Source organism: Rhopalosiphum padi, chromosome 3 (genome assembly GCF_020882245.1).
Source record: "Rhopalosiphum padi isolate XX-2018 chromosome 3, ASM2088224v1, whole genome shotgun sequence".
Lineage (NCBI taxonomy): Eukaryota > Metazoa > Arthropoda > Insecta > Hemiptera > Aphididae > Rhopalosiphum > Rhopalosiphum padi.
Window position 1 is genome coordinate 75203633 of NC_083599.1, and position 72089 is coordinate 75275721.

General features: G+C 27.6%; 7 protein-coding genes, 1 non-coding gene and 2 pseudogenes across 12 annotated transcripts; 6 read left to right on the forward strand and 4 right to left on the reverse strand.

Moving 5' to 3' along the window:
* Positions 1 to 5419: 5419 nt before the first annotated feature.
* LOC132925694 (uncharacterized) lies at positions 5420 to 7291 on the forward strand. Its single transcript, XM_060990065.1, has 2 exons — positions 5420 to 6367; positions 6977 to 7291. The coding sequence occupies exons 1-2, from the start codon at positions 5420 to 5422 to the stop codon at positions 7289 to 7291; spliced, it is 1263 nt and encodes a 420-aa protein (XP_060846048.1).
* A 1352-nt stretch (positions 7292 to 8643) lies between these two features.
* Positions 8644 to 9611, reverse strand: LOC132925695 (SCAN domain-containing protein 3-like). Its single transcript, XM_060990066.1, has 2 exons — positions 9008 to 9611; positions 8644 to 8930 (listed from the first exon to the last, which is right to left on the reverse strand). The coding sequence occupies exons 1-2, from the start codon at positions 9609 to 9611 to the stop codon at positions 8644 to 8646; spliced, it is 891 nt and encodes a 296-aa protein (XP_060846049.1).
* A 7269-nt stretch (positions 9612 to 16880) lies between these two features.
* On the forward strand, positions 16881 to 19168 carry LOC132925696 (uncharacterized; annotated as a pseudogene).
* A 3276-nt stretch (positions 19169 to 22444) lies between these two features.
* On the forward strand, positions 22445 to 22516 carry Trnad-guc (transfer RNA aspartic acid (anticodon GUC)). The gene has a single exon. It is a non-coding gene; the product is annotated as a tRNA-Asp (tRNA).
* A 2232-nt stretch (positions 22517 to 24748) lies between these two features.
* LOC132925697 (zinc finger MYM-type protein 1-like) lies at positions 24749 to 26596 on the reverse strand. The gene has a single exon (XM_060990067.1). It carries the CDS (start codon positions 26594 to 26596, stop codon positions 24749 to 24751), a length of 1848 nt encoding a protein of 615 aa, XP_060846050.1.
* A 2791-nt stretch (positions 26597 to 29387) lies between these two features.
* Positions 29388 to 32449, forward strand: LOC132927646 (52 kDa repressor of the inhibitor of the protein kinase-like). The gene is made up of 3 exons (XM_060992225.1): positions 29388 to 31894; positions 31964 to 32108; positions 32298 to 32449. The coding sequence occupies exons 1-3, from the start codon at positions 29671 to 29673 to the stop codon at positions 32446 to 32448; spliced, it is 2520 nt and encodes an 839-aa protein (XP_060848208.1). The 5' UTR covers positions 29388 to 29670; the 3' UTR covers position 32449.
* A 3906-nt stretch (positions 32450 to 36355) lies between these two features.
* Positions 36356 to 41604, forward strand: LOC132927754 (uncharacterized). 2 transcript variants are annotated; one of them, XM_060992343.1, is made up of 5 exons: positions 36356 to 36662; positions 37356 to 37522; positions 37589 to 37803; positions 37900 to 38070; positions 38830 to 41604. In XM_060992343.1, exons 1-5 carry the CDS (start codon positions 36493 to 36495, stop codon positions 40642 to 40644), a joined length of 2538 nt encoding a protein of 845 aa, XP_060848326.1. In that variant the 5' UTR covers positions 36356 to 36492; the 3' UTR covers positions 40645 to 41604. The 2 variants fall into 2 exon arrangements, with proteins under 2 accessions (XP_060848326.1, XP_060848325.1); XM_060992342.1 differs by having other exon boundaries at positions 37356 to 37803.
* Positions 41605 to 42434: 830 nt separating this feature from the next.
* On the forward strand, positions 42435 to 45255 carry LOC132927743 (uncharacterized). The gene is made up of 3 exons (XM_060992331.1): positions 42435 to 42762; positions 42875 to 43074; positions 43318 to 45255. The coding sequence occupies exons 2-3, from the start codon at positions 42876 to 42878 to the stop codon at positions 44985 to 44987; spliced, it is 1869 nt and encodes a 622-aa protein (XP_060848314.1). The 5' UTR covers positions 42435 to 42762; position 42875; the 3' UTR covers positions 44988 to 45255.
* A 5842-nt stretch (positions 45256 to 51097) lies between these two features.
* On the reverse strand, positions 51098 to 53768 carry LOC132927726 (KRAB-A domain-containing protein 2-like). Of its 4 annotated transcripts, XM_060992314.1 has the most exons (4): positions 53202 to 53768; positions 52950 to 52986; positions 51613 to 52876; positions 51098 to 51546 (listed from the first exon to the last, which is right to left on the reverse strand). In XM_060992314.1, the coding sequence occupies exons 3-4, from the start codon at positions 52726 to 52728 to the stop codon at positions 51253 to 51255; spliced, it is 1410 nt and encodes a 469-aa protein (XP_060848297.1). In that variant the 5' UTR covers positions 52729 to 52876; positions 52950 to 52986; positions 53202 to 53768; the 3' UTR covers positions 51098 to 51252. The 4 variants fall into 4 exon arrangements, with proteins under 4 accessions (XP_060848297.1, XP_060848295.1, XP_060848294.1 ...); XM_060992312.1 differs by having other exon boundaries at positions 51613 to 52986; XM_060992311.1 differs by having other exon boundaries at positions 52950 to 53768.
* Positions 53769 to 61138: 7370 nt separating this feature from the next.
* LOC132925699 (uncharacterized) lies at positions 61139 to 64463 on the reverse strand (annotated as a pseudogene).
* Positions 64464 to 72089: the final 7626 nt, after the last annotated feature.

Genomic DNA, 72089 nt, shown 5'->3' on the forward strand with positions numbered 1-72089 from the left:
ATAATGTTAAAGGTAAACAAACAAAGGTTAATATATTATACAAAATACAATATACACAATACATTAGTAAAGTTATAATTACAAAAAAAGTTTACAAATATTTACATAACTATATATATTAGAATCTTCTGGAACGGGACAACAGATAAAGAAATAATATTTATGTGTATTTTCTGTCATGTCAAATAATTTTAAATTAAAATAACTATCATTGTTATCACTATAGGACGTGATATTTAATATTTTCTTCATATTTAATTTTAACCGATTTATTATTTCTTTATCCGTTGTGCCGTTCCATAATACAATAATAGGTTCTCTATTATCAGATTGCAAATAATTATTTATAAATGTAGGTGATAAATTAGACCCCTTCTTAATTTCTAAACTTAATTGAAGTTGCTCCAATATTGGATTTAAAACATTTGTTTTATTTTTAAAAATTTTTTTTAAATGTGTTTTTAGTGGAGCAACTTCATGATTTTTTAATATTTCAATTTTATTCTTTGTTAAAACTAGTGGTCTTCCTGCTAATTTTATTGGAATACAATTCTCTTCGTTGTCTGCCATAGACCCCGATACTAGAAGTAGATCTATTCGATGTATCATTGTAAATTCAAAATCCACAATGATAAATTTAATCTTGTCACTGTAACATAAAATCATTGTGTTATTATTAAGTTTTATAATATTTATAATAATTTTCTATAATATAAAATAAATTCTAATTTACAATGGACTAATAATAGTCGAAAGAAAACAAATATAATTTATGCTCACAATATTGATTTGTTATTTATCCATTTTTTTGATTCTAAAAGATCTTCTGTGGGTATATCTAGACAAATAAAAAAAACGTATTAATCAATAATATGACCACAAATGTCTATAAATTAAAATATAATCTTTATTGATAAATTATTTAAATCAATGATTCATTATTAATATAATATGCATTGATATGCATTAAATCTTAAAATATGTAACATTATATATTGATAGAATTAAAACTTATAATTTAATAACTAAAAAAAATCTTCAACTGTTCAAGATTTTCCTTAAATTTATCAAAAAAAAAAAAAAATCAATGTATAAATATATTATTTTATATAATACATTATTTTTAAAATAAAATGAAATTAATGAATTATAATTATTTTTATATTTAAAAAGAAAAAGATGACAAGTCATTGAGGGATTTAATACACATAGTTAAGATAGCTGAAACAAAATAAAGTGTAGAAAAACTATATATATTTTAAATTAATCAATGCATAAAATATATTTTAAATTATATCATATATTATTTCATTCTGTTTTTTTCTTTAGTTTGAATTATTAATATTATTTTATAATATGCATTTCTTAATTTTATTTTTTATAAATTTAACAGTTGGGTATATGCATTATAAAATATTATATTATGATACCTATGAAGAACATAACTACTTAATATTTTCGATTTTATTAATTAAATCAAATTATATAACTTGTTGTGTGCAAAATTATCTAGTGATAATACAGACTAAAATAGGTATGTAAAAAGATGATCGCGTCTACGATAGATATGTATATTATAATAATAAAATACAAACACTGTAATGCTGTTTCATACCATTATTCCTACATATATATATATATATATATAAATATGTAACATATGTTAATATAGTGAAATATTACCTTTCCATCATAATCATTACCTGTTATTTATTATTATTATTATTTCAGTTTTGAAAATAGTGTAAAATGGTATACTGTATGATCTCATCTAAAAGAATTGTAAGAATTTTATGGAGTGTTAACAAGAAAATTGTACGACTTAACATTGCTAAAATTTGTGACATACATGACAATTTGAGTAAAGAAATTTTAGAGGCATGAAATAATGAATAAATAGCAAAAGCATTGAAAATGGTCATTTGAATATGTAAGTATTCATTGGTTTTAGTTATTATTTAATGTTTTTAATTTGTTTGTACATTGGTAATTTAGAAGCAAATCATAATTTGACATGACCTAAAAAATATGAAATTGACTACACAAGTATGTGTAATAAACAAATGCAAACAGATCACAAAAAAATTATTTTTTTAAATTTATTATGTATGTAAATAAAACAATACACGGAAATTAATCAATTAAAATGAACACAAACAGAAAATCAAAGTAATTATTTGGAAGTGAATTTGGTCCGCTTTATTTTTTTTTAATGTTTCATACGTGTTATATTGCAAATTTTATCCTACAACCCATATGTATCACAGTGTATGTGAGGTTTTAAATTTATGACTATTCAAATTTTGATAAACTCAACATTTTGTACAGTAATACTTACTGAAATTTACTTGCTAAATCCAGTGGCATGGGTAACAAACTGATCAGATAATAATTAAATGTTTGATATTTGTTGTGATATAGATTTTCTCCAGAGACCCGTATGTATACAGTATAATATGTGATTTTTTAGATTTATAATAACTTAAATTTTAAGAAAATCGACACTGTGTACAGTTAAGCTTACTGAAAGTTACTCACTGATGTTAATAGAATAGGTTTCAATCTGATCAGATAAAAAGTAAAAGTTTTAAAATTATTATAGTACTCATTTTGTCCACCTGCTCATTAGTATAAAAGAATATGTGAGGTTTTAATTTATAAAATTATCAAATTTTTAACAAAATATCATATAATCTATACATAATGCATATTAATAATGTTAAAGGTAAACAAACAAAGGTTAATATATTATACAAAATACAATATACACAATACATTAGTAAAGTTATAATTACAAAAAAAGTTTACAAATATTTACATAACTATATATATTAGAATCTTCTGGAACGGGACAACAGATAAAGAAATAATATTTATGTGTATTTTCTGTCATGTCAAATAATTTTAAATTAAAATAACTATCATTGTTATCACTATAGGACGTGATATTTAATATTTTCTTCATATTTAATTTTAACCGATTTATTATTTCTTTATCCGTTGTGCCGTTCCATAATACAATAATAGGTTCTCTATTATCAGATTGCAAATAATTATTTATAAATGTAGGTGATAAATTAGACCCCTTCTTAATTTCTAAACTTAATTGAAGTTGCTCCAATATTGGATTTAAAACATTTGTTTTATTTTTAAAAATTTTTTTTAAATGTGTTTTTAGTGGAGCAACTTCATGATTTTTTAATATTTCAATTTTATTCTTTGTTAAAACTAGTGGTCTTCCTGCTAATTTTATTGGAATACAATTCTCTTCGTTGTCTGCCATAGACCCCGATACTAGAAGTAGATCTATTCGATGTATCATTGTAAATTCAAAATCCACAATGATAAATTTAATCTTGTCACTGTAACATAAAATCATTGTGTTATTATTAAGTTTTATAATATTTATAATAATTTTCTATAATATAAAATAAATTCTAATTTACAATGGACTAATAATAGTCGAAAGAAAACAAATATAATTTATGCTCACAATATTGATTTGTTATTTATCCATTTTTTTGATTCTAAAAGATCTTCTGTGGGTATATCTAGACAAATAAAAAAAACGTATTAATCAATAATATGACCACAAATGTCTATAAATTAAAATATAATCTTTATTGATAAATTATTTAAATCAATGATTCATTATTAATATAATATGCATTGATATGCATTAAATCTTAAAATATGTAACATTATATATTGATAGAATTAAAACTTATAATTTAATAACTAAAAAAAATCTTCAACTGTTCAAGATTTTCCTTAAATTTATCAAAAAAAAAAAAAAATCAATGTATAAATATATTATTTTATATAATACATTATTTTTAAAATAAAATGAAATTAATGAATTATAATTATTTTTATATTTAAAAAGAAAAAGATGACAAGTCATTGAGGGATTTAATACACATCATTTTTATCAAATAAAGTCAGAATTAGTAGTTAAAGATGAATAGCATATATTGAAAATATACCAAGAGCTTTGAGAGATGAAATATTAAAGAGAATTCATGAAAGTCATCGTGTAAATATAGTGGACAAAAACACAAACGATCTTATTAGTAATTCTGATTTAATCTCAAACAAACTCGGTGAATATTTTTACAAGAACAGCAGCAACAACAATTTCAACACACAATTCAAATTATTCAAACAAAAAAATGAAAAGGCAATTATTGTTAACTCCGTCAATGAGAATCTAAACGATCAAATTCTTTTAAACAATCCAATAACTTCACAAGAAATCGTTTATTTCATAACAAAATGCAAAAGTAATAGTCCTGGACCTGACCAAATTCCCTATGCATTTATTCACAACTTTGGAAGAAAAACATTTGATCTACTGGCAATTCTTTACAACAAAATTTTATCAGAAGGAAGATGGCCATCAACCTGGAAGAGTGGAATAGTAATTCCTATCCTTAAACCAGATAAAGACAAATTCAGCATTGAAGGATACAGGCCCATCACGTTACTCAACACAATGTGCAAGCTGCTTGAAAAAATTATAAACCACAGACTTAACTGGCTTTTAGAAAAACAGTCCTTCTTCTCCCCACATCAGAACGGTTTTAGAAAAAACCGAAGCACTATAGACAATCTGATCGAAATCAAAGAAGACATCACTCAAACATTCAACAATCAACAAATTATGGGCATGGTAAATCTTGATATCGCTAAAGCTTATGACTCTACATGGAGACATAACATTCTAGTAAAACTCAATAAAATAGTAAGCAAAGGTAATTTTCTGAACTTAATTATCAATTTTCTAGAAAACCGTACATTCAGGGTTAGAGCAAATAATTGCCTTTCCGATGAGTTTATTCAAGAAAATGGTGTTCCTCAAGGCTCTGCTCTTTCAGTTTCTCTCTTCCTGATTGCTATCAATGACATTACAGAAAACTGTACGCATCCTGTTAAATGCAACTTATACGCCGATGATTTCAACTTCTGGTGCAGAAGTAAATCCAAAAACACAGTTCAAAGTCTGCTTTAAACTACCGCAAATAATTTAGAAAATTGGTCAAAACAATCTGGGTTCCAATTCTCTCCAGAAAAATCTAGCTGTACTATTTTCACAAAAAAAAAGATTGTTGATGCTCTAAAAATAACAATTGACAAAGTTGAAGTTCCACATCAAAACTCTGTAAAAATACTTGGTGTTATCTTTGACAGACGGTTATCGTGGTCCCCATACATCAAACTCTTAAAAGCCTCCTCCGGACATTCTGTCAAAATTATAAAAATTCTCTCTCACACCTCTTGGGGTGGGGAAACAAACTCTCTAATTAAAATTCATAAAGTTTTAATCCAATCAAAACTTAACTATGGCTCATCCCTTTACAGAACAGCCTCCAAATCCCACCTAAACTGGCTAGATAGTGTTAATAACTGCGGTTTGAGAATGGCTTTAGGAGTTTTTCGCAGTTGTCCTGTATACAGTATTTATAATCTTGCCGGTGAACCTATTCCCGATATAAAAAGGCTGGAATTACATCTCAAATATTTAGCAAGATCTTCAAAATCAAATAACACCATTCATGAAAAAAACAACCCCCTCTGCATAAAAGAGATGAAAGACACTAACCTTGATATAACGCAAATTATAACCAAAGAAAAAATTTCTCAACCCCCTTGGGCCAGCTCATATCTAATTAATACTGAACTCAGCTGTCTTTTCAAACACCAAACCTCGCCAAATATTTTCAAAAGTTTCTTTAAAAGCATTATAAGTAACTACAAAGACTTCCAGGAAGTATACACTGACGGTTCAAAAACTCACGAAGGTGTAGGATTCTCGATTATATTCCCAAATAAAAAAATTATACACAAACTACCTTCGGATTGCTCCATATTCACAGCCGAAGCTATAGCCATCCTTATGGCTATTGAGGCTATATTACAAGAAGCTCATTCGAAATTCATCATTCTCAGCGATTCATTGAGCACTATAAGAAGTCTGCAGAATTTTTTCAATCCCGGTGATATTGCATCTAAAATTCTGAACAACCTCAATCTAGCTTCCGGTCTGGGTATAAATATCGTTATCATGTGGATACCCGGACACTCGGGTATAATAGGCAATGAAATAGCCGATGAACATGCCTCAATTGCCATCAATAACAAAGATACCGTCTTAATTAATAAAATGTCATTCGACGACGCGAAAAAACTCATAAATGAACGTACAAAATATAAATGGCAAAAAATCTGGAACATACAAAACACAAAATTAAATGAAATAAAAAGAGACATACAACGTTGGATCAATCCTAACCTCAACCGTAAAGAAGATACGGTTCTCAATAGACTCCGTTCTGGACACACCAGAATTACTCACGGCTTCCTGATGGCAAGAGAGGAACCCCCCATCTGTCAAACCTGCGGAACCTTGTTAACAGTCAAACACCTAATAGCCGACTGTTTAATGTTCAACCAAGAACGGGCCGAGCACAAGATATCCTACAACCTAGACGCTGCACTTGGACTCAACCAAAAAAAAAATCTTGACCTAATTAAGTTTCTGAAACAAACTAAACTTTTCAATCTTATATAAAAAAAATTACTATTATTAGCACTTATTTAGTATTATAAGCTTATTTGTAACTAATGGCCATTGTTGTCGATGTTATTCTTTGCGATCAATAAAAAAAAAAAAAAAAAATTTTTAATTGATTCTTCTAACCATTTTATAACTGTTTCATTATTTTTTACCCGCTCGGTTAATTGAAATCTAATTTTCTTTTTATTTAAATAGTTTTCATAGTTGTTTTCAAAAATATTTAAAACTTTATTTATGATATTATTGAAATTATTTGATGGTGCCTTAAGTCCACTTTCATTATAAATAGAAGTATAATTTTTATTAAGTAAAAGTAATTGTTTTTTATCGTTTAAGTTTTTATCTGTGAATAATTCAAGTTGACAATGGTTACAATTAAATTTTTTCATACATTTATAGCCCAAATATCCTGCAAAATATGTAACAGAGCAGTCTTCTAAAGTAACATCAGTATTTTTATCAATATTAACTGAGTCCTCATCAGATGATGAAAAACAGAGAGATAAATTAGAATTAGATTCTTTATTTGAATCTGAAGATAATGTTGAAATGTTAAAATTTATTTTATTTAGTGGTCTAACTGGATCAATTATAACTGGATTATCATCTTATTGGGTTACCTCACAATTTGTCCCTTTAGATGTACATAAAGAAAAAATACAATTACTTCTTATTGAAGTTCTAATCGTTCTCGCTGTTGGGTTTTTGTTATAACCACCATTTTGTCGAAAAATACTAAAAAGATTTTCTAACTTATCCTGATTTAAACGATTAGTGATTAAAAATACAATATTATTAGATTTCTCTGCTTCAAAAAATTGCAATATACCATTAATGGTCTGCGTAAAACCTTTAAAACAGGGAGGTTGTGTTAATTTTCCTTTTTTTAATTTTTCCAAATTTATGAAATATTGTGAAGCTCCCGTTAAAAAAGTTTTTACAGTACCTACATCAGTTAATGCACAGAGATATGGATTATTGCTATATAAAGACTCAAATCTTTTTTGTATATGACTGAAAAATAATTTACTAAAACCTGGTAAGAATTTTGATTGACCAATCCAACGACGAATAGTTGATGGTCCGGGTAAATTGACTTTTTGTGTACGTAAAAATTTATATGCTGTTGGCGATTATAATATAAATTTAAAGCCAAATTTTCTTCATTTAATGTCCACGGACGACGCCTATCTTTTAATTGCATTGTTACGATTGCCTTTTAATTAATTGATGGAAAGTTATGCATATTTATTGAGTTCTTAACATTATTATGGGTGTTAAAAGTATTAACTCTTTTTTTTTAATTTTGAAATGTGAGATATTTTATTATGAATTAATTTGTTTTTTTAGTTTTCATTTTTGTCTTAGGTTTATTTTTCTAGGTGTATCTATTTCAATCAAATCAGATTTCCTTTTTAAATTTGGACTAGGCATGTCTATTATATTTGTTATTTTTATTTTTTGAGGAGTAGAAAACATTGAAGGGGGGCTTGGAAAAACTAACTCTACCATGTCTGATTTTGAGCGTATATATGTTTTAGTTGGGGTTGACTTTAAAATATTATACTCCTGTGTTCAGATTTGTCATTTTGGTCAAAGCCTAATTATTGAAGTATTATATAATTGGCTGTCCGATTTATTTTGTACAATAGTGACTTATAGTGTCACTTGTGAAAATGATAATACAGACTACAATAGGTATGTCAAAAGAAGATCGCGTCTACGATAGATATGTATATTATAATAATAAAATACAAACACTGTAATGCTGTTTCATACCATTATTCCTACATATATATATGTTACGGTCCAAGTGGATAAATGGTCATTGTAAACACTGACCGGACAAAGTTTACAATGTCCGAATTATTCAAGCCATGTAGATAATTATTCACATAAACCAGACAATGTATACAATGACCAGAACTGCAGGTGCCAAGTGAATAAAATACATATTTTAATAATTAATGACTTATATAATTTTATTTAATATTTTTTTAAGAGATTTGATTAGCAAATAAAATTGAGAATATTTTATTTATATTAATTTTTATTGAATATTGAAATTATTTATTTTTACAAGTATTACCACTATGGCATTTAGAGTTGCATAAAATTCCAGCAGCTTTACATTTGCATCTCCTTGTTTCGCATTTTTGAACACAAGTGCAGCGGTCATAGCCTTGGCCTCCTAGATTTGAAAATAGCCTAGCTGCTTCTCTTAGAGACAACTGAATATCGGGGACTTCATCAACACTCACAAACTTCTCCTTGCAAATAGTAAATTGATTTCTACTATAATAATGTTGCAGTTTACCTTTGGTTGTGCCCAATTTATAATTTCCGTCTTCCACTATAAAAAAAAAATTGTAATTATAAATAAACATATTAAACAACAAATAATAATTAAAATGTTATTGTTTATAATACTTGATATAATTACTGCCAAAATTGATCGTAAGTCGCTTCGAGCTCTATCTACGTCTGGTATTTTTATTTTTACTGAATCTCCAATGTTTCCTTCACAAAATCTTCTTTCAGAAAGAGATTTCATTTTATTTGCTTGCTTTTCTAAATTCTGCACAGATTCATTTCTTTTTATCTGAATAGAAAGTTTTCTAGAGCTTAAAGCATCCTCAGAATTGTAATTTTCTTCATTTTCTTCTACAATCACTTCATTGCCTTCCTTGTTTTTTTCTTTACTTTCTTTCTCTTCAATAGTGTTTAAGGCTTTTTCTAAATCTTCTTCTGTTTTTAATTTTTCTACTACATGCATTGGGAGTACACAATTATTTAATCCAATTTTAGCCCTAGAGCCAAACATAGCTTCGTACGGTGAAGATTTAATGCCATGATGAAAAGATCGATTTTTCATGAATTGTACGAATTTTATGCCTTCGCTCCATTTTTTGGTCTTATTGTCTTCCAACCACGTTCCCAACATATTCTCTATGTCTTGGTTGGCACGTTCTACTGAACCTTGACTTTGAGAATGGCGAGGCTTACCATGTACTATTTTTAAATCTTTCCACATACTACATAATTCTTCTACTATCTTGTTTGAAAATTCTCTACCATTATCGCTTTGCAATATAGTTGGAGCACCAAAAGTTGTAAATATATCCAGTAAAACATAAGCAACTTCCTCAGCACGTTTATTAGATAAAGGACGCAAGTTTACAAATTTAGTTAAATGGTCTTGATAGACTAAAATAAACTTATAATTACCATCAGGCTGGGCCTGCATATCAATTAAATCTATTTGACACCTTGAATTCATTTCTTTTGATATAATAGGTTTGACTACTAAGCCTTTTTTAATTGTACTTCCTTTTTTTTGGCATGATTCGCATAAGTTCAAGTATAACATAATTGCCTCCCTTGTTATATTTTTATATTTAATATTTAACTCGTGTTCCATTCTACTACGCCCTCCGTGCCCGATTGATAAATGAGTTTCATGGAGGATATTAAAAAGTTCTTCGTTATGCACGTAATATTTAATTTGGTTACCTTCATTTATTGGTACAACAAGTTTTTCCACATTACACACTCGCATTGTATCATACTTCTTAATCAATTTATAATCATTTGGAATTTTGGTTTTTTTCAATTTTAATTCTTTTAAATGTACTATAAGTTCATCATATTTAAGTTTACTTAAATATGTACTGTTAGGTTTTTTAAGATCTAAAATATTATTTAAACGATTATTAAATGTATTTTCCATTTTAAAAACAACACGCACAAATACTACACAATTATAACACAGCACTAAACGGCACAGGTAAACAGCAGTACGCGTACTGTCGTCTATGATAGATATGGCTTTATGCCTACATAGAGTTCCATGATAATAATAATAAATTGCGATATAAATTGTTGTTATTGATGGACAACGAATATCCAAGCGGCGTATGTTGAAAGTGCCCACCGATTCCTAATTATCTACTAATGACACTACCGATAAAAGTTATCGTAACCCGTAAGACGTAGTGCCTGAAAGAAATAACAAAAATATTAAACTCTAAAATAACTCTAATATTCACATTGACCACACCAGTTTTAGCATTGTATACAATGACTGGACATTGTATTACAATGACTTAGTCTATACAGGAATTAAATATGTATTATTTACTTTGCCCAAATGTCTTAGACATTGTATACAATGTCCGGACATTGTATTACAATGACTGATTTATCCACCTGGACCGTAACATATATATATATAAATATGTAACATATGTTAATATAGTGAAATATTACCTTTCCATCATAATCATTACCTGTTATTTATTATTATTATTATTTCAGTTTTGAAAATAGTGTAAAGTGGTATACTGTATGATCTCATCTAAAAGAATTGTAAGAATTTTATGGAGTGTTAACAAGAAAATTGTACGACTTAACATTGCTAAAATTTGTGACATACATGACAATTTGAGTAAAGAAATTTTAGAGGCATGAAATAATGAATAAATAGCAAAAGCATTGAAAATGGTCATTTGAATATGTAAGTATTCATTGGTTTTAGTTAGTATTTAATGCTTTTAATTTGTTTGTACATTGGTAATTTAGAAGCAAATCATAATTTGACATGACCTAAAAAATATGAAATTGACTATTGAAAATTTATTATGTATGTAAATAAAACAATACACGGAAATTAATCAATTAAAATGAACACAAACAGAAAATCAAAGTAATTATTTGGAAGTGAATTTGGTCCGCTTTATTTTTTTTTTAATGTTTCATACGTGTTATATTGCAAATTTTATCCTACAACCCATATGTATCACAGTATATGTGAGGTTTTAAATTTATGACTATTCAAATTTTGATAAACTCAATATTTTGTACAGTAATACTTACTGAAATTTACTTGCTAAATCCAGTGGCATGGGTAACAAACTGATCAGATAATAATTAAATGTTTGATATTTGTTGTGATATAGATTTTCTCCAGAGACCCGTATGTATACAGTATAATATGTGATTTTTTAGATTTATAATAACTTAAATTTTAAGAAAATCGACACTGTGTACAGTTAAGCTTACTGAAAGTTACTCACTGATGTTAATAGAATAGGTTTCAATCTGATCAGATAAAAAGTAAAAGTTTTAAAATTATTATAGTACTCATTTTGTCCACCTGCTCATTAGTATAAAAGAATATGTGAGGTTTTAATTTATAAAATTATCAAATTTTTAACAAAATATCATATAATCTATACATAATGCATATTAATAATGTTAAAGGTAAACAAACAAAGGTTAATATATTATACAAAATACAATATACACAATACATTAGTAAAGTTATAATTACAAAAAAAGTTTACAAATATTTACATAACTATATATATTAGAATCTTCTGGAACGGGACAACAGATAAAGAAATAATATGTAACATGATTCACTTTTTTTATATACTTAATGTTGAGCATCACATCTTATAGTGATAACAACGACAGTAAATTCAATTTAAAAGTTTATGATGTGATAGAAAAAACAAACAAATTGTTATACTTTGCAGGAACATATTGTTACCATGAAACAAATGAGATGACGCTGAACCTTAATGAAACGCACAATTTAATATGCATAACAGACCATAAAATAATACACAGCCAATACATGATCCGGTAGCAGTCTAATTATATCAATAAATATATATATATATTCAATCATATTATTGGTAAAAATGAGACATATATAAGTTTATAAGACATGCAAAACAATTTTAAAATATTTAGTTTTTATTATAAACTTGTTTGGCACGCTTTGATTAACTGTATAAGGCCCATTTTTTTAATAATATTATTAAAAATACATTTTGTAATTATAACATCTGCTACCGGGTCATGACTATGTGTTATTTTGTGTTTTATATTACATATTGCGTCATGAGTTTCCATCAAATTTAACATTCGCCCATTTTTTTCATGGTACCCAATGCTCGACGAATATAATAATTTATGTGTATTTTCTGTCATGTCAAATAATTTTAAATTAAAATAACTATCATTGTTATCACTATAGGACGTGATATTTAATATTTTCTTCATATTTAATTTTAACCGATTTATTATTTCTTTATCCGTTGTGCCGTTCCATAATACAATAATAGGTTCTCTATTATCAGATTGCAAATAATTATTTATAAATGTAGGTGATAAATTAGACCCCTTCTTAATTTCTAAACTTAATTGAAGTTGCTCCAATATTGGATTTAAAACATTTGTTTTATTTTTAAAAATTTTTTTTAAATGTGTTTTTAGTGGAGCAACTTCATGATTTTTTAATATTTCAATTTTATTCTTTGTTAAAACTAATGGTCTTCCTGCTAATTTTATTGGAATACAATTCTCATCGTTGTCTGCCATAGACCCCGATACTAGAAGTAAATCTATTCGATGTATCATTGTGAATTCAAAATCCACAATGATAAATTTAATCTTGTCACTGTAACATAAAATCATTGTGTTATTATTAAGTTTTATAATATTTATAATAATTTTCTATAATATAAAATAAATTCTAATTTACAATGGACTAATAATAGTCGAAAGAAAACAAATTTAATTTATGCTTACAATATTGATTTGTTATTTATCCATTTTTTTGATTCTAAAAGATCTTCTGTGGGTGTATCTAGACAAATAAAAAAAACGTATTAAAATAATATGACCACAAATGTCTATAAATTAAAATACAATCTTTATTGTTAAATTATTTAAATCAATGATTCATTATTAATATAATATGCATTGATATGCATTAAATCTTAAAATATGTAACATTATATATTGATAGAATTAAAACTTATAATTTAATAACTAAAAAAAATCTTCAACTGTTCAAGATTTTCATTAAATTTATCAAAAAAAAAAAAAAAATCAATGTATAAATATATTATTTTATATAATACATTATTTTTAAAATAAAATGAAATTAATGAATTATAATTATTTTTATATTTAAAAAGAAAAAGATGACAAGTCATTGAGGGATTTAATACACATAGTTAAGATAGCTGAAACAAAATAAAGTGTAGAAAAACTGAGTGAATGAAAGACAGAATTCAGAAACTAATAAAGATTTAATATTGAAATGGCCGAACAAAATAAAGGAAGAAAATTAAATAAAAATCATTTTTATCAAATAAAGTCAGAATTAGTAGTTAAAGATGAATAGTATATATTGAAAATATACCAAGAGCTTTGAGAGATGAAATATTAAAGAGAATTCATGAAAGTCATCGTGTGGAAAAAACAAAACAATTGTCTAAACATAAAAAAAATATATTATGACAATAAAGGGACTACCTATAAAAGAAATAGTATTTGAGGAAAAAGAAATGGTATGGTTATAGGATAAAAAAAAAACATCGAGAGAGGCGACATTATTGAATAAATTGAAACGGTTAAGATATTATTTAGTAAAGGATTAGAAAGGAAGAGAGTTGAGAAGAAATATAATATTTATTAGGAAAATGAAAACGGTAAGTTTAGTTTGATGAGGAAGAAGTAAAGAGTAAAGAAGGGAGGACCAGGAAAAAACCTGAGAGGTTAATGTATAATGAATATGATATGTATTTTATTTTAAATTAGTTATTAGTTAAGTTATAAAAATTGTATTTCATTTTTATTGCCATTTGTTTAAAAAAAAAAGTGTTTATAACTTAATATTATGATTAGCAAAGGGGAATGATAATGATAATGTTATGATAATATATATATATATATATATATTATTATTATTACGTTTATGTGACATTTGTAGGTTATTTTCAAACTAATATTAAAAACTAATGTGCTTTTGGTGCTTATTATGAGATCGACTCATGCTCCATATTATGCGTGTATTATTTAAACATTAATAAATGTTTTCTTTATAAATTATACTTAGTATATTTAATATAATAATAATACCTAAGTATAACCTGGCACAGTCACAAGGATGAACTAGATTGATCAGATATTCAACGATCAAAACGATGGAATTGGAATTTAATAGATTCAATTTTTTTTTTTCAAATAAAATGTCACTTACTCATAATAAATATTTTTATATATTTTTAAAACCGACACTTATGTGGTACTAGGCCATACATAAATTAATAATCCTTAGCCATACTCAAATCTAATAAATTATTAATCTTTAACAAAAAAATAAAAGTATAATTATTATATAAAATCAAATGATATGCACGAATTATTTATATTTTTATACATATATTTTAAAACAAAATTTATGTAGTACCAAGCTTTAAATTATAAACACTTAGTTTTTCAACAAGAATAACCTAATAAATTTTTAACTATAAAATTTCTTTCTAAATATTTGAAATTATTTTTTTGAAATATTTATTTAAAAAATGTAAAGTATAAATGTTTTTTTTTAAATAAAAATGATCGTCACTACGAATAATAATTACATTTTTTAACTATGAAAGAAGGAGAATATTATTTTAAAAAAACTTTAAATATATTGTATTTTTTACTCACCAGTAGTCTTGGCTATGTCATGCGAAACTACGTCCATCTTTGTATGAATATAATGTTATATTGAATATCGACAAGTGTTGGTGAACCTTGTTCGTGTTGTTCGTAAGGGATGTCTAAATTGACTGATATAGAGATGCGCGTTTTGTCAGTTGCTCTAGTGCCGTTCCGACGATCGTCTTCGTCTATTGGTCAACACCAAAACAAAACACTGGCAACGTCGCACATAATTTCGTTCGCCTTAGAATAGTTAAAATCATGCTCTTTGTTATTCTGACACTGGCAGCACTGCTTGCTATCTTGCCGGTGTACCGTAAGCTCGTCCAATCAGAAAATTAAATTTTTTATCAAGCCTTGCCTTGATGGGCAACATCGATCGGTGTTCCGTACCGCACTGCCACGTTTTCGTTATCGGGATTGATATGAACATATTATTACTATTAAGGACTGGTGTGATTCGCTTATTGTCGCCAGTTCATTAATATCCCGCTAGGAGCGCTACGCATACGTTTGTTAGAGTGCCTTGATAGAGAGAGTGTAGCCACGGTTTAAGATATATTGGTTAGCTATCGGCGGCCCATCACCCGAACAGATTGTGTACGGTTCGGTAGTTCATATTTTCACCACAATCGTTCAGCGCTAGTAGTAATAAGGGCCATATTTTACTATTGGTATATCCCACGATTAAAGATAATACTGGTTACACATCGAAATTGTAAAACGCGACTCGAAATGCGCGATTGTAAATGTACTGACTAGTAGCACTATCTAGTGGTCTTCTCAACTTATTTTAACCGCGTAAATTTATCAACTATAAAAACTTAGTATCTACTAAGTACTATAATTAGTAATTAGTATCTACTATTTACTATTAATATTAAAACAGTATTACTCATTAACTTTAAGACACTTTAAGTCAATAAACAACACAATGAATTGTTATATAAAAAGGCCCCACGAAGTTTCCAAAATAACATTTGGCATACCTAAAGATGAATAAGAAAAATAATGGGATGTAGCTTTAGGTGTAGTGTTTAAAAATCAAATCGGGTTTGTTCAAATCACTTTTATAAAGAAGACATAAATAGTGCATGGACGTCAGGTTCCACAAACCCTTTAACAGTACCTAAGCTATTATGTCTAATTTAAATATTTTCTTTTGTTTATAGGTACCCACCTAATAAAATATCAATAAAGATTATGTTTATTCTATAATACAATCAAAATTTATTTTAATAATAAAACAATAAAAAATTGATATGGTTAATATTAGTTTCTTATTTTTAGGTTTGCTTGATGAGATGGCAACTAAAAAAAGGAGCATTACCATTTATATATCCTATAAAAAAAATAGAAAGTGATAATATAGAGGTTTGTTAATTTGTAATGTAATAATTAATAGTAGTACCTATGTAATATTATTTAATTGAATATGTTTGGTGTATTGTTTATATAACAGGATGATCCAATTGATCCATATTTTAGTGATTTACCAATACAATTGTCAAAGAGACAAAAAGTATGTAAATTTCAAGCATATAGTAAAAACAATATAATATAAGCCAAATTGCAATATAATAAGATAGGTACCTATTTTAATAATAAAATGTATCAAATTTTTCTTTAGATTGAACTCATTGATTATCACAAATCATTATTCCAACAATGTTTTTATATTTATATATGTATGTTCATGGTGTAAGCGTTTGACATTTTCTATTCAAAGAAAGTGTACAAAAATTAAAAAAGAAGAAAACACCAGAGTTTATTTTTCACCAAATAAAAAAAAATTGTACAAACACTTCAAAAGGCCAAAGCAATCATAAAAAAAAGACATTTTCAGGCTATTAGAAAAATCATTCAACTAGAAAATCAATTAAATAAAGTAAAAAATGAAATGAGTGCATTTGGAGAATGGAGACAAAGAGTTAAATGCAATTTTTGAGAGGTTAAATATATCAAATGAACAATCTGAATTAATTAAAGAAATAGTTGCTGTTGCTAAAGTTAAAAACCCTAAAAATCGACATTATATTAAAAACTGGATGATGCTGTGTTTGCTATTTCAAATAAGATATCAGGAGAAATAAAGTTTTTTAAATAGGTATTTATTTTTAATTTGTAAATTTCTTTCGTAGATCTCCTTGCGGCTATACATTTTTGTTAGAACAAAAGATTTTGCCATTACTTTGTGTAAATACACTGAGAAATCACTTATTGGCTATTAAAGTTGGTTCTTTGGATTGCTCAAGAAAAAATTTTCCAATAAAACTGATCATCAAAAAAAGGTAATGTGTTCGACGAGATATTTTTTTGGGAGAGCATTAGTGTCAACACTAGAACACTAACATATCTCGGACTACAAGATTTTGGTGAAGGCTTTGAGTCTAGAGAATATAAGAAGGCTAACCATGAGTTAGTACTAATGATTCAAAGTTTAGCAGATAATGTCCATATGTCAATAGCAGTGTTTGCTTCAAATGGTTCAATAAAAGGTTTATATTTAAGAAAAACAGGTAAGATATTATATATATTTTTTTTAAATTTATTTGGTTTTTTTTTTTTTTGTAGGTGTAGATTTGGCTAAAATAGTTTTAAAATCAATTTTATTACTTGAGAATGCTGGAATTCAAGTGATGGAGCAACTACAAATAGGAATATGTGGAGCTGGTTGGGCATAAGTGCAAAAAGCCACAACTTTAAAAATAGTTTTGAAAATCCTTTCGATAACCAACGCAGTGTCTATGTATTTTCAGATGCCCCTCATTTGATGAAGACCATCAGAAATAGGTTGTATACAAAAAAAGCATTAAAGGTACCTTTAAACCTATTATAATAATACTTAATTAATAAAATTAGTTAAATACACTTTTTATTTGTTTGTTTTAGATTCACCCAACAAAGTCATTTATAAAATGGAAAGTTTATGAAGATCTTTATATACATGATTCCAAAAATATAACTAGAGTATGTCCAAGATTGACTAAGAATCATTTTGAACTTAACAACTTCTCAAAAATGAAAGTTAAATTTGCCGTACAAGTAATTTGTTACCATTTTTTTTAAAAAATATTTCTTCAGTAAATTTTTAATACTGATAGTCAATTAATTAAATGTTATTTATTTTAACATTTAACAATTTAAGTGTACCAATTATATATAATTTAATTTAACATTTACATTTAGGATTAAGTAAATAAATAATATACTATCAAAGGTCACATAGATAAATGTTTTGTAAGATGTAATGATATATACAATATATTAATTTTCATATACTAATATTAAATTAGAACATTATACCTTATTTTTAATTCATTAGAATAAACTAGCTGACCCGGCAAACGTTGTTTTGTCAAAAAGAAAATACTCTTAAAAAAAAACTGCAAAAAAGTTTTGATACCTTGGGCGGGTTCACCACTCTTTAAATGACACCTTAACCCATTCGCCCTACTGTTGGAATTATGGGAGCTACGAAAGCATGTTTTTACGGTCGAATTTTGCTACCAGAAAGGCCTTTTAAAGGATTACCTACTAAGGACCAGTATTACATTTCCGGTTACCTGACCGTCCATTTAAGCCTTGATTATCGATGGCATATATTATTGGCTAGAGCTGTAAATTCTTTATAATTTATAATTTCATATTCATTAAGTGCCTTTGACATATTATTATAATATTATTAGGTACCTACATGTGTCTATGGTGTGTTGTTTTTTTGTAATGTTACACTCGTATGTGGCTTTAATCGATGGTGAGATAAAACAAGAAAATAATACTTTAAAAATGTGTCTAAACTACAATTGAAAGTTACACTGTAACAGTGTTTTATTATGTACTGGAAAAATATCATAATTTTTAAGTACTTATAAATATATTATTTATAAAATCTCATAATTTTATAAAATGTTACCCTATTTTTTACGGATAAAACCCGTCAATTAAAAAAAAATAATAATAATTATAAAGATTTGTTTGATTATATTATATTTGTCTATACATCTGTACTTATGTTAATTGTATTACAACATAATTTTTCTAATTAAATTACAGGGGCAAGTTGTAAAATTGAAAATTTAATCCAAAAATAAACGCTATGGCTTTTAAAACAACAGTGATTCTTGCACTAATTATTTTTTAAATAAACCGTCTCCACCATCTAACCTAGTCCCTACTTCCTTCAATGCAACAAGATACTGTTATTCATTCTACTACTACCATACAGTTGAAAAGAAGTTTTAAACAGATGTAATATGGCACATAAAAAAATTGGGAATACCCGGTACCTAAATATTTATTATTATGAGATTAGCTGTAGCCTGTAGATGTAATAATATTATTTTTCACAGCTTTATAACATATTAATGCTTAATACTGTTGTTTATTTTCTTCTCCATTTATATACTACTACTCAAAAATAAGCAGAAAAAAAATAAATGTACATAAAATCCTTTAATAATTTAACATGTTTAATATAAAAGTATAAGTACTTGAAAAATGTTTACACTTTTGCCAACAACCGACAATATAGTAGACCCCTTGCTCAATATTATTGTGTTGATTTGGCAATAGTAATAATTTGGTCAACTCGTCGATAGCTTAACTAACCTGTATACTAAATTAACAACTTAGTTTGCTATTCTGAATAAGAATATTATTATATTGTGAAATACCAATCAATGGCTGTAATCTACAATAATATATTATTTTTATATTTATTTACAAAGATCAAATTCAATTTTGTAGATCATAGATAAATAGTAGATAAATAGATAATTTTCATAAAATACAATATATTATAAGACTTATACGAGATAAAGTTTAAATTAAAACTATTATAATTTTATTAGGTACACTATTTTATGTTTCTCTAGATAGATGATTTCGATTTGTGTACTATTTTTGTTAACGAGATGACGTATGTTTTGTGTTTAGTAATTAAGTTATTATTCATATAATTTAAATGTTTTTAATATTTGTGATATATTTTCAAATTACATACATAACAATAGTTAACTACTATATTTATTATTTTAAGAGGACACTAAACCCGTGTGTGTTGTCTCCGTCTTACACATGTAAAACATAGCAAAAGCTGTTTTGCACGGAATAGAGCCACTCAGACTGAAGTGATAGCAGTGGCGACTCGTACATATTTGCGATGGTGCGGTCGCACTCCCTACAATAATTAACAATTTATAGTACAAATATATTATTTACAAAATAAATAGGTACATATTTTAGTACATGGTATATTATACATTAACAAATTAACAATTAAATATATTTTTAATCATTATTAAAATTATTTTCATAATTTATTAGAATATCGTTACGAACTCACGATGTTATTATACGGGTATACATTCTTTTCGTATATTAACAATATAACGACTTGGTGATTCGATTTGATGGTACTTATTTCACATTTATAATAATATAATAGTGTGTTAAAAGTATTTAATAATATAAATGCTTAAATTCCAGTCTTAATGTCTAATTGAAAATTAAGTATACCTACGTAGTTAATGTGATTGAATTCCTTTTTATAAGTTATGCATTAAACATTAAACGAATAATAATGTATCATTATTAATGATCAATGATTAATGATTTTAGTTGAGATATTTAACTAATATCCCGTTTAATGCCATTGTGAGAAAAAATAAATACCACAAAAAATAATTTCTAGACGTATCGTATTTTAAAAAGTTGAGACAAAATTTAGTCCACCGTGTTCATTCCTGTTTTTAAACAACTGAGTAATGCATTTGACGAAATTCGTCAAAATCGCAAAGTATTATCAACTGTTATGTAGTTAAAAATTCGTAAAAATTTTTCTTTTTATATGTAAGTTTTGAAAATGTAGTAGAAGATTCCTCTTATAATGGAATCATACATTTGAAAATATTTCAAACAATTATTTGTATAGATATTTAAAGTTCTAATTTGGACATAAGTACTTATTGAAACGATAAATAACGATTTTAATTATTTTGTTATTACTTAAAAAAGTTATTCTAGGGAACTTAAACCTTTACGTATTTTATATTAGGTATTATGAATTTTACTTTAAGCAATAATATTTTTGATTAAATTTAAAATATATCTATTTTTATTGTTTTATGATATTTACAGAAAGGTGTTATATTTTGACTATTTTGAGGTATATTGGTTGATATATCCTATGGAATAAATATATATTATTTTAATAATTAAATACATACTAAAAATATGATAAATGCAATAGTTTTAAAAAAAATGATATCAACCTTCCATTATAATAGATACTAAAAGTAAAATAAATGACTAATAGTTATATCAGAAAAACGTATCACATTGTGATATTATAGGCTGATAGATCGTTTTCGTTTGGAGTTGTTATTTATTTAATCGTTTTACAATTGTTTGTACCTATTCAAATTTAACACGCCTATATAGTTATGACTCATTCGACACCTTATGTACAATGTACAGCAGAGCGGTACCCACTTACCTACCTTTTTTTAATTTTTTTATCTCCTAAATTTCATGGTCTTGATTATACAAAACAATAGATCAGTATTTTTGCTTTCTGTTATGTTATTGTATTATCTATATGAAATCGAAATGATGAGTAATGGATTCAGAATTCGTATACTAAGTCTTCGATACTTACTGAGCGAAGTGATGATTATATTAATTCTACAATGTATCATATTATTTTAAAATCATTTACTATCAAATAATACTGCTTAGAAATTCAAAAAACTTATAGCGAAAAGTGGTTCAATATATCATACCTAACACTTATAACTACTAAAGTAGACAACAAAATATGCCTTGTACATAATAATATTATATAATATTAATAAATAATATATGATAAGTGTCACAGAAAATAGTAAGAAAAATAAAATTAATAAAAAAGTAAGAAGCGTCGCCGTGCTAGATATACAGATAAAATTCAGAAAAAGTATGTTTTGCTATGACAATAAATAAATCACAAGGACAAACCTTGAAAATTGCAGGGAACGATGTAAGAGAAGATTGTTTTTCACATGGACAATTTTATGTGGCATGCTCCAGAGTAAGTATGCCCACAAATTTAGTTATTTTGGCACCACCAGAAAAAACATCAAATGTAGTTAATAGAGAAATTTTGTAATAAGATTGTTGTCATACATTATTATTTTTTATTATATACCTATTAAAATTAATCGTCTGTCTTGGTCTGCGGCCGTCCGGTTAAAGTTGGGCTGTAGACATTTTTTATACTTAAACCCGGCAACGACGGGTAATTCAGCTAGTATTATATAATGTTAAAAATACAACGAATACAATGAAAAGACATTAAATTCGGTCACATAGACACAATCCTCGGTAGTATAGTGGTAAGTATCCCCGCCTGTCACGCGGGAGACCGGGGTTCGATTCCCCGCCGGGGAGGAACATTTTTTACATGTTTAAAATATTTTTACGTAAAAAATATTTCAATATATTTTCTTATATGAAAGTGAATCTCGTTAATAATAAATGGACTGTTAACAGGACGCCAGCGTAGTATTTGTTATCTCTCTCTAACCCATGCGTAACATGACAAATTTTACGTTCACAAAAATGACTATAACCATATTAATTTCTCAAATTAGAGTGAAATGACCTATTATAAAATTTAAAGTGAGTAATGAGTATTTTAAAATTGTAAATTGTTTATACATCTTCAAAAACTCATAACTCGCTTTAAAATAAAAATTTAATAAAACGCTTATGAGATGCCCTAGATAATGTTCTTAACTTTAAATTCTATATTTTGTCATTTCACTCATCATAATGATTATAGTCATTTTTGTGAACGTAAAATTTGCTATGTTTCGCGTGGGTTAGAGAGATAACAAATACTACGCTGGCATCCTCTTAAAATAAAAATAGTTTTAAAAAATAGAATTATTGAAACAAAAAAAAAATCATACCATGTTAAATTTATTTTAGGTTATTTAATCTGAGGAAGGAAGGTGGAGGGGTTAAACCCCTAAGCAGTAAGCACCCAATAAGACCTTGAGCATTGTATTATTATATTATTATAATGTTTGAAAGGACGGTGGTAAACTCTCCCGATTTTATGTTAAACTCTTCCGATTTTTAAAAATAGTACTCTCCCGATGTTAAGCTCTCCCGGGTCAACATTATGTTTACCTGAAGTAAATGTGTAAACTCTCTCAGTCTCTCGGGTCAACATTTTCAAACTGAAATATATATTAAAATTCAAAGTTGCAATAAATTAAACAAAACAAGTAAAACTGTAATACAAAAAATAATGAAAAAACTACATCTCAAAAAATATTAGATTAGGATTTAGGATTAGATACTATAAGTTTTTTAATTTTAATTTTTTATTGTATTTTGACTATAATATTATAGCTCATAGCAGCTAAAGGCATTAATTTATATTATTATTATTATTATTATATGATTGACTATTTTTAAATCATTAATTTATATTAGATTTATTTTATGATTTTTATTAAATTAAATAAGTAGTATTGAAGAAACGGGAGAGTTTACATGTTTCCGTCAGGTAGTACTGGAGTAGACCCGGGAGAGTTTACCATCGGGATAGTTTACAATCGCCCGTATGAAATATAGTAAAAGGGTAAAATTACTAAAATTACATACGTTAAATCTTACATATGTGATGTATAAGTTCTTACACGGAAGAAAAAGGCATTTGCGCCAAATCTAAAAATGAATTTTGGTAATTTGCGCCACTTTTTAAGATTGTATGGTTTGCGCTTTTGTACCTTGGTAGTGGGATAAAAGCGTAAAAATAAATTGTATTACCTTATACAATATTTTACAGACCTAACGCGCGACGCTTCCATGTACGCGTGGCCTTACCCGTTCCACGAGTCACGACAGATAGCAGCAACATGTCGCGACGGTTATTGCATTTATCTGTGCATTAAAGATAACTATATTTCAAATTTAATTTTAAGGTGCCTACTCATTATATTATTCATGCTCACTTATATTAGTTAAATATATTTATTTGTTTATTCATGATACGAATATCATTTAACATGATATGTTTAACTAAATTATTAAATATCACTAATTTTGATATCACTGTAAATGTTTAATTTAATATTAGTAATAACTACAATTTTAATTAAATACACGTTATTATAAAATCGATTTGCGCTTATAGCCCGTCTTGGTGCAACTAGATATAATTGTTAAAACCTTAAATTGTAATATTTTATATTTATACAACAGTTTAAACATAGAAAAAACAATTTTTTTAAATATTTTTTTATGGTTTGCCATTTCTAGCACAGTAGCCAGAGCCGTCTTAAGGTTTTATGGGGCCCTGGGCCAAACATATTTCGGGGGCCTTATAATACTAAATTATAATATATACATTTTTTAACACATAATGTATTATTATTTATTAAATATTACACTTTATTAGTAAAAAGTGAATTTTTGTTTAAATCTCTGTTACATTATTCTTTATTTTACTTTCAAAATAAACGGTCAAAAAATACTTTCCTATTAATTATAACGTCAAGATATTAATTATTCATACATCAATATGTTTTATAGTTAAAAAATAAATGTAATTCATTAAACAAAAACTAATATAATTTTAAAAAAAACATGATATAAATTTGTCAATTATTAAATACTCTTTAATGGTTTCTTCCTAGCTTTTTCATTCGCAAAGTCTTCAATAACATTTTCATAATCTAAACTTGATAGTAGTTCATGTTCAATACTCATTAAAGATAGGGAGTTTAACCGTTTCTGGCTCATTGTACTTCTAAGCTCTTCTTTAATTAAATTTAACTTAGAAAATGAACGTTCCCCACTGTAGTTGGTAATCATCATTGATAAAAAAATTCGGAAAGATATTATTATGTTTGGAAATGTTTCTTCTAGTCTATTTGATTTTAAACATTTGTATGTACTAGAAATACTGAATTCAGAAATATCAAGTTCCGATAAATACGCTTTTAAGTGTATACATTCTAAAATTAATTCATTTTCATTAATATCTACGTGATAAAATTCCGCAAATGTTTTACAATGGACTTGTACTTTTTTTGTCTCTAAATTTTTTAAATTAGAGAAAAATCCAAACAGTTTATTTATTGATTTGTATGATTTACCACGAATTTTTAACTGAGTTATTAATGTATCTATTATTGGGAAGTAAGTTTCTATTTTGAATTTTTCACTACCTGAAAACGATGTACTTTTGTTTGTCAGTTCACCGGGTAATGTTAAATGAATACTCCTCTTCTTAGTTCGTTGGTGTAAATCTTTATAGTCAGAATCTGGAAATTTTTCTCTAGCGGAACTTTCATAACTATAAAAGTTATCTCTAATCTCACTTAGAAAACCAGCAAGAGAATCAAATAATTTTGAACCGACGTCAATAGTAAGGTTTTCTTTTTGTAAATTTTTGTTTGTTTCATTTATTCTTGATAAGATTTTACTCCAAATTTCAGTAAGAACAATATTTTCCAACTTTTTCATTTTCTTAATTAAGCCATGGGTTTCGTTTTTAACATTTGGTGAAGTCTTATCATCTATTTCAATTGTTTTTAGAGCATCTAAAATTTCCTTGTAACCATTACACAAAGTAGTAACAGCATCAGCTCGAGCAGACCATCTAGTTTCTGATAGTGACTTTAAAACATGATGTGAGTCTAGGCACTTTTTCATGATACTCCAACGATAGGTAGAACTCGAAAAAAAATTATACAATTTTTGTACAAATTGAAAATAACTTACTGCTTCCATAACACATTCTGCTGCACGAACCCCTACCAAGTTCAAAGAATGAGCTGCACATGGAATAAAAATAGCAAAATTACACTTTTCTTTTATTCTAGCTTGTAGACCAGCATATTGTCCTGACATATTTGCAGCATTGTCATACGACTGGCCACTACAGTTATTCAAACTAATCTGATTTTTTTCAAGAAAAGATAAAATAACTTTAAATAAATATTCAGATCCATGTTCATCAATAGGAATAAATTCCAAAAAACGTTCAACTGGAGTATCATCATTAACATACCGAATAATGAATGTCATTTGATCAATATGAGAAAGATCAGGAGTGGAATCAACACTAATTGAATAATATTTAGCCACTTTTAATTCCGAAAGAATTGCATTTAGCACTTGTCTCCCCATTATGTTAATAAATTCATTACAAATATTAGCTGACAAATATGAAGGATTTCCTTTGCCTTGATTTCCATATTTATTTAAATGTTCTAAAAGAAATGGATCAAATTGGCTTATTAACTCTAAACAGCCCAAATAGTTCCCATTGTGTTGAGATCCAATTATTTGATTTTCTCCGCGAAACGCAATTCCTCGTGACGACAAAAATTTTATTACAGCAACAATTCTCTTTAATACTTCTTTCCAATAATTTACTTCTAAGTTTATTTGATAAGATATTTCTTGATCTATGCGACCATTATTTTTGGTCCTAACAGAAAAAGTCATGACAGATTCTCTGTGCATTAAGCTATTTTCATGCTCCAAGACAACCGTATGAACATGTTTCCAGTCATTAAATCCTTGTTCACAACTAAATCCAGTTTTTGTAGAAGAAAAGAGACGACATACAAAACAAAACAAAGCTTTTTTCGAGGGAGAATATAAAAGCCACGATCTATCGACATTTTCACCATTTTTTTAGTTGACGAGTGAATATTGACTTGGTTAAGTGTCTCACTTTAATTTTACCATTTGATTCTGTATAATTTCGTGTGGAATTTAAAAAGTCACTATCTTTATTTTGAAAAAATTTGGAACCTTTTTTAATATACATATTTCGTTTTTCCCCAGTTAATGTATTCCAATTTCCGGGATCATTTGATACTAATGAATTGTCCTCAACTGTTTCTGGAGAATCAACGAAATATTTATTAGGGCTTAAAGTAGGATTTTGAGATACTTGTGATTGTTGGTTAATTGTTATCGTTTCTTGGGATATTGGTAAAACTAAATTAGTTTCTTCTTTGGGAGGAACAGAAGAAAAAAATCTGTAAGCTTAGGTAAAGAATTTATGATTTTTTTTTCGTTGATTTCTTTTACGATTGCTCTCTGCCTCTTTGAAGCACCACTAGGATATGAACGCTTTGACATTTTGAAATGACAATATTTTTGTCGATAGTTAGAACATCTGGAAAAAATACAGTCGTCTTCTACAAATATTCGATTCTGCTCTATCAATTTTAAACAGTAACTACTAGACCTACATGACTACGTCATATGACAAATTAAATACCTATTTTATAATAATACTAAGGAAACAGTTTGTATCAAATTCGCAACATTTTTAATAAATTAAATAATAATTTTAAATAAACTCTCGTCTTGAGCGTATCGAATATATCATAGATAAAATAATAGGTACACAGGAACTGAATACGATTCACGGTCGGCAAATTGTCAATCACTGGTGATGTAGAAATAATAGAAAGAAAAACAATCGTTAAAAACCTAATATTTTTCACACAAACAGATTTAATTATTGAGGTTCAGCACCTCCATTTCGACAATCATTCTTACACAGTTACACATTGATTATTTTCTTCGTCATAAACGCATAATTAAGAACCGTTCTTAAATTGTTATTTTCTATTTAGTTGAGTGTGTAATTTATTAATTTATAATTATAATAATAAAGAAAATAATAAATATTAAGGTTAGTATAAAGTTTACTTACGTAAGACAAATTTTTTTTGAATTAAAAATTAAACGCACACGAGCCAAAATGTAGATATTTATGTGGATTATCCGATTATATGTGTGTGTAATGTTCTATGAACTGCAGCTGTACAGTCAACAATGACGATTGACGACGGCGTCGACGCTACAGCTTATAAGATAAGATATTTCATATTATTTTATAAATAGCACTCGCAATACTTCTATATGCTTCTACGTAAAACAAATCGAAATAACCGATAACATAGCGCACGTAAAAATAATGTACGTGTAATGTGGACCAGAAATAACAATAAAATTTAGAAATTAATCAAATTGTATTATTTTGATACAAAGCTAATTTAAATATTTTTTCGTTCGAGATTTATATTAAAAACATTCAAAAAAATGTAAAATTATGATATTCGGTAAATAATGTAATCTATGTGAATTTGGGGCCCTTAAAATTTCGGGGCCCCGGGCCCGGGCCCTACGGGCCCATGCCTTAAGACGGCACTGACAGTAGCACTTGAAGAAGTTGGTGAATGACGCACGATGACGATTGTTTTGTAGAAGATTTAATAGCGTACAACAAAATGACGAGCAAATACAGATATTTTGCGAATATATAATAGACACTTACACTGATGCTACATTTCCTGCAAATAATTGGTCTGAATTGTGTAATACATCATTATATACCTATCATTATTTAAATTTTCATAAAATATCAGTGCAGCTGCACAAACATAGACTAAGCAAATACATATTATTGTGAACTAAATTAATCAACAATAAGATAAAATTACAATTAATTAAATTACCCTTAGACTTAGAAATAATCACAATCATTGCAGCTGTACAAATATGGGCTATTTAGTAAATAAGATACTGATGATGAGCAACGCCGCAATCTCGTCGTCGGTTCGCAGCTCGTATATCTGATCGGCCAAAGACCGACCTTACACAAACACGCGTCAAAGTAGATACACTTTTTATTATATAGAAAATATAATAGTTATCGACTTATCGTATATCAACTTATTAATACAAAAAACTTGGTATTCCAATCAATGATTTATTAATGATTTATAAATTTATCATTATTTTTACTAACACCACGATTAGCACAATGGTCACTATTTTTTCATAATCTGCACATTTTCAGTTATTTGAGTTCAAATATCAATGAATTATTTAATCAATTTTATTTTACATTTTACGAATCTGCTAATAGTATAATAATAGTTTTTACATTTTAGAAATTAGATGTACATTTAAGCAGTGGCGTATTTGAGGGGGGGGCGATGGGGGCAATCGCCCCTCCCGAGAGTTTTTAGACCAAGAAAATTTGTGTACAAGTAATAGGTATTTTATTAAGAAACAAAAATAAAATTATGATTTATGAAAAATGTTATCAGTGATAACAAAAGATAAAAATGTACATACATTTTTCTTTGGGGTACAAATGTCGTCGTGCTCACTCGCCACACTACGTCACGTAGATCACTGGCCAACTAGGTCCCCTGGGGTCATATTATATCATCATATTGTTCTGTGATATCCTAGTCCCCGGCTTAGATAATACATACTTAGATTAATAATAAATTAATCAATTAATATGTATTATCTAAGGTCCCCGGTAACTTAGTTGACCGTTTATCAAAGTGTGTGATCGCCTGACAACAGCTGTTATTATCTATGATATTGATAACTGATACATAATATAATTTTGTTTAATATGTGGTTTTGTTCTTAATAGTTATATAAATATATATTAATAGTTATAATAGTTGATGTGTTGTGTTATATTATAAATTTATAATAATTAAATAATACATTACCTAGTGTCTCAGTGCGATAATATGTCTAATTTAATGAACCAGTGGTTAAAACGCAAAAATGAAGACTGCACTGATAATACTGATAGTACAAATAAAAAGAAAATAAATGAGACAATTGTTACTCCGTCTGCAACTTCTGGTTCATCTACATTAAATAGCTTGGTAACTATTAATAATATTGCTAGTCCCTCTTTTGAACTAGATGTTGCACATTTTATAAAAGACTCTAATGTAATTTGTTCTGACCATGATCGTGCAAAATTAATAACCATGGATAATTTGCCCGAAAATGATTTTATTCTTCCTTTTTCTGTGCATATAAAAAAAGGTAAAGAAGAAAAAAGATACCTAAACAAAAGTTATTTTGAAAAATATAAATGGTTAACTTTTTCTAAAACAATGTCAGGACTATATTGTAAATTTTGTGTTTTATTCGGTCATAAAGGAGGGAGATACAAAACGATTACATTAAGTAAATTTGTTTCTAAACCATTAAAAAAGTACTCTAAACTCTTAGGAAAAGATGGGGATCTAGAAGTACACAGCAAAAATATTTATCACATAAATTGTGTTCAAGTTGCAGATGATTTTATGAAAACCTTTAATAATCCCCAAAAAGAAGTGATAAATTTAATAAACAGTGAAAGAATGAAACAAATTACAGAAAATAGAAATCGTCTAAAACCCATTGTAGAATCTATCATATTCCTAGGTCGTCAAAATATTCCATTACGGGGTCATCGAGACCATGGAGACTTTTTTGAAAATTATAATGAAGGACATTCTATTGTAAATCAAGGTAATTTTCGTGAACTTCTCAACTACAGAATAAAGGCTGGGGATTTAGCTTTAGAAAATCATTTGAAGACAACACACTCTAAAGCAACCTATATAAGTCCTGTCATTCAAAATGAACTCATTGATTGCTGCAAATCAGTAATTATAGAAAACATTTTAGGGGAAGTAAAAATATCAAAATATTATTGTGTTATTTTTGATGAGACCACCGACATCAGTCATACATCTCAAATGAGTTTGGTGCTCAGATATTTATGTAAAGGAGTTGTGAAAGAAAATTTTGTTTGTTTTATTGATTGTCATGCTTATGCATACAATGAAAAATGTACCACCTTAATCGGAGACGATGAGGATAAAAATGATAATATTAATGAAAAAGATATTAATTTTGAACCAAAACTAAATGGTGACACTTTGGGTGAAATAGTAATTTCTTTATTAAAAAATTATGGCCTTGACCTACAATATTGTGTTGGAGTTGGAACTGACGGCTGTTCTGTGATGGTATCAGAAGTGCGAGGTGCAGTTAAAAAAATTCAGTCATATGCAAAAAATGCTGTCCATAGCCCCTGTTCAAATCACAGTCTGAATTTATCTATATCTAAATCATCTACAGTTCAGTCTATTAGAAACAGTGTCGGACTAATGAAAGAAATATTACAGTTCTTTAACTGTTCATCAAAAAGAAATTTTGTTTTGAAAACAATTTTGAATGGTCAGCAACGCTTACTAAGCTTATGTGAGACCCGTTGGACTGAGCGCCATGATAGTGTCATGGTATTCAAAACATCTATACCGTATATAATAAAAAGTTTAACAAAAATTTCTGAATGGCAAGAATCTGATTCATCTTCTAAGGCTAGAACTTTATTAACAGCTTTATGTAGTTGTGAATTCATAATTGCAATTCATTCTTTAGCAAATATTTTATGTGTGACAGCACCTGTTAGCCGTATTCTCCAAGGTTTGAACTATGATATATTAAATGCTAAAAACTGTATTGATGATATAATATTTAATTTAGAAAATAAACGTACCAATTGTCTTGTAATATTTGGAGATATATATCAAGAGTGTGTATTGTTAATGAACGAAATGGATATCGAAGTAAAAATCCCTAGATTATCGAAATATCAAACAAAACGCTCTAACCATCCAGTAAATAATATAGAAGAGTATTATAGAGTATCACTATTTATACCATTACTGGAAAATATCCTAGAAGACTTAAGATCAAGATTCATAAGAAAAGAAAATAAGATGTTATTAGATTTATGTTTGTTAATTCCACGCTACATTACTGACATTTCTAATGACGATTTTAAAAAAATAACAGAAGCTGCCACAGAATTATTTGTATTTAATGAAGAAGAATCTGTTGACCAAATCGAGCTAAAAACAGAACTAGATCTATGGAAAACTAAATGGCAACGAATAAAAACTGATGGTAAAAAATGTTTGTAATTATACTTTTCTTAAAACTGTATTAATTGATTGTTTTATAATTTTGTTTAAGGTCATGAAATTTGTCAAGATGCTTTGTCATCAATGGAAAATTGTAATAGTATCATTTATCCAACTTTGCATAAATTAATAAGTATTATTGCTTGTCTGCCTATTAGTGTAGCATCCGCAGAACGCAGCTTTTCAACGCTTAGAAGGTTTGGTGCATGTGTTAATTATTAGAATAAAAATTAGCTAGCTTCTATAAAATACTTTAACTATATACCTACAACCTAATACTATATATATTCTATATATATAATAGTATATATATATATATATTTACAATGCTTAAAATTAAAGATCTGTTTTTCTTCTTAAATTGCATTAAAAAAAACTTTTGTTAGATTGAAAACCTGGTTAAGATCTAGAATGGGACAAGAACGCTTGACTGGTTTGGCTTTGCTAAACATACACCATACTTTAACCATATCAGTAGATGATGTTATAAATAGATTTGCTAATACAAAAAAAAGAAATATAGATTTTGTTTTGTAAATATGTTGTTTTTTTATCATATTAGTAACTTATTACTTTATAGGTTATATTATACAGGTACAATATAAAATTAATTATGTCTAGGTAAGTTTATGTAAATGGTTGCCGGTTTGGAATATTCTTTTTAAAATCGCCCCCCCTCAGATGAACTCTCAAATACGCCACTGCATTTAAGAGTTTCTGGCTTAAACCATTTTCGAAATAAAACTCGTAAATTAATAAAAAAAAAACCTCTATTATTTTCATTGAATATCCGGGACGAATTAACTTTTACTTGGATTTTTATTTTTTCTTTAAAACATGCATTAACAATCTAACAACTATTACTCACATTTGTATGCATTAGATGTAATTTGAATTTTTTCCGTGTAAGTAGGTATACAAATTGTCATAAATATACTTATATTATATACACTAGCTAAATAACCCGGCTTCGCTCGTGTGTTAAATAATCGATTCGTACCTAACCTAAGCAACATGTTTAGACGGCTATAACACGATTCCGCAAATTTTACGAAATCGTGTTGATTTTAATAGCCACTGATATACATACATGACTTCGCAAATTTAATATCTATATATATTATATACACGATTTCGCATAATTTTAAATGCAACGTTGCCATACAAATATATAATTAATTACTCTTGTTATATAAATTGTAATTTTTTTTTAGCAATAAATATAGTCAAAAAAAGTTATAAAAATTATCAGCTATTAATTATACAATTTAAAACATTTGTTATTATAAAACATATAAAAATATTATAGTTATCAAAATGATATGGGGTAATAATATATTAGATTTGCTATTCACTTCATACAAAAAAATATTAAAATTATCAATATAGTCAAAAAAGTTATAAAAATAAAAGTTATAATAATATATAAAATATATGATGTATGTAAATAAAAATTTTAATATGTAAGTTAAAAATAATAATGAGTATAATAATTTTAAAAATATATGTAATATGAATTATAATGATTTACCTTGATAAGTATGGCCAGTTAGTGATAAATAATATAATAAATGATCTTGGGATTTACAAGATTTATACCTATCGTATGCCCTAATAATAGTTTCAATACGTTCTGTTTCTCTAAGAGTCATTTTCTTTTTTTCATTATTAGAAATAATTGAATATATTTTTACATCTGTTTCGGACTGTGTTTCTAATAAGACTGTTAGCACTGAATAAAATGGGTGGATGTGAGTATAGTAAAATTGGCCATTGTATGTTCGATGAAAACTTTCGGCTGCATTTGTTGTTCTGTGATAACATTATAATAATTAATAATATTATAAAAATTATACAGTTTAAATAATAATTATAGAACCTACCTTGGGTTTTTTGATGGTTCTTCAGCCCAAATTAGTGGTGGAAAAGGACAGTCTTTGTCAATATAATTGTTTAAAACATAATCAGAAAATACAAAACCAGACTCATCAGGACATGTACTTATTAAATCTGCAAATGCATCTTCAACATCATTGCTTGATAGAAATGGTAAACCAAAAAAATGTTTTAACCACTTTCCAAGGTATCGCCTGAGTACCACGCGTCATTTTAACGCGCGTACCAGGTGCCACCATCGTATGCGTACCGCGCGCCAAAATCACTCAAGTGTGGCTCGGCCCTTACAATAATATAGATTTTGTTTTCGGAATGGCAACGTTGCATTTAAAGTTATGCGGAATCGTTCTCCACCGGTTTAGACCATAATTAAGAACAACGTGCCACGTGGAGATATACTCGAGAGAGAGTATTTGGAACAACTCACTATACAGTCTTTATCTTTAAATGTTATAGTATCTCTGTATATAAGTATTTTTTAAATTTAATAATTGATTATTTTTTGTCTTGACACTAAATCTCAAATCACAATTTTTTATTGTTACCATGATTTGAGTGGGTATTCAGGTCTCAAGTCACCTATAAATATTATGGAACTACAACCTGTACCCAGACTATCATCTATTCTGTATAAATATACAGGATACTACGATACATAAACATAATACTTTTTACTCGTGAAAAGAGAGACATAATATTATTTTTAATTACTCTATATTATTATTTATTACCTATAAATAAAAATAATAATATGATTAAAACGTATAACTGAATCTCCATGAGTATATCTATATAATAGCATTGTAATAATTAATAAAACACTTATTGTGCTATTTAAGAAAAAATAAAATAAAACTAAATAATATTGTACAGTCAATTACTCATATTATGGATAACAATATCCCATGTCGGAAGACGGAAATTATTTAGATAATAAATAATTATTGATACTTGGAAATAATTATTATGTTGAATATTATTATCACTAACCAATAATAACTGTAAAATTTAATGTACCTAATCCGTTCAAATAAATTATACAGTTTAAAATGTAATTATTTTAATTATATTTGTTACAATATATTATAACAAAAATTATGGAATTTATCCCATATTTGACTTTTCCAAACGTATTTTCAACAGATATCGTGTTATAACTTATAATTGTGTTTAATCATTATCTGATGCTTCTGTAAATATATATTATCAACTATCAAACTATGTACATAATATTACGAATAACTGTATATAGTATAATGCTAAGAATTATTAGTGTAACTTGACATTTTAAATTTGTATAGATGTACATATAAATATAATGTGTATACTATGTATACATTTTTTTAAGTATGATATATACCTATTATTGGAGTCAAAATTAAAATCATCGAAACTAAACGTTTAAATATGAAACACTTAGTTATTTTCACAAACCATATCTTATAAATACAGATAATCGTTATTCATTTCTGTTTTATTGCGATTGGTAATTTGCGCATGTACTCAAACGTGTTATACATTTATGGCTTTATGTACCCAAATGTGTTCTACATTGTATTTGTTTTTTTCTAATAGCTCCCTTAAACCTAAATTTCACATTTTAACACATTATGGTCGCTTACTTCTTAAAAATGGTCCTATTTCACTTATTTCCTCATTAAGATATGAAGCAAAACACAAAGTTTTAAAGGTATATGCCAACACTATACCATGTAGAATAAATTTAGAACATACATTATCACACAAACTTCAAATAGCAATGATTCATCGTTTTCTAGTTCAAAAAGGGCTGGAACTAGATTTAAAAATGATTACTTCTGAAGATTTCAATATCGATTTTTTTAATTCATTCCCTAATGAATTAAAAAGTGATACATTTTAAGTTTCATGGGTCAATTTTAAAGGAGTTAAGTATAAACCTGGAATGTTATTAATAATTGATATTGATTTAAACGGTTGTATTTTTGATGAGATACTTAATATACTTGTTAACAAGTCTAGGATGCCATATTTAGTGTGTAAATTATTTTTAACAGTGGGTTTTGATAGCCATTTTTATGCTTATGAAATTAAAAAATATAATGAAAGAGAATCTAACCTTATTGGTTGTTATTTAAAAGATTTAAAATATTCTACCCCAACTATTCTTCGTGTTCTTGGAAATGGTAAGTTATTTGCAAGTTTAAGATAATATGCATTATAAATAATTATTTATGATTCTTATTATCTATGCAGGCAGGTAGGTTGCTTTAAGGGGATAAATTCGATTATGTTATTAAATAATTCCGTAGGAGCGCGTTACTAGTAATTAGAATCGCGTAGTAACCCCTACTCTGACTACTACGGACCTGGCGGCGAGACTCGGCGACAGTCGGCAGAACAATCCCCACTCCCACCACGCTGGATTTCTAATAATTAATATATATCTCCGCGACAAAAATACTATTTTATTACCGTGTTATTATTATCTGACTTTGATACTGGCGCACGACATGTATAAATAAAAATTCAAAACATAGAATGATCTTATAGGTATAATAATATCTTATCGATAATGTACAATTCATAATATTATATTAGCTTATTGCTTGTAATACTATTGTACATATTTTGTCATTTGTTATTCTACTTTCAATGTCTGCACACGTTTTATTTGATTACCTATCTACTTTTATTGGATAAATTATGGCAAACAAAAAACATGGGAAACAAAGTAAATGCAAAAAGAGAAGTGCAAAGTCGAAATGCATACAAAATTTACTTTTGAGTAGGTATAAAAAAACTGAAAAAATAAATAATGAAGATAATACCAATAATCTTGAAGAGGATATGGATATCCAAAAATCAAATGAAACGTAAGCATAAAAATATGGGCAAATGGATACCACTCATATTATATATAATATATAGGTATATACTAATTTCAAGTAAAATTATTAAAAGTAAATAGTAATTCAGTTTTGTAAATAAGAATTATGACGCAACACCAGATTTCGAATTTTCGACAAAATTGAATAATTTTTTTGTATTACCTAACTCAAAAACGAATTAACATAGATACTCGAAATTTTCACAAACATTTTAAGATTGCATTCCCTGTACATGATAAAATCTTTCAAATATTTTGACTCATTTTGAGCTATTTATGGATTTATAAAAAGGCTTGTTATTTTTTTTTTCCATAAATTATGCGAAAAAAAATTTGCTTGGACAAAAACATTAAAAACTCAATAGAAGGTTATAATCATTATTATGTGATATAATTACTGTATTTAAAAATATCCTAGACTGACTGACCATCTTCGCTTAGAATCGTTTTTCATGTATAATTATACTTTTTTCGTATTTTATACATTTACTCAGACACCTACCGTGTGAACAGTGTGGTATGGCGGTACCCACTTGCCCACATTTTTTATCTATAATTTTTTGTATAATATATGTATATAAATATATTAATATATAATATATATTATATAATATATTTATTTATGTATATAATATAATACAATATATTTATACAGAAATATTCAATGTTTTTATGATAGTGTCAATAACGATGATAATGACTACTTACAACTATCAGACCATTCGGGATTAGATGAATCTACATTACCAAATTTGAATGTTGAGTACGTAAAATCTAATGAACCTACATTATCAGGGCGCCGAGTAGTAGACATAGAACATTTTATGAAACAAATGATGGAACTGGGTAAACATGGTAGTAAATGTACTATGGGACGATTTGTACTAATCAAAGAAGTACAAAATGGTGTAGGATTTAAACTTTATTTCAAATGCCATGTTTGTGACCGTCATCAAATTGTCACATCAGACAGAGAATCATCTGTAGATAATGTCAATAATGCGTTAGTTTGGGGAGCATTATCAATCGGTATTGGACATCGTCAGATTGAAGATTTACTCGCAGTTATGGACTGTCCATCACCATCGTTTAAAAAATTTAAACGACATGAAGTTATTATAGGAAAGGTAGATAAACATATAAAAGATAATTAAACCTTGTTATTCCAAAGCTAAAGGTAATAGTGATTTATGGTAATTTAATTTACCATTATTCAATTATAGGTGTGGGAACAACAAATTTCAGAAATGTTGAAAAAAAATGGAGAGCAGGAAAAAAAAATTGCCATACAAAAAGGAAATTTATATAAAGGAACTCCTTACATCACAGTGATAGGTGATGGTGGTTGGGCTAAAAGAAGTTACGGACATGGTTTCAATTCTCAATCAGGCGTGGTAATTTTAGAAATCTTATAAGTTATAACTAGGGATCGGATTTATATGTATTTAATATTTATGAAACCAAAATATGTATTTTACTAATACTTAATTATTATTTTTTTTTTAAATGTAAATATAGGTATCTAGATAATTAGTCGGATATTTTATGTCAAAGGGGAAATATGTATTCGCATATGCATATAAATAAGCCCTATAGATATAAAATGTATATAATAATATAATATATAATATATTTGTTTTTAATAATATTATAGAAAAAAACGGTAGTTTTTGCCAAAAACCAGCTTTCTACTAGTTTTAGATAGGTAATCATTTTTAGATTCTGAACGGAGTGATGAATGTATTGATTTTACAAAGATGTGTTTTTTTTTTTTATTAATTTTTGTGTCTGTCATCACGTTTTGGAGTAGTAATAATGCTCCGATTTTTGACTTCAGCCCCTCTTTGAATAGGAAAATTCATCTTGTTGGTACTTTGAGGTAAAAGTAAACATTTTCCAACAGTTTTCAAAAAAATCGAGAAAAACAAAAAAAAAGTGACAGAAAAACGGCAATTTTACGAAAAAACCACTTTTCGACAAAATCGATTTTTTGACAAAATATTTAAAATATGCAATAATAATTTTTTTAATTTAAAATCCTTATATCACGAAATACATATATGTATCGAATCTGATTTATTTTATCTTAACTTTACGTATGATATATATTTAACTATACGCAAGAACTATTAAGAATAGTTTTTATTTTATAGGGAATAATTATTGGTGCAGAAACAAAAAAGCCCGTCTATGTAGGTGTAAGAAACAAATATTGTAGTACATGTTCTTCTGCATCCAAAAATAATAAAAAAATAGATCATTTGTGTTTCCGAAATTATGATGGTTCTTCAACAGGTATGGAACAAGATATTATTGTAGAAGGCTTTCGCCAAAGCCTAGAACAACATGGTTTAATATATAAATATTATATTGGCGATGGTGATTCAAGTGTGTATGCCAGAATAGTTGAAAAAGTATCGTATGGTCGAGATGTTATCAAATTAGAATGTGCTAATCATATAACTCGTAATCTCCACGATGGCCTACGAAAATTGGTGGCAAATAAACATTTCCCATTACATGTGCGCAAAGTTTTAACTTATGGTTCTCCATCTCCCTTAGAAAGATTGGTTAAAGGGGTACGGACTGCAATTAAAGAGTGTGGAAAATCACATAATGTAAACATACTGCGAGAAGATTTAAAAAATGCACCATATCATGTTCTCGGTTCTCATAAAAATTGTCGTCCTACATATTGTACACGGTCAAATATGAATGAAAAGGACAATGTGCCATTAATGGAAAGTGGCAAAATAATGTCAGAAATTTTAGCAATTGTTGATAAAGTAACGAGAAAAGCCGATCGTCTAGTTTTCAACACTACAACTAATATAGCTGAAAACTTTATGAGCTTAGTTGCAAAATTTACTGGCGGTAAAAGAGTAAATTATACCAAAACAGGCTCATATCAAAGAAGAGTATTAGGTGCAACCCAAGTTCACTCTAGGGGCCAGTCTTGGCATTTAAGTCCATGGAAAAAATTATCAGGAAAAAGTCCCGGCAAGTTTTTTAAAAAAAATTTAACGAGGCGTATTGCAATGACAACTTTAAACTCAAAGTATAAAAAACAAAAAAAAATTAGATTTAAAGTAAGTGGAGGTGACAAAAGTACAGTGAATCATGATTTTGATTACGGTCCAGACGCTGCTGGGCTGGATATGACTGAAGAGGATTTTAAATTTAACGTCAATAAAAAGTTAGAAGAGTTAAAAAAAGATTCTTTTTCAACCGAAACAATCGAACAATTACAAAAAAACACTATTGGTCAACATGATAATGTAGTCTGGCACGAAGCAAAGAAAAATAGACTCACCGCTTCTAATTTCGGGACAGTTATTTGTAGAAAATCAACTACATCTTGTCATAATTTAGTGAAAACATTATTATACAGTAAAAATATTATTTCGAAACATATTGAATTTGGACGACAAAATGAAAAAGTGGTTATCCGACAATTCGAAAATCAGTATAACAAAACTGTAAGACCGTGTGGGTTGTTTGTTGATGAACAATATCCATTTTTGGGCGCAAGTCCCGATGGTTTAGTTGATGACGATAAAATAATAGAGGTCAAGTGTACGCCGTCTATAGGACAAAAAACCTTAGAAGATGCAGCTCTTGATAAAAAGTTGCAGTTTTGTTTAGAGCTTACAGAAACAGGTCAACTTAAACTCAAAGAAAACCATAAATATTATTGGCAAATTCAAGGCCAACTAAACATTACAAAAAAAATAGAATGTATTTTTATTTTATTCAGTATGGGAAATAATCTTTATGTGCAGAATATCAACAGGGACGAATATCTTTGGACAAATAAGATGCTTCCAAAATTAATCAATTTCTACATGGACTGTATGTTGCCTGAAATTGTAGATCCTCGAGTTCCAAGAGGTTTACGAATACGAGATCCGGCGAAAATAACGGAAGCACAATTTCAAATAAAAAAGAAATTTAAAAATTTAAAGTAAGAATTGAAAAATGTCATATTATGTAATTTTAAATGTGTTATTTATAATTTTTAATATTTTGTATTTTTTTTTAATTGCATTGATAACTATACTGTTATAATAATATTATACGCATTTTATTAATAATACCTTATATTTATTTATATAGTTAATTCTACCGATGATTACATTTATTTATTTAGTCATGGCTATATTCATATCAAAAAACTAAAATTAATAATCACTTTCCTAAAAGGGTTAGTACAATACACCGTAATTTTTTAACACGGGAGATGAGACCAATTGTCGATTGCAGGCACTCATAGCGCAGAATAAAGAGTGTTTTTCTGTCGCCGTAGGCCTATAGGCTATATATTACGTCGCATCTGCGTCGACAACCAACAACCGACTAGCAGCCAGCGCGCCGTTGCGCTTTGCCGCCGCCGCTAAGCAGCGCTAACAGTGGAATACGATAAATTGCGTGCATGCGTTGGGTATTAGGGGAGGAGCCAACAAAATTGAATAAACCAAATCTTAGTTCCTTTCCAAATTACTCAATAGTTAAAATATTTTTGATCTGAAAAAATAAACTGATTCATAATAGTAATACCTATATACCAACGTTGATTTTTTTTTCGTATTTTGATTATTAAAAAAAATATTTAAGAAAAACCATTTTACCACTAAGAGGTAAGTTTGAACCCAAATAACCTTTAAAAATAATCATCAACAAAGAAACAGCCAACGACAGTATTCTAGGCAATATGTCAATATGATATATTCAAAGTTACAGACTCCTAACTACAAAACTCAGACTAGTAGGAAGGAACTCAAAATGCGAAATTTCAATTTTTGAACTGTATTTATAGCCAAAAAAATGAACAAATATTTTTTTTAATATTTTTTAGTTTCATCTTAAGTCATGTTTTAACTTTAGGTATACGCATTTCAATGATTTAATAAAAAAAAAAAGATCGGATATTGCCCCTTAAGGCTACAAACTAGCTTTATTAGGTAGGTACCTATTTGTTTATTATGTATTACGTTTTTATTATATTATATTTTTAAAATTTACATTAATATTGTATGAGTAAAATGTTAATTTGAAAAATTATATATGCTTATGTACTTATTTATCTATATGGAATAAAGTAAACTGTTAATTTTTTATTTATGGCTTGATTTGTGTTGTCAAAAATGCAAGTATTCATATTATGAATATATAATATATATTATATACCTATACTAAATGTAATATGTATAATATTATATAATGGAGATATGCTGTATACTGGTTGAATGGACTAAATCCTTTTTTCTATATATATCAGTGCACATATATTATAATTATAATTATACTGGGACTACACTAATGATGGATTTGATTTATCATCAGGTTGTTGTTATTTTAACAATTTGATAATAAATTCTAGAGTTAATTTAGCTTTTGTTGATACAAATTACATAACTATTTATTAGTGTTATTTCTACAACAATCTTCAAATTTCAAATTTACACCTTATGGACTATTTTTAACATTTAATAGTTGCTATTTCTACATTTAACTATAGTAGTAACTAATTGTTTCAAAGTTAATGTGACTGTTATAATACTATATTTTAACATAAGTTGTTGTTATTTTAACAATATACTATGACTATGGTCAAAACGAATTAATTAAGTGTTTATTCTACACTTGACGTTTAAGTGCAGACGTGTTGGTGTTGTATCAACACCAAACTCGTCTAAGCTGGAAAATAACGTGCAAATGTGTATAGGGGAACATGGGGCAAAGTGGGGTACCGGGGCAAAGTGGGGACATCGTAATATCTAGGTATTAATGTATAACATTGATAATATTATTAGATTTATGGCTTCCTTGGTCGTCTCAGATTGTGTGATAAGAGTTTTGAATCAAACTATCGATTATTTTGCGATTAATCGATGAAAAACTGTACATATGCCTGTAATCATTTACTTGATAATAAAATTTGATAATTTGTTATTGATCTATTAAATTATGTTGTGATCCGTTTTTAATAATTTTTTTTTTATTAAAACGTGCGTGTTATTGATTTAATGTTTTAATTTAATTATTTCAATTTAAATATTTGAATACAATCAAATCAAAGGCTCTAGGTAAGTTAATCAATTGGGGCAATGTGGTTTACACCTGTCTGGGGCAAAGTGGGGACGTCCCCACTTTGCCCCATATTTCAAATTTTATTAAATTTAAATTCTATGAATTCAGAATGGTTAGGCATTATAAAAGAAAAACCAACCAACATTCATGGTCTGAAGACTCTATGAAGTCTGCAATATTAGCATATAATAATAAAGAGATGGGATTCAGAAAAGCTGCATTATCTTTTGGTGTTCCTCAAACTACTCTAGAAAGAAGAGTAAAACAATTTGCAGCAACTGATAATTTAGCTGAAGCTAGCACAAAAGGTAACCTATTTTTATTTATAATAACATAGTAAACACAATAAAGTAATTTAAAATGTTGGTTCCATATGTTTAAGGTAATAAAATAATAATTTATATTAAATTTATTTCAATTTTTCTTTTGAAACTTTATCAAACATTTAGAATAAATCTATATTTAAAATTGAAATATGGAATAATTAAGTATAATAAGTATAATAAGAATAAATAAGTTAAATTAATGAAGTTGAATTTATAATTTTATAGCTCTTGGAAGGTTCAAAACGGTGTTTACTCAGGAGCAGGAGGTACAATTAGTAGAGTATATAAAGACTATGGAAGCACGTTTATTTGGTTTGACTTCAGTAGAGTTGAGAAGTTTAGCATACCAATTAGCAGTAAAAAATAATATAAGCCATACATTTTGTAAAGATGATTTAGCAGGAGTAGACTGGTTGTATGGCTTTATGAAGCGACATTCAGATTTATCATTACGTCAACCTGAAGCTACGTCAGCTGCTAGAGCATCAGGCTTCAATCAGGTTGCAGTTGGTAAGTTTTTTGCTTTGTTAACTGAAGTGGTGGATAAAAATAAACTAACAGCTTCACAAATATTCAACGTTGATGAGACTGGGATAACTTGTGTTCCAAAATCTCATAGTAAAGTTATTGCATGCCGTGGCCGTCGACAAGTAGGAACGATAACGTCTGCTGAAAGGGGCCAGACGATAACAGCTGAAATATGCATGGGTGCTGATGGGTCATATATGCCTCCAATGCTTATTTTTCCTCGTGTAAGAAACAAACCAGAACTTATAGATGGTGGACCACCTGGAGCATGGGCTGAAGTTCATCCAAGTGGATGGATACAAACTGATTTATTTCTTAAATGGTTTGATAAATTTGTAATTTTTTCTAGAGCATCTAAGACCCATAAGGTTTTACTTTTATTAGATGGCCATGCTACCCATACTAAATCATTAGAACTTATAGATAAAGCCAGAGATGCTGGTGTTATATTGCTTTGCTTTCCACCTCACTGCACGCATAGACTTCAACCATTAGATGTAGCTTTTATGAAACCACTTAGCTTATATTACAGTGATGAAGTTAAGAAATGGCTTAGGGAGCACGCTAAAGACCACAGAGTAGTCACACAGTTTCAGATCGCATCGCTTTTTGGTAAAGCATATTTAAAAGCATCAACTATGACAACAGCTATCAGTGGCTTTAGAGCAACTGGCATTTGGCCAGTAGATGCCAACATATTTAAAGAACATGACTTCCTTGCTAGTGCTGCTACTGACATTGATTTAAACGTTTCAGTAACAGATCAACAAAATATTTCAAACGATGAGCTCCCAATTCAACCAGAAGTGTTAACTCCAATCATACAAACAAATAATAGTCTACCCATCATTCATATTGCAATTTCAAATCCTATTGGACAACAAAATAATGACTCAACTCTTTCTCTAACACAGCATAGTTCACCAGGATGTTCTCATTGGTCAGCAGGTGCTGAAAAATCAGTTAAAAAATCATTTTTTGCTTTATCTCCTGAAGAAATTCAACCTATTCCTAAAAGTAATAAAACCGCTGCACGAATATCTAGGAGAAGAGGGAAAACAGCAATTCTCACAGAATCTCCTTACAAAAATGATCTATTAGCTGCTAACATATTAAGTGCAACACCCAGACAAGTAAAACGTTCTTTATCGTTCGGCAAAAAAAAAAATTCTAGAACAAGGAAAAACCTTAGTAAAAAAACTAAAACCAACGAAGATGATGACAAGTGTTTGTATTGTGATGAGCCTTACTCGACTTCAGTTGATGGGTGGATTCAGTGTGGACAGTGTAAAAAATGGGCTCATTGTCTTTGTGCTGGAATCGAAGAAGATTTTGAAACAATGTTCAATTGTGAATTTTGTTCCTAAAATTGTTTTTTAGTTTTATTGTATTTAAAAAGTTACAATTTATATGTTTATTTCCTTTAAGTGAAGTTAAGTTAAGTATACATTTAAGTATGTTTATGTTTTTTTTTATAAATAATTTGTTTTGTTGGAAAATTAATTTAAATAAATAAAATTTAAATGATTTTTTTTTGGTGTCCCCACTTTGCCCCACGTGTGGGGCAAAGTGGGGCAAACTGTAAATTTTTTACATCCTTTTATACTTAATAAAAAAAATAATTTTTTACTTTCATTATAAATGCCTAATTAATAACTATGACTTATAGATTGAGTAAAAAAAATTTGAAAGAGAAAAATTGATTATTAAGTAAATTACAGGCTTACAGACATTAGCGTCCCCAGTTTGCCCCATGTTCCCCTAATATTAACAGTTAACACCATTTAGTATTGAATCGACTGCAATTTTCTAAGTGTGCACTCAGACTGTAGTGAAAGCAGTGGCGGCTCGTACATATGTCGCACTCCCTACAAAAATTAAGAATTTATAGTACAAATATATTATTTACAAAATAAATAGGTACATATTTTAGTACATAGTATATTATACATTAACAATTGGATGTTTTGGCTAAAATAAATGTCCGCCACCGATCCCCTTAAATATATTTTTAATTATTATTAAAATTATTTTCATAATTTATTAGAATATCGTTACGAACTCGCGATGTTATTATACGTGTATATGGATACTGCCATACTGGATAGCTATATAGGCCTATGCAACGCTGCAGCTTGTGCGACATTTTGAATCGCACATAAAAATATCGGTTTCCCGTATAAACTATAGATATAATATTAATATACGAGTAATAAAGTAATAATAAGATTATCACGAATCACGATGACGCGGCGACTATAGAAGCTTATGATGTGTGGTGAATTTTGTCGCTCAAATCGGACGGCAACGACGCGCGACGTGTTTAATTTTAAATTATTATTTTATCATTTTAATTTTTTGTGTGATGTATTATAGTTCTTAAATTTTTTCATCACACTCCTGTGCTAAACTACTACGAGCCGCCAAATTGATATATAATATAGTTAAGAATATTATCTGTGAAATATCGTTTTTATTTTTTTAATATTACTTATACGAAAAAATGTCTTCTTGTTTCAAAATCCATTATTCTTGAACTTGTATAACTTTTTTTTTAGTTACAATATTTAAAAAATAAAAACGATATTTTACAGCCAAAGTTCTCCTTTTTATGTGATGCAAGTTTTTTTTTTTTTAGTTATTAGTTATTAGTTATTACTGTAGCCTTCTCGGTTTTTTCTCAAAACAGTTTTTGCCATGTCTTACATTTGTAAGACGGAGACAACATATGCGGGTATACTTAGCGTCTTCTTAGTAATATAATAATAATAATAATAATTATGTTTATTCAAATAATTAAATAATTGAATAAAACGGGCCTAGGCCCAGTGGTAGATAGTACTTAAAATTACACTATGACTAATATATATACAGAAATAATAATAACTAAAATAATAAACTATACAACTTATAAAAAGATTAAGCTCGTGTTTTTATTAATATTAAAATATTAATATTTTACTTCAATTTTCAATTGAAAATATTCTATTAACGATATTCTTTTTTTTTCAAAAAGATTTTCAATCTTTTTTAAGGATTTATCGTTTAGTTAAATATTCTTTCAGCTTTAAAAAATTGTTTTTTGATTTATAATAACCGAGGACTAATATATTGTTTAACGGTGCCCATATAGATAATCAATCAGAGGAAAAAATAGCCAACTGTGTTCATTATTGTATTCTTTTTGGATAAAATATTTTTTTGGCGTAGATACGGTTTTAATGAAATATTTTTGTACATTTTATTCGTGAGGACAACATACTTATATATTGCGTTTTTCACTGGAAATTAAATTTAATTGTTTAAAATTCCTGTTTTACTGCCATCACGTTTCCATGGGTGTGTCAAATACACATTAGCTGTCTAGACGAATTTAATGTAAATATAATAGTAAGTTTTGCTCGATAAGGATAGTGGATACCCAAGAAATAATAACGCGTGTATAAATATATAGTCGCTTACATATAAACGTCGTCTAATAGAAATTTAAGTTCCGTAAAAGAATACGGGCACATTTTAGCAACGCTAAGTGCATGCGTACACAGGATAATTAATATAATAGTACATGGTTTGCTTACAGTATGAATACTAAATTACATATTATTATTTTTATCGTGTTACATTTATAAATATATTATTATTATCATTATTATTATATATTTATATATTATAATATTTAAACTATAAAATATCAACTTATGTACGAGTAGGTACCTTAACACAGCAAAAATAAGTTGAAAAATAAAAATATAATATACGTAAAAGTTTTAAGTTTCCACGAATACTGTTTTTAAATTATAACGATATAATAAAAATCGTTATTTATCGTTTAAATAAGTAATTTAGTACAAATTTGAACTTAGAATTTCTACGAAAAATAATTGTCACATTTACTTTTCAATTGCAAATAATGTCATTAAATTTTTTTTTAACATTTATAAGACAAATATATAATCTGTAATAACAGTTACAATATAAAGATATGAGTGATGAAAAAAAAGAATAATTACCCAGCAGTATAACACTCAGATAAAATAAAAAATCAAGGTATATCTTTTATTTATAAACTCACAACACATTTTATAAAGAAATATAATATAGTACCTACTTCTAAGTTTAGTAAAATATTTACCATTAACTATATTTAAAAATTCACTTTGAATTATATTAGGTATATAGGACTTTTAATAGTTCACCAACTTAACCAAATAACTTTTAAAAACAAATAATTTTTCACTAATATAATAGTACATAAATATTAATGTGACAGTGTGTTTTATTCGTAAATTATACATAAAAAAAAATTTGTAGGTATTTGGTTAAGTATTTACGTTAATACGTATAAATAAAAGTAAATCATTGGCGGCGTATATGAAAAATGAAAGGTGACATTTCAAATCGTACTATTTCCTATAATAAAAATGAGATAAAACGCACCAACTCCTAATATTTTGACAAAGCGAACTATATTCATATTATTTCAGTTTGCACTATATTATAAATATATATACATAATAACAAACGAAATTAAAGTAACATAAAATGTACTATTTCCAGTTGTTTTAAAATACATAAAACCTTTTTTGTAGATTTTTAATAATTAATTAATTTAAACGATGTATTTATTTCTATTTGTACATCTGACATTATCGTCATACACTGTCATCGAGTACCTATTGTTATTATTGATAGTAAATTGTGCTTAAAGTTTAGATGATCGGTGATATCACCTATCTTATTATTATATTGATTATTCATCTAAAAAAAATAGATAGAAAGAATTTATATTTAATCCAATATATTAGTGAATAGGTTTCTATCAGCAATGATGTAATGCAACACAACAATAATTAATTAATTAATGTAAATTTAATAATACAATAAATTATAAAATTAGTTATTTATACATGGACACATAAAGGTACATGCCTACTAGGTAACTATCAGGAAACCTACTAGATTATGAAAATTTAAAAGTTGTAATATTTTACATAGCTATAATTCACTTTAAAATTATAATATCAATAAAAGCAGCCTATGTCATTTTCTAATATTCTTGCCTATAAATTTGATAATAGGTAAATTTACTCTAATATTAACTATACTCTAATTTACACTAACATCACAGAATGTGTTCTACAGTACTCAAATTTTTTATGATGTACATTAGGCCGGGGTTATACATGGCGTATTCGGATGAAAACGCGGCGTATTACGCCCATCGTGTATAATAGTTACTCCGATATAAGACAATGAATCTTGAATTCGACGGAAAACGCGGCGGAATATGCCATATATAGCCCCAGCCCAAGGCCTTACTGCCTGTACCAACTGTAGCCGCACTCGGCTTTAATATTAAATAGTAGTGAATATTAAGGCGCCGAATTTATTTCAACCGCACACACATGACACGAAATAACGAAAAACATTTTAAACGAAAACAAGATAACGGCCGCACGCACGCACCGGACGGTTATCACCACGGATATAGATACGTATCTATATCCGTGGTTATCACACAACAGTTGTTGTCAACCGCACCGCGGTGCCACACGATACGAACCGATACCTCAACACGAAATTGACAGAACGAAAACCCCGCCGAAAGACTGTATGCCAATGTTGGCGACAACACGTTCATTGATCATTCCCGATATTCTTTTGTATTGCGATAGTGAGTTTATCTGCGTATTTTTCTACTATAGAGGACAATATTATTATAACACTACTTCTGTCTTCTGTTATTTTATACCTACTACTAAAATGTATAGATTAGTTGACCGTCGACAATTAATTGACACTAACACTGACACTGTAATAACGCAATAGCATATATTATACAGAAAATCATAAGTGAGTACGAACTTATTTAAAAGTTAAAAAAAACTTATTTCAATAAAATGTCGTCTAAAAACTAAATTATTAAAAAAATTTTTTTACCTATTCAAATTTCAAATGTTAATCAAACTAGTACCTTTAAAGAAAATGTATCAACTAAAAGACCACTTTCACCTAATGATGTTACTGATATTAGTGCAAAAAAATCTATGTATGATTTAGCAACTTCGTCTTCGTCCTTAACTTATAATAATTATGATATCAGTTAATTCTGCAACAAAACAGTTTTTAATTTTTTTTTGAATATAGTATATATACTGCATAAACATAATATAATATAAACCATTTGTTTTTATAAAAATAAAAATAATACATTTGAAATACATATTATTTTTAGGACCCCCCCAGAAAAATTTTGAAAATCCGCCACTGCTCTCAATCTCAATTTTTTCTATATTATTGACACACTCTTTACCGGCTTTACTCCTCTAGATCTTAAAATATTCGTATTAAATGTTTATATTTGAATATTTGATGATAGAGTATAGGTACTCTCAAAAAAATAAATGAGAACACCACTGAATATATAATTAATTAGTTAAATAAATGTATTTTATTTTAACATTTAACAATTTAAAAATACCAATTATATATAATTTAATTTAACATTTACATTTAGGATTAAGTAAATAAATATATCAAAGGTCATATAAATAAATCCTTTGTAAGATGTAATGATATATATAATATAACATTATTAAATAATAAATTAAATATAATTTAATGTTACATTCACATTTAGGATTAAGTAGATAAATAATATACTATCAAAGGTCACATAGATAAATGTTTTGTAAGATGTAATGATATATACAATATATTAATTTTCATATACTAATATTAAATTAGAACATACCTTATTTTTAACTCATTACAATAAACTAGCTGACCCGGCAAACGCTGTTTTGCCAAAAAGAAAATACTCTTAAAAAAAAACTGCAAAAAAGTTTTGATAGATACCTTGGGCGGGTTCACCACTCTTTAAATGACACCTTAACCCATCGTTTCTCAAAGTGTGGGTCGTGGACCACTGGTGGGTCGTCAGTCAATTTTTAGTGGGTCGTGAACAATTTTTTGAATTATGATATCAATGCTGTTATTAACCATAATAGAAAACATGCACATATTTCGCATACACCTCATTATTAAAAGTACGCATTGACAAAAATAAATTGGTTATAAACCTAGAAAATACTAAATATGTATTACAAATTTATACATATTTATATAACACAAATTTTGTTTTTTATAACTACTTTTTGAGAAGTGAAACCATGTGGGTCGCGAAAGATTTTACAAGGTAAATTTGGGCCGTGGTACTTAAAAGATTGAGAAGCACTGCCTTAACCCATTCGGCCTACTGTTGGAATTATGGGAGTTCAACTACACCTCTGTTATATATGTTACCGGCAATATAGACAATTCAGGTATTTTGCAAACTACCTAGGCTTTATGCATATTGCTGACCCATTTTAAGCAATATAAATAAAACATATAATGTTTAATATTATTTTACATATAACCTAGGTATTTTATAAAATACCTAGGCATTATGTAAAATGCCAATTTCTTTTTAGGCAAAGTAACAAACAATTTTTCATAATCTGTTAAAACATTATATTAATTTTTAATTTTTATCTATTACTATATTTTCATACATTGATATTATTATTATTATTGTATTATATTATTTTATTAAGTAATATTATTTATACATTTTACTTAAACTAATAGCTACTTATTACAACATGTTGTAGAAAAATGACATTTTGAAGTGCACAAAACATTATTTTTAAGGCAAATGCACTTTTTATTTTGGCACTTGGTCTTACAAATACATTTAAAAAATCCTTGGCCAGTTCCTGTGGACTGTTCCTTTGCGACTGTTCGTAATGCCACTTCTGTCTCTATTGGAACCTCGTCAATTTGTAGTAGCTTTTTCTGACATACTGTAAACTGACTTCTGGCATATAACTGCTTCAGAATTCCATCCCGAGTTCCTAATCGATAAAAACCATCACTTGTCACCTAAAAAAAATAAAATATCTTATAGTTATTATTATTAAATGCATAATTTTTAAACTTATTTATTACTTCTAAAACAATTGCCAGTATACTTCTTGCATCTAAACGTCCTTTATCTACCTCAGGAACTGGAACACGTACAGTTGAATGAATTGCCACCGGTAATAGCTTCTTATCCGACCACGCCATCATTTTTTTTGCTTGATTTTCCAGATTTTCTTTGGCTCTAGTTCGCATGATATTGGCGTTTTCGTTATTTAATTTGATAGTTGTAGCTAATTGTTGTTCTGTATGTAATGCTTCATTTTCGATGTTTTGTGGTTGTTCTGTAATTTTTTCTGTTTCTGTTACTTCATTTTCAATATTTTGTGGTTGTTCTGTGATATGTTCTGTGTCAGCTGATACTTCATTTTCAATATTTTGTGGTTGTTCTGTGATATGTTCTGTGTCAGCTGATACTTCATTTTCGACTTTTTGTGACTGTTCTGTAATTAATTCAGCTAACTGTTCTTCATTTTCTATCGTACTTATTACATCGTGTGGTAAATTTGAAGTGTTTAGACCAATTTTAATTTTGCAGCCAAATAAAGCTTCATATGGAGACATTTTAATACCAGAATGATAAGCTCGGTTTTTCATAAGCTGGATGAATCGAAGTCCTTCGCTCCAGTGTCGGTTTTTTTCATCTTGCATCCACGTTGTCAACATATTTTCAATATCCTGATTTGCACGTTCTACACTACCTTGAGATTGACTGTGCCTCGGTTTGCCATGTACTATTTTTAATTCGGGCCACATGTTTCTTAAATTAGACACTATTTGGTTTGAAAATTCTCGTCCATTATCAGACTGCAAAATAGTAGGAGCTCCAAGCAACGTAAAAATATCTATAATATTATAGGCTACCTCTTCAGCCCGTTTAAATTCGAGGGGCTTGAGAACAACAAATTTAGTGAGGTGATCCTGGTACACCATAATAAATTTAAATTTTCCATCAGGATGAGACTGGAAGTCTATTAAATCAACTTGGCATCGGGAATTAAAGTCTGGAGATATTATTGGTTTAACTACCACTCCTTTTTTCGAGCCTTTTTGTTTTTGTTGACATGGTTCACAAAAATGCAAAAATGTCTCTATATCACTACGTGTTATATTTTTATATTTATTACCAAGTTCTTTGATCATTCGATCACGCCCACCATGTCCTATTGATACATGTGTGGCTTGCAATATATCAAATAGCTCACTGGTTGGCACATAATACAGAACAACATTGTCATCTTTTACAGGGAATATAAGTTTCGTTTTTCCTTGTACAACCAGTATATCATACCTACGATAACAGAAATAAATCAATTAAAATAAATCTAAATAAAAAAATAGATGGCTGTATTTTATAAAAGTACTTTATATACAGGGCTTCAAGGCGCGGATTTCTATGCACTAAAAAGTATCGAAAGTTATTCGTTAAGTATTTAAATAATTAATTACTTAAATACTTAACGAATAAAAAAATAATTTCAAAACACCAGAAAAAAAGATGACATTGCATCAAAATCCCAGCCCCAGCCCTCGGTTAATATTACGAAAAAACAATATATTTTTTTTTAAATTTAAGCCCTGAATTTAAGTATTTTTTTCTAATATGAATTTCTTACCTTTTGATTAAACGGAAGTCTTTAGGCTCTTTTTTCTTACGTCCAGTTTTAAGTTCTGCAATAATTTCTATCAATTCGTTATATTTTTCATCAGACAAAAAACTAGTATTATTAGCCAAATTTTTACGGTTTTTATGTAGTTCGTTATAAAAATTTGACTTCATATTAATCGTATCCATAATAATGCCACACTGCTACGAGAAACGAGAATGACGATAAAATAATAAAAGTAAGAATGTTCAATTTAGTTCACACCGCGACGAGATACGAAAATGACGATAAAATAATAAAAATATGTTCAATATAGTTCGTCAGAATTATTATTTTTATAGTAGGGTATGAATCTGATGCAATAAAGATTAAGATTCTTATCTTTATTGTGTCAAATCATCACGCGGCGGCCGGCACACGCATTTACAATAAACGATAAGTAAAGTCGTTGGTGAATACTGAATAGGTAAAGCGCAGATTTCTATGCAATTGCATATTTTTTTCTTTTCACATTTTTGGATTTTTGTCAGTTATCTTTATAAATTATAATAGATTGATTGAAGATAATAGATTTTTATTATTAATTAATTTGTAAATTTTAAATAAATAAAAAACAATCCTTGCAAAAAACCGCGCTCTAGTAATAGTCGATACCCAATTTTGTTTATTTTGATCATATTTCCTATTTCACTTCTGGCATTATACATAATACCTAGGCAAAGTTCGTATTGTGCATATTTCCGAGTGATTTTTGGCATTTTATATAATGCCTAGGCATTTCACAAAACACCGGATTATCCATACTGCCGGTAACATATACAAATATAATATTTATATAACGTATGTATAAATAAATTGTATACATAGACAGTCGAATCGCAATAACTCGAAGTTGAAGGGAGATAAAAATTAGCTTTGAGATATCTAACTTGAATTGATATTAATTTATATTTATAGAAGAATAAAAAAAAATTTGAGTTATCGTCACTCGAGTGTTTATTATACATATATGGACAAATATCATGGGCAATTTGTATGTATATATGTTACTATAAATGTCCGCAATTGGTGAATGTTAAAAAATTATAATAATTTATACATTTTCATCAGAATTTTGGTCAATGCTGACATATAAGTCTTATATGACATATATAGTTTTGGTTAATGTTAACATAGGTATTCGCACATATTGTTATAGTATAATACTATAGTTGAATACTTAAATATATAATAGAAAATAGAAACAACAAATTATTATTATTATTAATTAATAATAAATTATTATATATATTTGTATTATTTAAATTATGATTATTTTACTATACAAAAACTATTATTTTTAAAAAAATGGGGAAAATTATTCTACTCATTATAACATTAACTGTTATTTTATGTTAACATTGACATAAACTGTCATGACATTGTGTACTACATAAAATTCCAAAATTTCTACAATCTAACTTTTTGAGGTGAATTTGATGCAGGTGCTTGCTTTAAGGAAATTTGTTGATCCCTTTGTGCACCAGTAATTGATATTAAATTTTCTTTACACATTGAAAACTGATTGCTAGTGTATAATTGATTTATAATATCATTTTTGGTACCTAATTTATAAAAATCATTATCTACTTTATCTAATAATACTAGTACTACAGCTAAAATATTTTGGAGATCCATTTTACTACGATCAACATCTAGAACTTGAATACAGATAGTTTCTCCAACGTTTATATATTAATATGTTTGAATATCAACAAGATCTATTTGATATCGGAAATTCAACTTTGAGCTTATTAAAGGCTTTACAACAATGCCTTTTCTGAGTGTTTTTTAATTTGTTTACCTTTGAACTCCAATACTGTATAACAATTACATACATGTAATATTTTTGTACTTTTATTGCAATTATTTAATCATCTGAGGTTAAGTTACTTACTCTTCTGTTATCCCTAAATTAGATAAAATATTATGGACATTATCAACATTTACTAATCGTTGTATTAATTTCGACATTCACTAATGAATGTTTAACTAAAATACAAATTTAATCAATATGTCAACATTCAGCAATGACTTTGGTGTACTGCGACATTATTTATCCGGTAACTGTCAGCATTCACCAATTGCGTACATTCATTGTAATATATATTTTAAATTAATTAATACATAAAATACATTTTAAATTATAGCATATATTTCCTTCTGTTTTTTTCTTTAGTTTGATTTATTAATATTATTTTTTAATATGCATTTCTTAATTTTATTTTTTATAAATTTAACAGTATTATAAAATATTATATTATGATACCTATGAAAAACATAACTACTTATTATTTTCGATTTTATTAATTAAATCAAATTATATAACTTGTTGTGTGCAAAATTATCTAGTGATAATGCGTCTACCATAGATATGTATATTATAATAATAAAATACAAACACTGTAATAGTGTTTCATACCATTATACCTACATATATATATATATAAATATGTAATATATGTTAATATAGTGAAATATTACTTTTCCATCATAATCATTACCTGTTATTTATTATTATTATTATATCAGTTTTGAAAATAGTGCAGAGTGATACTGTATGAACTCATCTAAAAGAATTTTAAGAATTTTATCCAGATGGAGTGTTAACAAGAAACCTATACGACTTAACATTGCTAAAATTTGTGATACACATGGCAATCTGAGTAAAGAAATTATAGTGGTATGGAATAATGAATAAATAGCAAAATTATTCAAAATGGTCATTTAAATATGTAAGTATTTATTGGGTTTAGTTATTATTTAATGTTTTTAATTTGTTTATACGTTGGTAAACCTTTTTTAGTATACTAAATTTTAAAAGTACGCTTTTGAAATTATATCCAAGCCAATTTGTTCTTGTATTAGAGCTATTTGGATTATTTCAATATACAGTATTTAAGAGACTCCAATCTAAATAAGAAATAATTATGATTAATGGTTATAGATACAGTTACATTAAATATATATATATTTATCATATTTTTTTATTTTAGTGGTTGAGTATTCAGAATCTTCTTGATAAATTTACTCCATGTATGGTATCAAATGTAGCAAATGAAACTTGTAAAAATCTGTCATTTGAAATTGGATCCATCCTGATGTTTGAAGATTGTACATCAAAGCAGCTATTCTGCCTATTCTTCACATTTACAATGTTTTTTTAATAAAATGTTGCTCTTTTAAAATTTATAAAAATATATAGCATTGATTTTAAAATATACAGATAAATCATGCATTAGACAATAGTAATGGCCGATTCTGTACTGTTAGATGCCTTACAGTGTTGTTATTGTTGTTGTTGTAAGCTCAATAGGAAACTAACTTGCTTTAGTAGGAGCATTGTTATTCAAACAATTTTCCGGGGACAATAAAAAAAATAATATTGTTTCCATCTATTTTTATTATTTTTTTTTATTTGAAATTAATACTGGATTTGGCAATAAATGTCTGTATTTTAATTATTAATCAAATAACCTGGCTTAAATATGTTCCAATTCCCTACAGACAGAATAATATCTGAAATCTGGTAATTGTACTTACTAGCTACTGTTCATTTAAAAATATTAAATTACTAAAATAGTTTGTGATTGCAGATAAAATATAACTTATACGACACCAACAATACCTACTGACTAATTAATAAACAACATTTTACTCACCGAAAACTACTATTCTATTGGCTTACAGTGGCGGATTACATGTTTTTTTCAACACTGGGCAGTGTTTTAGCACCCCCTTCCTACCACAACATAAGTAGTCTGTATAAAATATTTCAACTTGAACTGGACAGATCGACAAACTTTTGACTGCAGTTGTGACCTATATTGATACTTTTTCTTAAAATTTTTTCCAAAAAATGAAGCTATATAATATATTGAGCTCTGCTTCAATATATAATATAGCGTAATCATTTAACAAATCTTCATTTAATACCATTGGATTATCTGTATATTATAAAATTAGTGGTTATAACAGTTTTAAGTATACCAGTAATCTATTAATCACGTGGTATCTAAAATATTATTAGTGCAGAATAATTGGAATTTTGGTTAATTTGAATAATAATTATGTTGAAGAAAGTGCAAAGATATATTATTAACACATAAACATAGTTTTTTAATCAAGTCAATTTGTTGAAATCTATTATAACTAATGCTGTTTTTAAAAGTTAAAGAACATTTTTTTGCAGAAATAAACTCAAAATATGAACATTGTCAAATTTCTTCAAATTGTATATCTGAAATTAGATTAATTGAAGTGGATTATAAAGAATCATTCAGGAAGATCTACATAAGCTCGATGATATTGTCTGGTGATGTAATTTATAAAATCTTCAGTTTGTATATTATTTTTAAATCATTATTTATGCTTTAAAAACGGTTTTCAAGTAATTATTTTTTATAGTGTACATTTATTTTCAGTGGATTTGCAGTGAAAGCAGAAAATCTTATCAATTTAAATAGTTAAATGTGAATATGGCAGTTTGTTTTAATATTTTAATCGTGTCTTAACCATACTATATTAGATATAAATATACAACTAAATGCTGTTTGGTTATTATTATTTAAATCATGAAGACAGTTTTATTTATATGCACACTAAAAAGTAAACCATACTAAAGCTAACTTTAATCAATATTACATATTACATATATAATATAAATATTAATATTTATGGCTTTAACTAATTAAGCATACATTTTTATACTCTGAAATAAATTATAATAAAATTGGGTGTTAAAATAATCAAATGTAAAATTATGGACTCATTAAATACTTAAATAGTTTAAAAATATTTTATTATCACTTATAAATTAGAATTTATTAAATAGATAAAATAAAACAAAATTTCAGATATAAGATATTGATTATAACGTGGTATGATAAATTATTAAATCAAAACTTTAGTATACAATTAGAAAATGTTCAACTAGAAATAATAATAATATTTAAAGCAGACATAGATACTTTAAAATAAAAGAGGAAGTTTGTTTAATTTAGAAGCAAGACATTATTTGATATGACCTAAAAAATATGAAATTGACTAGCCAATATGTGTAATACACAGATGCAAACAGATCAAAAAAAAAAATTATGTTAAATATGTATGTAAAGAAAACAATACACAGAAATTAATAAATTAAAATTAACTTACACACAGAAAATCAAAGTGATCGTTTGGAACTTGAATTTGGCCCGCTTCATTTTTTTTTTTGTTTCATATGACGTGTTGTAATGCAAATTTGGTCCTATGACAAAAATAATGATTTAAATTTTTACAAACTCAACAATATGTATAGTCATACTTTCTGAGACTTGCTGAATCTAATGGTATGGGTATCAAACTGATCAGATAAATAATGAATGTTCTATAGATGTGTTATGATGCAAATTTTGTCCGACTATAGGCATGAGTAAAATTGCCTATACACCACGCCGCTTTATAAAATTTTTTATTTTTTTACATTAAAAATGTTTTGAAAACGAACCTGTCCGCATCTCAGTGTATCCAATACACACACACTAACGGGCTCATGTCGTAGATAATCAAAGTGACTGTTTCTAACGTGAATTTGGACCGCTTAAATATTTTAGTCGAGTTGCCTATACTAAGCGCCGTATTATGGTTATTTCGACATTAATAAAATGATATGAATAACTTACCTAACTAGAATAACTAGCCGTCATTAGCCCAACACATCAAACACACACACGCACACACCGTTGAAAAGGAAAGTAATTATTGCAACCGTGAATTTGGTATGCTGTATCATTTTAACGTTTCATGTGTGTTATGATGCAATTTGTTTCAATGACCCTTATGTATTACAATATATGTTAGGTTTTAAATTCATTATAATTCCAATTTGGACTAACTCGACATTTTATGAGCAGTTCTACTTATTGAAAATTATACGGTCAATCTAGTGATATAGGTCTCAAAATCATCAGTTAAAAATTAAATGTTTTATGTGTGTTATGATGCACATTTTGTTCTGCGGCCCACACGTATTACAGTATATGTGAGGTTTTAAATTTATGATTATTCAAATTTTCTTAAACTCAACATTATATAGAGTCATGCTTACTAAAAATTAATCGCCGAATCTAATGGTATTGGTATCAAACTGATCAGGTTACTATTGAATGTTCTATGGATATGTTTTGATACAATTTTTTTTGCAATTGAATGTATAAGTCAAATTGCCTATACAACACGCCGCTTTATAGTAATTTTAGATTTTGAGTGATGAACAATGACGTGTTTATTTTTGTGTCTGTCATCATGTTTTGGAGTAGTAATAGACAATAGTGCTTAGATTTTTGACTTCAGCCTCTCTTTGAAAAGGAAAATTAATCTTGTTAGTACTAGTCAATAGTATAAAATGTTCAGTAGTTTTCAAAAGCGTCAAGAAAAACCCTAAAAATGTATCGGAAAAACTGAAAATTTTACTCATAATCAGTTTTCGACGAAATCAATTTTTTTATTTTGTTGTAACTCAAAAACGAATACATGTAAATACTTGAAATTTAAACCAAATGTTTATTTGAGCATTATCTATTTATGATTAAGCTTTTAAAATATTTTGACTTTTTAAAGCTATTTATGGGCAATTTATTTTCGATTTTTCCGAGTTTTTTTTTTGAAATGCCGATAAAAACAATTTAGCAATAATTTTTTTAATTAAATATAAGGTTTATTATAAGTTGTACTTATTGTAGTAAAAAAAAGATCAAAAATAGTTACTCACAATTTTTGTTTATAAACATTAAAAGTTCAAATATTTACGAAATATGTAAAAATCACGAAAATTTGCAGGGCATTTTGAAGTTGAATATTCATAATAATTTTATGATTTATACCCAAGGTTAAAAAACCCAACACAAGGTTCTCCATAATTTTTTTTCATATAACTGTAAAAATAAATTCTAGCGTCATTAAAGAAAAAATGTTATTAGCGTATGAAATTTAATTTATTACGAAATTGCGTAAAATAAGAATAACGATATATTACAATTAAAATATATAGCTTATATTCTAATAATATAATCTTACTCACTATCCTAGACTGACAAAAAATCATCTCCGTTCAGAATCGTTTTTCGTATAGAATATCCCACCATGCAAAAAACAGTTACAATTATATAAAAGGAATATTCCAATTTCCAACGGAATTCTAACGGAACTTCCATTAAAGTTCTAAAAACATTCCGATAACGCCATATGCCGTGTTGTTTGAAACAGTAAATAAAACATAAATGTAGTATGTTAAGTTTATATTCCATTTATAGTAGGTACTCTGGAATATAAAATTAATATTACTAAAAACCATCACAGTTTTTTTTTTATTTTGTTTCGGTAAATATAATAAAATGTTATATTCTTTTCACGTTTTTTTTTATTGAATTCATAATTTAAATGTTGTAATTCAAAATGCTAAAAAAGGCTCGTTATGCTATTAAGTTCTTTTTTACATAAAAAAAACTTAGTCATTTTTAATGTAATAATAAAATTTATTAGATGAAATAATTAATTCTTAAATTACTAAGTAACAAAACAAAAAAAAAAAATTGTTAACTGCCTAATTTTTAATTTTGATTATAAAAAGTTATAAAAAATATATAAAGAGTATAAAATATAATAACCAGTTAATTTTAAAATAAAATAATATTGAAATTTTTAACTTTTTTTATATTATAATCATAAAAAATTATAAAAAATAAAAATATTATATATACATTTATAATATAATGACTAGTTCATTTGAAAATAAAATAATACTAAAATTGTTTTTTTTTAATTATAAAAAATATATAAGTAATAATAATATAGTATAATAACAAGTTAACCTGAAAATAAAATAATACTGAAATAGTGAAATTGTATTTATAATATTCATAATCTTAAAGCCCTACATCTGATAAGAATGTGTTAACTGCGGTGAAGTTTTTATCAAATGGTGTTTGTAAATTATAAAAACCCTTTTGAATAAAATACCAAACTGCTTCACATTCTATAGAATACTCTGCATTAAATGTTATAATAATTTTGAAACAACAGTCAATTGAGGCAGCAATTGAATTCAATTGATAAAATATGTTATCAATGACAACTAAGGGCCGGTATTTCAATGTAAACTTAAGCTTAAGCTTAAGACTAAGTAAAGCTTAACTATAGTTTTCTGTATTTCAATTGAGGTTTAAGAGATAAGCTCCACTTTTTTGTGGTTTATCTTAAGGAACGATCAAGGTATGGTTTAAGCTAATAAGTGTGGTTTATCTATGATTTTTTTTTATCATAAACAATATTATAATCAAAATTCAAATAAACAGTTTACTTAACCTCGTACAGTCGTACAATTAATTTTTCTTCGTCAAGTTCAAGTGATGATGAATCCATAATTGCATTTGTAACTAGACTTGGTCAGCCAAGAAAACAACGAGTTTTTCGAAACAGAACCGATAATTTTCTTGAGTGGGACGAAAATGAATTTTTTAATCGATTTCGTTTAACTAAACGATGTGTGAATATTGTATTGGGCCTAATCACATTCAAAATTCAATCGTCTACTGACCGGTAAAAATGGATTCCTAATATATATTTTTTTATAATAAGAACTAACTTACTATATAACATATTTTATATATTTAGGAATCATGCAGTTACACCGGCACAAATGATTCTACTTGCAATTTGTTTCCTTGCGTCTGGTGGTATGTTAATTACAGTAGGAGATTTTGCAGGAATACATAAAACAACTGCTGGAAAACATATATGGAAGGTTTTACAAGCTATAGCTAAATTAAAAACTACATTTTTAATGTTTCCAAATGATCCAATGATTATTCAAAATATTAAAAAAGATTTTTATAGTATTTCAAAATTTCCAAAAGTTGTTGGTGCATTGGATTGTACACATGTAAAAATACAGTCACCTGGTATGTACCTACATAAGTACATAACAATTAATAGTTCTTATAAATTAAGAATACTTTGTTTTGTAGGTGGATTAAATGCAGAGATATACAGAAATAGGAAACAGTTTTTTTCAATTAATGTTCAGGCTATTTGTGATTCTCATCTAAAATTTCTTGATGTAGTTTCAAGGTGGCAGGGGTCAGCTCACGATTCGCGAATTTTTCAACATTCCAAAATTTACTCACGTTTTCAAAACGGAGAATTCGGTGACAGTATTCTCTTAGGAGATAGTGGCTATCCTCCTGTTTAAACATGCAATTTTCATTTTCTCATCTGCAAGATTGCACCATTTTTTATTGGTAGTTGTGCCTGTGCACTTTTTAGGTGTCTTTTCACTTACAAAAGTAATTTCTTCCTATAGAAAAAAATTATAACAGTACTAAAATGTACTTACTTAAATGATTCTTACATTAGTAGTTGTTAGTTAGTTAATTAATTACTTAAAAACTTTATTTAAGTTCAACAGAAAATAATTTTGATATAGGATGGTTATAGAGTTAACAAGAGTAAAAATTACAACAATATTAAATTACAAAATGTAATGTGATAAACTGATAACAATAATAACCTGTACAGGATCTGATGGTGAAGACACGAATGTCACTAATTGTTTAGATAATGGAGTCTTTAATAATGCTGGCGAATAATCATCCCAGTCTTGCTTTCCAGGATTACTGGATACTGAATTAAATTCTAGTTTTGATGTTGATTGATTGTTTGAAATTTCATTATTATCGTTATTATAAGTAATATCTATAAAAAAATGTTTGATTTCATTAAACCTTTTAAAATATATTTTATTATACAGCTATAAAATACAACTAACCTGGTTCATTGTCCCCATCGCAATCAAATACTGCATAATCTCCAGTTGCTTGAATAGTAAGATTATCAAGTGTTTCCAATTCTGATTGACTATACACCAATAAATTTTTGGCTGGTCCACCACCAGTTCCTTTAAGATATGACTTTTCAGCAGTCACTTTTTGTTCTAATGTTTTTTTTATATTATCCCATTTCTTTTTTAGTATATTCACTGGACGGTGTTCAAGAGATTTACTGTTGCAATTATATTCTTTAGCTAAGTCTTCCCAACTAGACTGTTTTTGTTTCCATGTTAATGAATCCGATTTTTTGCATTCAATTTTGTCCAATCTTTTATGTATTAATGTTTTCAGCAACTCGATTTCGTCTGATGAAAAATTAGCACTCCTCTTTGCCATCTTTCTTCTCTAAACAACTATATAAAACTATTATAATATTTATTAGTTAACAACATTGAACTTGGTTAAAACAAAATGCATTGACTTTTACTTACTGTCTAAAACAATTTCACAAATTAAATTAAAATATTAAAAAATGATCACATTAACAATAATTATATATCACATTATCACTGATAACATACTGTTGTGTACACTATCGCGTGCGCTTAACATGATATTATAATGATAAGCCATGGAACAATAAACAATATAGTCATAGTAAGGCTTAAACTAAAGCTTAGTTAAGTAGAAGATTGAAATACTCGCTCTAATTTAAGGTTCACCTTAATCATAGTTTTTGGTTTATCCTAATCCTAAGATAAACCCCCATTGAAATACCGGCCCTAAATAATTAGAAATTTCTTTTAACGTAGGACCTACAATTATAATAAATGGCTGAAGTGTATGGCCCAATCCTACCAGTTTTTCTCTCCTACGTGTAATAATTGCTTGAACCTCAGCGTTGCTTCTTACATGAGTTATAAATCCATCTCTAGTTTCTAGTTTAGATGGTCGCCATTGTATTTTTGATTTCTTCCCTCACGAAATCGAAACACCAATCAAAAATGAGAGACAGAGTAATACAGCAATATTAGAATATTAGACACTTCTTCATTATCTGTGAACATAGTGATTAATATATATTATTATTACTATTATGAACCAAAAATGTAATTAATTAAAATTAAATTAATAGGTATTACTAACCTTCAACCCCTGATTATTGTACATATTCTTTTAAAATTTGTTTGATTGTATTTTCTTTAGTTTTTTTAATTTTTTCATCGGTTAGTTCAAATATCTTTTTTGAATAATGATAAACTTTGATATAGTTTGTTGGAATAACCAGGATAAGCTACATCAAAATCTTTTAAAATCTGTAACCATAATAGAATAATTATAAAAGTTCACAATTATGTAAATAATATATATTACTTACAAGAAAATATCCTGTCGGTTTTTTTAATGCAGGGTACTCAGCCATATATGAACAGACATATATGTCTGGCCATCTTTAGATATTTGTGTTTTTAAACGAGTAACTGCTGTTAGACTCCAATTTTCCTCAACTAGTGATCAAGGGTCACTACAGTTACGTAGCCAATTTAAACTGTCTTCCACAGATTAAGAATTTTCTACCAGATTTTCCAAAGATTTTTGTAGTGCTTCTGGAAGCAACATAGCAGGAGAGGCACGCCCAGAAGAAGGAGTTGAACTTCGTCTTAATGATTTTATAATTCCAGATTTTCTAAATCCCCTACGACGGTTATTAAGGCAATCTAAAAGCTTACCTTTTGCAGCTATTTTTAAACCCGGCCCATAAGATAAATACGGTATAAAATAAGTAGGGGTTCGTACTTTATTAAATATTGTTGTTATTTCGTATGCAAGCTCTTGTAACCTAACTGAAGAAACCCTAACATTTACATCTACACTAAGTTCATTACTAATTATTAAATTGCAAAAACGTTTGCGACCAATGCTATCCAACAGACCACTTTTTTGGTAGGAGGCCAATAGACCTACCTTCATTGGTATTCTTGAGTAATTCCAATAACCTCTGCAAAAAAAAATAATGTATAAAAATATTATAAACTACAATGCTATTAAAATGGTCAACATACAATTGTATTGCTCCTAGAACTACACCATAATTGTATCATTACTTACAGAAGTTGGTAGTGGAGGAACAGATAATATAGTCGTCTTTTGAGGTTGTGTGGACTTTGTGTTATTGGTTATAGTTTGAAGATCTTCATAAAATAATTTATCTGTATCAATCAACTGTTGAAATATGAAAAAAAATATTTTTAGATTTGTAACAAAACAAAATATAGAACATAAATACACTAAATTAAATATTTTTATTGATAATTACCTCAGAAGAAGTGCTGGGGATGTCACAGTAATGACTAATTAATAAAGATTCACTATGAGATGATTGATTAAGCTGAAATAAAAACATAAATATAAATGGTGAAAAATATTAAAATGGAATTTTTTGAAGTTTGATAAACTATTCATAACAAAAGCATTTCAAATATAAATTTTAACTAGGACCGATATAATTATAGTATTAAGAAAATATAACTTATATTCACCTCAGACAATGTACTTGGTTGAGTAAAAACATTATCACAAGATTCAACAACCTATAAATGTAAAATCACAAATTAAAATTATTGTGACAGATTAATAAAAAAAAACATTGTAAAACCAATTAATTCGTTGCTTCGTTCAGAATCTACAAAACATGTATATACCAATATTAGGTTAGGTTCAGTTAGTATATATTAGTGGGTAAATTAATAAACTAATAAATTAATGAATATCTTATCCACTAATCATATATATATATATATATATATATATATTTAAATGTATATACATAATACACATTCAACTTTAAACAAATATGCATAATTAATAGGATTTACATTGGGTATTCCTTGAATTATAATAGATTTCCATTGTTCCAAATTTGATATAAATCGAGCTCTATGTCCAATAACAGGTATTAATTCTTTGATCATATTGTTATTTAAACATGGAAGTGTTTTCATGTCAATTTCATTAGCTATATTTAAAACAAAAAAATCTTGAAATCGTAATAAACATTCTGTTACTAACTTATATTATGGAGTAGTTTTTAAAAAAAATTTTTGCTTTTTTAAATAAAAATAGAAAGTATTCTATAGATGTGTTATGATGCAAATTTTGTCCAACTATAGGCATGAGTAAAATTGCCTATACACCACGCCGCTTTATAAAAATTTTTATTTTTTTACATTAAAAATGTTTTGAAAACGAACCTGTCCGTATCTCAGTGTATCCAATACACACACTAACGGGCTCATGTCGTAGATAATCAAAGTGACTGTTTCTAACGTGAATTTGGACCGCTTAAATATTTTAGTCGAGTTGCCTATACTTAGCGCCGTATTATGGTTATTTTGACATTAATAAAATGATATGAATAACTAGCCGTCATTAGCCCAACACATCAAACACACACACGCACACACCGTTGAAAAGGAAAGTAATTATTGCAACCGTGAATTTGGTATGCTGTATCATTTTAACGTTTCATGTGTGTTATGATGCAATTTGTTTCAATGACCCTTATGTATTACAATATATGTTAGGTTTTAAATTCATTATAATTCCAATTTGGACTAACTCGACATTTTATGAGCAGTTCTACTTACTGAAAATAACCTGCTGAATCTAGTAATATAGGTTTCAAACTAATCAGTATAATATTGAATGTTCTATATGTGTGATGAAAAAATTTGTTCAACTACAATTTGAGTCAAATTGCCTATACACTGCGCCGCTTTATAGTAATTTTTATTTTTTTACTTTAATAATTTTTTGAAAACGAACGTGTCCGTACCTCAGTGTATCTAACACACACACACACACGTACTCATGCGGTAATAAATCAAAGTAATTGTTTCTTTTGTGAATTTGGAGCGCTAAAAATGTATTAGTCAAATTGCTTTTATAAAGCGCCGTATTATGGTCTTTTTGACGTTAAATAAGTATTTGAATAACTACCTGTCATTAGCCCAATGCACCAAACACACAGTTAAATAGAAAATTAATCATTTCAACCACAAATTTGGACCGCCTAGCCATTTTAACATTTCATGTGTGTTATCATGCAATTCGTTCCAATGACCCATTTATGGCCATGTTATGTATCACAGTATATTATACGAGGTTTTAATTCTATAATAATTCCAATTTGGACCAACTCAACATTATGAGCAGTCATAATTACTGTAAACCATCTGCTGATGATGAATCTATTGGATTAGGTTTCATTCTGATCAGATAAATATTGAATGTACTATAGATGTGTTATAAGGCAAATTTTGTCCTATATGACCATTATATTACAGAGTATGTTAGGTTTTAGATTTGTGATACAAATTTTGATAAACTCAACACTTTGTACAATTATATTTACTGAAAATTACTCGCTAAATCTAATGATATTGGTATTAAACTGATTAGATAAAAATTAAATGTTTGATATGTGTTGTGATACAGATTTTCTCCAGAGACCCGTATGCATGCAGTATAATGTGTGATTTTTTAGATTTATAATTACTTAAATATTGAGAAAATCGACATTGTTTACAGTTAAGCTTACTGAAAGTTACTCACTAATGTTAATGGAATAGGTTTCAATATGATCAGATAAAAACTAAAAGTTTTATAATTATTATAATACTCATTTTGTCCACCGGCTCATAAGTATAAAAGTATATGTGATTATGTGAGGTTTTAATTTATAAAATGATCAAATTTTTGACAAAATGTCATACAATATACAAAATACAATCTATACATAATGCATATTTATAATGACAAAGGTATACAAACAAAGTTTAATATATTATACAAAATACAATATAAACAATACATTAGTTATAATTACAAAAATAGTGCACAATTATGTACATAATTATATATATATATATTAGAGTCTTCTGGAACGGGACAGCAGATAAAGAAATAATAGATAACTCGATTAAATTTCTTTTATAAGCTTAATGTTGAGCATCACGTCTTATAGTGAAATCGACAACAGTAATTTCAACATAAAAGTTTACGATTTGACAGAAAAAACAAACAAATTGTTATACTCTGCAAGAACATATTGTTACCGTGAAACGAATGAGATGACGTAGTTGAACCTTAATGAAACGTACAATTTAATATGCAAAACAGACCATGGTTTATGCAGACCATAAAATAATACATAGCCATGATCCGGAAGCAGTCTAACTATATCAAAATATTTATTCAATCACGTAATTGGTCAAAATGAGACAAATTCAAGTTTATAAGATATGCAAAACAATTTTAAAATAACAAGACGTCGTTCAGTTTGTAGATTATGCATTATACCTTATGAGTGGGTGATAGGAATCTACATATTTGAATGGACGGAACTTGGGTACATAATAATAATTAATAAAGTAAGACGTACATTTAGGAACAATATATATTTTTTATTATAAACTTGTTTTGCAAGCTTTGTATAATTGTTTCGGGCCTATTTTTTTATAATATAATTAAAAACACATTTTGTTATCATAACGTCTGCTACCAGGTTATGACTAGGTATGTCATTTCGTGTTTTATATTATGAGTACATATCGAGTCATGGGTTTCCATCAAATTTAAAGCCGGGATCCCACGGCGCGTGGCGCGGCGCAAGGCGCGAAACGCGGTATAGCGCGGTATTATACACGCGCCGTGGGATCGGTGAGGCTCGGCGCGTCTCGTGTAAGCGCGGCGCAGCTTAACATTCGCACGGTTTCTCATCATGGTACCCAATGCTCGACGAATAAAATAATTTATGTATTTTTTCAGTTATGTCAAACAGTTTTAAATTAAAATAACTATCATCGTTGTCACTATAGGACGTGATATTTAATATTTTTTTAATATTTATCTAATATTTCTTTATCCGTTGTGCCGATCCATAGAATAACAAAATTGGTCCCATATCGCCAGAATGAAGGTATTGGTTCATAAATGTTGACGATATAGGGTTGAACAATCATTAATATTTAAACTTAATTGAAATTGACACAAATATGGTTTTAATAATTCCGGTATGTTTTTAAAAATTCTTTATACATTTTTAACTTTTCATCTTTAGTACACACAATTGGTTTACTTTCTAATTTAATAGCCCTATATTTTTTAAGTCTACTTGACATAGACTACTGATACCAGAAGAAGATCTTTTCGATTTATTACTGTGAATTCAAAATCCATAACGATAAATTTAATCTTGTCACTTTAACATAAAAATCATTGTCTTATTATCAAGTTTTATAATAATTTTTTATAAACTAAATATATAAAATTTCTAATTTATGATGGATCCATTATAGACCAAAGAAGACAAATTTAATTTATACTTACAATATATAGACTTGTTGACTTCTTAAAAAGATTTCTTCTGAGTGAATCTAGACAAACAGACAAACAAAAAAAAACGCATAAAATAATACGACTTCAAACGCCTATAAATTAAAATACGGCTCTTTATTTTAGAATGCATTAGATCAATGATTTATTAATATAATATTGTAGTAATCCGATTTTTTCCTTGTTATTATTACTTTGAGCTGATTCAAATATTGTTTTCGTGTATTCGTATCTATTAGATTTATTATCTATAATTACTATATTATTAGATCATATTCTATAAATGTTGATTATTAAATTATGTATTTAGATAGTTAGTGTTAGTAAACACGAAATAGAAACTTATAGATGAATTTTCTGTTTGCCATAACACGCACTTATATTTTGAGGGACTACGCCCATATAGTTTTGTATAAAAAGGGTTGTAGTTTTATTATTAAATTAGACATAGTTCAACTACAATTACGCATAGACCGGTGGCGTTGTTCTACATTTAACAATCTATCGAACTGGCGTTTTACATTGTCTCAGTGAATAAACATTATTTCTAAATTCCAATTATAAACGTGTTGTTTATTTACTACAAACTTATAACGCTAACTGAAGCAGACCTACGACAATGTGAACTTCATCGTTAAATCGTGCTGAGCTATCTCCACCGAGACCGGCTCATTACAATATGCATTAATATGCTTAAAATCTTTAAATATGCAACATCATATATTGATAACTTTATAACTTGTAATTTAATACCCATCTCAAAAAAAAATCTTCAACTGTTCAAGATTTTTGTTAAATTAAATATAATGTCACTAACTTATAATAAATATTTTTATATATTTTTAAAACTAAAACTTATATGGTACTAGTTATTAAACTAATAATCCTTAGTCATATTTAAATCTAATAAATTATTAACCTTTAACAAAAAAAAAATCAAATGATGTGTACTAAATTTTAAATTATAAACACTTAGCTATTCAACAAGAATAATTATAAAAATGTTTTCTAAATATTTGCAATTATTTTTTTGAAATATTTATTTAAAAAAAGTAAAGTATAAAACTATAAATGTTTTTTTTTAAATAACAATGATAGGTATCTACGAATAATAATTAAATGTTTTAAATATGAAAGAGGGAAAATATTATTTTAAAAAAACTTTAAGTATATTGTATATTTAACTTGCTAGTAGTCCTGTCTATGTCATGCGCAACTACGTCCGTCTTTGTTATAAATTATAATATATTGAGTATGGAAGTGTTAATGAACCTCGTGTTCTTCTTATGGGATGTTCCAACGTCACGACATTCTGCAGAATGTTAATTTTAAAAAAAGAAACAAAACTATAACCGTATAAATCGTATAATACATTTTTATTAATTCTGCGCGCCCAACTCGGCGAATGGTGCAGGCGGACTAGACAGACTATAGACTGCTAAAAAATATAAAATAACTAATCGGTCTCTATTGTCGTCGTGGTCCGTCCGAATCGACCGTCCAGTGACCCACGCCGACAACGTACCCAAGATAATATAATAATAATAAATTGTATTGTAAAAAATGTCCTCGAGGTCTGCACGACGCACGGCGATAAAACAAAATATACAAATAATAATAATATTCAAAATCACTATACAACATAAATACATAATATAATTTAAAGCTGGTTACACACGGAGCGATACGAACGCGCGCAACCGCGTTTTTAAATCACAGACAATAATTGTCCAAAATAGTAGTTAGTACACGTGATGCATTTAGATAATATGTATATTATTGACTATATTCAAACGGAGAAAAACGGGAGCGGTCGTTCGCGAGCACACGCAAAGTATCAAGCCCTTTAAGGTTGAAACTTTGAATGTGTCTGTGGGAACTGGGAAGTGCCGTATTTCAATGGCATACTCGAATCGGCGTAGTATTTGCGACTTTTGCGTGAAGGGTGGTGGGCGGAATAGTGCGTATAGTTAATATATCGCGGAACTTCAAAATAAAAAAAAACTATATTCACTGGTGTCTGGTACCGACCGCAATATTTAAGCCAGTATTTATCATTTATTTAATAATAATTTATGTACGATAAAATCAAAAGACTTAACACAACGTATGTTTCTCTGTGTGTGGTATTTTAGAAAGATCGAGTCAAGTGTGGTTCATATTATTTGTATATTTGAATGCATGTAGTAGCCTTTGTTCTATATATATATATATATATATATATTTTTTTTTTGATTTAACAATATCAGCACTGCCTATATGAGACATTCATATGAAATTGATAAATTTTTCTATGTAGTGCTATGTGGCATGTGCCTATGTCAATGGAATGATTCGATAAGATATATTTTAACAATGCGTCGTCGGGTTGCGGATGTGATAATAATCATATACGTATCACTTTGTCATTTTTCCATAATTTCATTTCCTTAGGAGCTGTATGGGTTTCAGTCGGAAGGCGGCGTATTTAGATCTCGGACGTATACACGTAAATCGGCGTATTAATAGGAAGGGTTGGGGCGGAGTACCGCGTATAACAAACTATACACTATACACGGCGACACTTAAAAAACAAAAAATCTATTCATTTGTCCCGATTGTTTATTAAATCGTATTTTACCGATTTATACATGGATGTATTCGGATGAATATG

Coding starts and splice junctions, on each gene's coding strand:
- LOC132925694 (XM_060990065.1), top strand. CDS start 5,420: ATGGCTTTAGGAGTTTTTCGCAGTTGTCCTGTATACAGTATTTATAAT. Junction 6,368..6,976: donor TTACTCACGGCTTCCTGATG/GCAAGAGAGGAA, acceptor ATACATTTATAG/CCCAAATATCCTGCAAAATA.
- LOC132925695 (XM_060990066.1), bottom strand. CDS start 9,611: ATGTGGAAAGATTTAAAAATAGTACATGGTAAGCCTCGCCATTCTCAA. Junction 8,931..9,007: donor TTTGGCAGTAATTATATCAA/GTATTATAAACA, acceptor TTTTTTTTATAG/TGGAAGACGGAAATTATAAA.
- LOC132925697 (XM_060990067.1), bottom strand. CDS start 26,596: ATGACTTTTTCTGTTAGGACCAAAAATAATGGTCGCATAGATCAAGAA.
- LOC132927646 (XM_060992225.1), top strand. CDS start 29,671: ATGTCTAATTTAATGAACCAGTGGTTAAAACGCAAAAATGAAGACTGC. Junction 31,895..31,963: donor GCAACGAATAAAAACTGATG/GTAAAAAATGTT, acceptor ATTTTGTTTAAG/GTCATGAAATTTGTCAAGAT. Junction 32,109..32,297: donor AGCTTTTCAACGCTTAGAAG/GTTTGGTGCATG, acceptor AACTTTTGTTAG/ATTGAAAACCTGGTTAAGAT.
- LOC132927754 (XM_060992342.1), top strand. CDS start 36,493: ATGGCAAACAAAAAACATGGGAAACAAAGTAAATGCAAAAAGAGAAGT. Junction 37,804..37,899: donor ATGAAGTTATTATAGGAAAG/GTAGATAAACAT, acceptor ATTCAATTATAG/GTGTGGGAACAACAAATTTC. Junction 38,071..38,829: donor TCAATTCTCAATCAGGCGTG/GTAATTTTAGAA, acceptor TTTATTTTATAG/GGAATAATTATTGGTGCAGA.
- LOC132927743 (XM_060992331.1), top strand. CDS start 42,876: ATGGTTAGGCATTATAAAAGAAAAACCAACCAACATTCATGGTCTGAA. Junction 43,075..43,317: donor AGCTGAAGCTAGCACAAAAG/GTAACCTATTTT, acceptor ATAATTTTATAG/CTCTTGGAAGGTTCAAAACG.
- LOC132927726 (XM_060992310.1), bottom strand. CDS start 53,380: ATGGATACGATTAATATGAAGTCAAATTTTTATAACGAACTACATAAA. Junction 52,877..53,201: donor GACTTCCGTTTAATCAAAAG/GTAAGAAATTCA, acceptor CTGTTATCGTAG/GTATGATATACTGGTTGTAC. Junction 51,547..51,612: donor TACTGGCAATTGTTTTAGAA/GTAATAAATAAG, acceptor TATTTTTTTTAG/GTGACAAGTGATGGTTTTTA.